At 37.2% G+C, this 54,000-nt stretch overlaps 2 protein-coding genes across 3 annotated transcripts; both read left to right on the top strand.

Annotated features, from left to right (window-relative positions):
* The first annotated feature begins 8,951 nt into the window (after positions 1–8,951).
* LOC142356814 (uncharacterized) lies at positions 8,952–44,569 on the top strand. Its single transcript, XM_075408601.1, has 6 exons — positions 8,952–9,297; positions 9,444–9,566; positions 29,898–30,007; positions 30,543–30,658; positions 38,349–38,499; positions 44,019–44,569. The coding sequence occupies exons 1-6, from the start codon at positions 9,203–9,205 to the stop codon at positions 44,456–44,458; spliced, it is 1,035 nt and encodes a 344-aa protein (XP_075264716.1). The 5' UTR covers positions 8,952–9,202; the 3' UTR covers positions 44,459–44,569.
* Positions 44,570–46,730: 2,161 nt separating this feature from the next.
* Positions 46,731–52,913, top strand: LOC142356813 (tabserin-like). Of its 2 annotated transcripts, none has more exons than XM_075408600.1 (2): positions 46,731–47,021; positions 51,826–52,913. In XM_075408600.1, the coding sequence occupies exon 2, from the start codon at positions 51,854–51,856 to the stop codon at positions 52,718–52,720; it is 867 nt and encodes a 288-aa protein (XP_075264715.1). In that variant the 5' UTR covers positions 46,731–47,021; positions 51,826–51,853; the 3' UTR covers positions 52,721–52,913. The 2 variants fall into 2 exon arrangements, with proteins under 2 accessions (XP_075264715.1, XP_075264714.1); XM_075408599.1 differs by lacking the exon at positions 46,731–47,021 and adding an exon at positions 51,125–51,273.
* Positions 52,914–54,000: the final 1,087 nt, after the last annotated feature.

Here is a 54,000-nt window from a genome sequence, read left to right as displayed (position 1 = left end):
CATTTCCTTATATGGAAATAATTAGTCATAAAAGTTATTCTAACTAAAAAACCAAAAATTGTATTCATTCTCACTTTGTTATCAGATACAGTTGCTCGGCAATTTACTTAAAATTTATTCGATTTATTTTGGATCACAACAATACAATGCCTTCTCTTGATAGAAATCTACCTGTCAAATGCTCAAAGTGCGAGAAAATGGTTGTCAAGCAGCAAATGGCTCGACACAAAAAATCGTGTGATAGTGGGACTTTAAAATGTCCCAAGTGTCCACATTTCTACACAAAGAGGAAAGAGGACTTGAACTACCACCTTGCTAAGCATCACGCTCCTCAAGAAAAGAAGCTTAGTACAGTGTGCACTATATGCTTGGAGGAATTTCCAAGTTTTTATTCTCTTCAACAACATAAGAGACGGAAACACGGAACATCGACCAAAGTTGGAACCAAATCCAGCGAAAACTTGAAAGAAGTACTAGAGTCGGAAGAATTGGATAGGAACAACGAACAGTTACAGCAGGAACTTAGTGCCTGTCAACACTTCTTTGACAATACTGAGATGGAGAATGGGAGACATAGAGTATTCAATTTTAAATTGTCGAGACTTGATCCCAGCGAAATTAATGAAAAACTGAAGGAAGTGTTTGAAAAGATTAACTGTGCTGCAAAAATAAATTTATCCCTGGGATTTATTTTACGAAATGTTGACACAGACGAATACCGATACTTTTATGCTCATGAGAACAACACCTTCTTTGAGAAGTCTCATTTACTTTGTTCTAAGGGAGACTTAGTCTTACTTCAGTATAGAGTAGAGAAATTGGATTTGATTGAGACTTGTGCTCAAGAAAGGGCAAACACAAAATGGCGGTATGCACTAACTACGAATGTAACAGTTTTCTGTGCTCTTCTCAACAATATCCCAATGGGATGTTTAGATGCTGTTATACCTGAACAGTTGTTGAGGAGAAACGATGTAAATTGTCTTGTTACGAATGGGTACGGAGAAACCTACAAGGACTACCTTTGCTTGTTTAGAGCTGTGGCTGTTCACTTGTATGGATCAGCTGAGCTGGAAACAAACGCAGCTAAGTTGTTCAGTGACTTTCTCCACGAGTCTGGTCATGACGCAATTAACTTTAGAGGAGTGTCAATGGATCACCTTGTGTTTCTTGAAAATGCTATAAAACACAACATTTTCATTTATGACATTGACATTGAGGACGGGGATTTTGTAGGTGAACTTGCCAGAAGAAGTATTGAGATGTACGAGAACAACATTAATCTACTGCGCTACAACAACCACATTTGCTATGTTGACGATATCAACACGTTTTTCAAACGATTCCGCTGTCCTAATTGTGATACCTTTATTAAGCGTGCTGGTAATTTCCACCGTCACGTGAAATCTTGTAAAGATAGGATACAGCACATTTATCCGAAGAGTGTTTACACTTTGAGAGAAACTTTGTTCGATAAACTTGACGGTTTTGGAATTGGATATGAGGAAGAACAAAAACTGTTCAAAAACTTGGCTGTATTTGACTTCGAATCAATCTGCGTTCCATCTAATGAACTAAAAGATACCAATACAACTACTTGGATAGGAAAACATGAACCAATATCTGTGTCAATTTCCTCTAATTTATTACAAGAACCTATTTTCCTTTGCAACAGAGACCCCAAGACACTGATTGTATCTTTTGTTGAAGCATTAGAAGAACTAGCTAGCAGAAGTAAAGCAGAAATGTTGCAAAAATTTTCCTCAATTTAAAATGCAATTAAAAACAGAGTAAGTTCTATTTTCGAGAAGCTAAATGGTAGGAAAGATGAGAGTACTCCAATGTTTGAATTTCAATATATCGAAGAAGAAGAAATTGATATGTCGACTCAATTCCTCCAAATTCAGAAAAATCAACTTCTCGAACTACAACAACATTTTGAACGTTATGTCAGCATTTTACCTGTATTTGGATTCAACAGCGGGAAATATGATCTGAATCTTATCAAGTCTTATTTACTACCCTACCTCATTCACGAGCGCGATATTCAACCAACGGTTATTAAAAAAGCTAATCATTTTGTATCCTTTAAATTTGGCGATGTTCAGTTTCTCGATATTCTAAACTTTCTTGGTGGAGCAACATCACTAGATTCGTTCCTCAAAGCTTACAAGACAAATGAGACCAAAGGGTTTTTCCCTTATGAATGGTTCGATTCACCAAACAAATTGGATGTAACTTTCCTACCCCCTTACGAATGTTTCTTTAGTAAGTTGAGAGATCACAATCCCTTGGAAAAAGAATTTACGGATTTCACAAAATTGTTGAATAGTGGACGTTCCCAACAGGAGGCTCTGAAAAAACTTAGGTTGAAGGTAGTGCCCCCCTCGGGATTCGACAACTACAATTACCTGGAAAGTGTGTGGGAGCACGAACAAATTACAACTTTTCAAGACTTTGTCAGGTGGTATAATAACAAAGATGTTGTCCCGACACTAGAAGCGATGCAGAAAATGATGGAATTCTATCATAACAAAGGGATTGATATGTTAAAACTGGGTTGCACACTACCTAATTTAGCAAATATTTGTCTACACAAATCAACTAATAGTAAATTCTATCCTTTCGTTGAAGCAGACAAAGATTTACATGATAAAATACGCGAAGATATGACCGGTGGTCCCTCTATTGTGTTTACTAGAAAAAATTGTGGATCAAACCTACATTCGAAACACAGAAAACATTTGTAAATCAATTGTGGGTATAGACGCCAGTCAACTTTACCCCTTCTCAATGTGTCAAGAAATGCCCACTGGGCTTTACACTAGATGGGAGTTTGATTCAGACTCTCAGAAGTTTAAAGCTAGACAAAATAAATCGAGGAAATTTGAGAACATGGTTATGTCGTACCTACAATCTCAACGTCTTAACTGCACTATTGAAAGCTACTACACAACTGGAACTCAGAAAAAGATTGATTGTTTTAATGTAGACGGATTTTGTGCTCACTGTAAAACTATTTTTGAAGCAATGGGTTGTTACTTTCACTTTTGTGCATGTCAGGAAGCAAGAGCAAGCATGTCAGAGGAAGATACTCAGAAAGGATTAAAGAAACGGGAATACGATGAACTAAGACGAGACTATTTGCGAAACAAAGGATATAAAGTTGTTGAGATATGGGAATGTAACTGGTGGGAAACTGTCAAAGGTGATGAATCTGTAAAAATTCACGTGAGAAACAATTTCCTATTCAAGCTACCTCTGACTCAAGATTCTCTACTTACAAAGATAAGAGAAGATAAACTATTTGGTTACGTTCAGTGTGATCTCGAAGTTCCAGATGGGTTGAAATACAAGTTCTCGAACTTTCCACCAATCTTTAAAAACTTTAATGTTAGTCGAGCAGATTTTGGTGATTATATGAGGGATTATGCAATTGATAACGATTTACTCAAGCAACCGCAACGCATGTTAATTTCAAGCTTCAAGTTGGAGAATGGAACAGTCATAACACCATTACTCAATTTTTACCTTAGTCTTGGGCTAAAATGCACCAAAATTTATCGCTTCGTTCAGTACACACCCAAAAAATGCTTCAACAATTTTGTCCAATCGGTTGTTGATGCTAGAAGAGTTGGAGATGAAAATCCTGAATCAAGCGTTGTAGCAGAAACAATGAAATTGTTAGGGAATAGTTCCTATGGTTACCAAATCATGGACAGAAGCAGACATACAGAGACAAAATACTTGAACGATGAAAAGACACACAAAGCTATCAACGGGAAATTGTTTAAGAGACTTAACAGTGTGTCAAAAGAACTATACGAAGTTGAACTTGTAAAATCAAAAATTGAGCACCGTGAACCGATAATAGTCGGCTTTTTTATACTTCAGTACGCAAAATTACGTATGTTGGAGCTTTATTACAATTTTTTTGATAAATTTTGCGATGTCGACACGTTCGAAGAGTTAGAAATGGACACTGACTCCTTATACTTAGCTCTAGCGCACGATAATTTGTATGATTGCATTCGTCCATCTAAAAAAGCAGATTGGGAAACTCTGAGTGAACACGATTGTGATGATTCTTTCAAAGCTGATGCTGTACAAAATTTCTTCCCTAGAACTTGTTGTGATAAACATAAAAAGCACGATAAGCGTGAACCAGGTCTGTTCAAGGAAGAATTTAGATGTACTGAAATGATTTGTCTCTGTAGCAAAACATATTGTTGCTACGATGCCAAATCGGATAAGTACAAATTCAGCAGCAAAGGACTGAACAAACGAACATTGGAAGAGACCGGAGATGGACCATTGGAAAAATATCGGCGAGTGAAGGAAGAAATCATCAATTTAACATCTACAAATAGAGGATTTCGGACAATCAACCACTGCGTCGCTACCTATGAACAAACAAAGAAAGGACTCTCATATTTTTATCCTAAACGAAAAGTGTTATCTGATGGAATTCATACTGTACCCCTGAACTTTTAATTTATTGAATCAATTTTTGTATTGTGAGCGCTCTCTGTTGTGTTTAAAATTACTTATAATGTACTTGATTAATACTGTGTCTGTCTTTTTGTACCTTCATAATTCATTCTTTTAAAAATTTTCAATTTTCTCAAATTTAGTGGATATAACTGACCTTAATACATTGCGGCGGCTATACCTAATCTTAATACATTGCGGCGGCTATACCTAATCTTAATACATTGCGGCGGCTATACCTAATCTTAATACATTGCGGCGGCTATACCTAATCTTAATACATTGCGCTGGTTATACCAATAAACATGTTGAAATTTACTGCGAGGGGAATTATCCGTTAATTCCCGCTACCTGTACAATTTCCCGCCTGTACAATTCCCGTGCGCGCTGCCTGTACAATTCCCCGCCTGTACAATTCCCGTTCGCGCTGCCTGTACAATTCCCCGCCTGTACAATTCCCTGCGCGGAAAGGCCAATGACCGGCTCCCAAAAATGCGGCTGATCTACTCACACTATACTACTAATACCCTGGTCCCTATACTTAATCTTAATACGTTGCGGCGGCTATTCCTAATCCTAATACGTTGCGGCGGCTATTCCTAATCTTAATACGTTGCGGCGGCTATTCCTAATCTTAATACGTTGCGGCGGCTGTTCCTAATCTTAATACGTTGCGGCGGCTATTCCTAATCTTAATACGTTGCGGCGGCTATTCCTAATCTTAATACGTTGCGGCGGCTATTCCTAATCCTAATACGTTGTGGCGGCTATTCCTAATCTTAATACGTGGCGGCCGCTATAACTAATACGTGGCGGCCGCTATCTTAATACATGTACGCCTATACCCTATCTTAATACATTAGTGTAGACCCTCTCTCAAAAATTACTCCTATACCCTATCTTAATACATGGGGTCTACACCCCCCCGGGGAGACTTGCTCACCCTATTACTACTCAAGTGGAGAGGAAAGCACCAATATATATATATATATATATATATATATATATATATATATATATAAATAGCACACATAAGGAACTGTTAAGGAAGGATTAAAACAAAATAGGATATTAAGGAAGGAGAAAAGGAATGAATTTAAGCAGCCATACACTCAGTGCAGCCTTCCCTCCTCCACCACCGCGCTAATCGAAGTCTCACTGAGGACACGAAGCTTGAGGGCGCGACATCCCCTCAAGCAGAGAACACAGCTCCTGAGAAGTGCGAAGCTGATAGTCTTCATTTAAGGGTTTCATTTTTGAACATCCGCTCCTGACCCTACATTAAAAAAAGATTTGATTAAAAATTGACCAAAGATAACAATAGGTAGTAATTTACATTTCAAAATGGAAAAAGTCCTTTGTGTGCTTTCGTCTGCGTAACAAGTCCTTAAGTGGCTGAGCTCACTTTTTATTAATAACCCGAAAACGATAGCGTAGTTTTTTGGTTGCCTTCTTGGAGCAAAGGATATTAGGCAAAAACTGGATTAGGCAAAAGTAAATTTTGTAGGTCTCAGCCAAAAATTGTTAACCAAAGTTTTTTTTGGAAATAAGTTTTTGTTATTGTGGAAATATTTTTTGTACCAACTAAAACGCATAAAAGGTACTGTCAAATAGCTCGGCAGTGTGATAAAATGAAGTGAAGAAACCAAAAGAATTATTGCAGAAATTAGCTTGAAAACAATGTATAATCTACTAGAAATTTTGATATTTTCGCGAAATAGTTCAACTCTAAGTCCAGGTTAATTGTGCGTTTTTTCAATTGTTAGATCTAAATTTTTTACATTTAAACTATTATTAAGTGTTTTAAACAATTACCATTCATTCACTGTTATATTTTCAAAAAAAAAACGAAGTAGTGTAGGTGATGATACAGACAAGTAAATGAGATGCAAAACATTGAAAACAAATGTACAAAAATTAATACATAAACAGAGGAGTATAAGGGACACGGGATTGCATGGATTTTGAAGTACCTATTTTATGTGTTTTAATTAATATTCGCGTAATTTCCACAGAACACAGAACAAGGCTACAAAAATTCATTTCGTCCAATCTAATTTTTGCCTAATACCACATCCTCGGCTTTTTAATATCAAAATTTTTTAAATGTATTGGGCAGGTTTCTTATTTAAGAACTGTTCATACATAATGAGTTTTGAAGTCAAAATGAGGTGACAATTTTGGTTACGCCTGAACAGGAAGTGGAGTAAAAAGCGAGTTGTGAGGCTGAAATTTCCTCGCTCTAACTTTAAAGTGGAGTGAGAGAAAGGATTTAGAACATAAATTTGCGTTCTCTTTTTTGGTTTTTTGTTCGCTTGTGGCTTCTGGAATTTGATTGTTGCTAATCTCAATTTTTGGATAGCGTTTTTTGTATGTGGTTCTTCTATTCCATTTTTTGTTCATTCTAGATTTAGAGTTTTTTTGTCAATAAAAATTCTTTGAATTGTGTCCGAACATGTCTTGCTATAATTCTCTTCTTGTTCGTCCAGATTTTTGTTACGACCATAATACGTCTCAAGCACTTCAAATCTGCTTTTTCATCATTCTTTAAAGCAATTTTAAATGAACTGCGCTTGTGACGTATCTCTTCGCGTTTTGTCAAAGGATATTTACAATTCGAAGAATTTGAATTAGTGGTAGTAGTAGTTTGGGCTTCAGTGTCCTGGCACTAGGGTTGACATCCCTTTATTGGTTGGCTAATTTGACCTTCGCTACTGGATTGAAGTTTTTGTAGTTGCACAAAAGGTTCACGTACAATAGTTGGATTCAGAGTAATATTCTAGAGATTGAATTCGAGTATAATTTGGTTCATTGTTTTCGTTTAGGCTTTCTATAGCTAAATTGGTAATTTTACAAATATTTTGTAAACGTTGACCAGAACGCCTCTAGACATTTTCATCTGCCTCTTTTGTTCTTGCTTGATTTATGACTATTAGCTCAAACTGTCTGGTATTTGGTTGATCATCACAATTTTGGTTTTTAGTGATAGGAATATTGACATTATAATTTACTGAGAGAAAAGCAATAAAGAATAGTAGATCGTGTAGTTCTATATTTAAGGAGAGACAAGGTAAATAGAAGTTTTTCCAGGCCTCTGCTTGTAATTCAGTTCTCAGTTGCTTAGGATCCAACTGGTAGCTTTCTTTGAATGCGCTCTATCTCCTTCGTCTCCAATTTGTTTGCGAACCAGGCTTCAGTTGCATATGTAACCATTGGTCAACATATCCTACGTGCACCTTGACTTTTGTGCTTAGTTTTGTGGATGCTGAAGTGTTTCTTTTTAAGAAGTAGAAGGATTTCAGTGCCCTTGAGCACCTTTTGTCGACATTAGGTTTCCAGTTCAGCTTTGGCGGCATTGTTATGTCTAGATCTTTCTGTTCGTTCTGGTACTGTAAAGTTTTGTTTTTTAATCTTGACTTGGGTTTGTCTTGACTTTTGATTGGCAACATATAATACTTATTTTCATTTAATGTCATTTTATTGTTTAAACAACATTCTTCTATTTGTTTTATATCGTTTTGTATGTTTTCGCCATTCGTTGCAACAAGCTTGAAATCATCTGCGTAACCAAAGGATTTACACTTGCTTTCTTGTAGAGGAAGATCGTAATTAAGAATGATAAGTAGACGTGGACCTTGTAGTGATCCTCGTGGAACATCACTTGTTACCTGCACTGTTTCAGAGTTAAAGGCATTATGCTTTACCTATTGTTTTCTTTTACTTAAGTAGCCGGATATTATTTTCAAGAAGTTACCGCCAATGCCTAGCATTTCAATTTTCTGTAGCAAGATGACATGTGGAACGCTATTGATTGTATTGGGTAGCTGTCTTTTTTTAAGATCTGTTCACATATATTGATGATTTTTGAAGTCAATTGGAGTAGTGATTTCGGTCACGCCGAAACAGAAAGTGGAGCTAAAAAGCTAGTGGTTTTGCGGCGTGAATTTTTTTACTCTAGAAGTAGAGTGAGAAAACAGTGTTTGAACAAAAATCCGCTTCCTCGCTAGTTGTTTTTTCTTATGCGGAAATTTCACTTGAATCGGATTTTTTCCCAAATGATTTTCCCAATGCATTCATATTTCATTCTAGACCTAATTTTTTGTTTGAACCAAATTTCTCTTTCTCGCTAGTGGTTTTTGTTCGCATGCGGCATTTTGATATTGATATTCAGTTTTTTTAAACTTGATGTTGATTTTCAGTTTATTTGATCTGATTTTTGTGGAAATGGTTTTTCTAATTCACTAAATGTCCGTTCTAGGTCTAATTTTTGTTTAGTCGATGAAAATTCTTTGAGTTGTACGTCAGTTTTTGTCCTGCTATATTTTTGTTCTTTCGCGTGATTGAGTTTTGGTGACACGTGACTTAACATCACTCAAAAATGGTTTCCTCACTCTGAATTTGACTTTTCTTTACTTTAAATCATGAAGACAAGGTCAAGTGAGTATGTGGCACTCTATATGAAGGTTACTTGAGAGCAAATATCTTATCTCAGTATTTAGTTAAACAAATTGCTATCTTTTTGAGACTGCCGATCTACAAAGCTATTGCGGCTATTTTCTGGTTGATGCTTTACACTGACTTTAAAAATAAATAAGCAAATTTTAGGTTTTTATGGGATCAAGTTGTTGAAATTCTAGGCGTGTTTTATCCCACGAGTAACACCACAAGCGAAAAATGGTCGGATCTTCTGAAGTCAAATCATCTCAAAAATATGTGGCTCAGCTGGCCCAAAATGGACGCCACATACGAGCAGCTGGGATTGCATTTGACATGCTTAACTGTAGTAACATACAATGCATTTGACAGGTTGGTTTACCTACCTATATTTGCCCTTGATCAAGTGAGAAAGTAGTATTAATAAAACTTTTTGTTGAGAATTTTTTTTAAAATGCTGACGATTTCTGAAAATGTTAAAATCATCTAAATATTAAAACAACTGATCACTTTTGCAGGTGTAGCAGCTGTGCTTACTCCTCAATGCAGGACATTACAACTATTGACTATGGCATGTGTGCAAAACCTCTCTTCAGGAAATGTGCTACCAACTATCGCTACGAACCTTACCTGCCTTCAGAGTAAGAATCCTATCGTCAGTTTAATGGTGGGCAGCGACAATAACGGAAAAATCCGGGGATCTATTCTATTTCCCCCCCCCCCAAGTGTGTTTTACTCCCCCAGTTACAAATTATATGTTGTTATATAGCACGTTACTGTGTAAGAAAATAGCACGTGCGCCTGGGGGGCGTAAAAAAATATACGCCCACTAAGCTGGGGGGGGGGGGGGGCAAAACAGAATAGATCCAAATCCGGTCTTCGTTTTTTTAACTCTGCGTCTGGGGTGCTTAAAATGCGATTATGGGCTCATTTTTATTGTTCGAACCATCGATGCCGGATGGTGTACACGGCCCTTTTTTCGAACCCCACTTTGGTAATCAACAATAATGAACCTGGACTTTTTTGTTCCGCGATTTGTCGTCGTTTTTATTTGCCTTGCACAAGCAAGCAAACATAGCAAATAACGAAGAAAGCTTATCCAGCGTAGAAGGTGTTGATTGTGGATTTTTGAATTTTGTTTTTTTTTCGTTGATTTTATTGAGATTCAAATTTTGACTGATTTTCTTTGTTTTGTCCTGTTTAAGCGTCATTTTGGTCAAATTTGAAAAATTATTTCTTCCGTCTAATTATCGTGTAATTTTTTTCACCGTGTAATTATCCTTATTTTGTTAGTAGTATAAGTAAATGACTAGTAGCACACCACGGGGGGGGGGGGGGGGGGGGGGGGTCACGCACGGTAAAAAAACGACCCCCTCTAAATCTCTACATTTCGCCAATAAATTTCTTCAGAAAAGCCCTTGGGCGCGATGGGACAATATATGAAGACAAAATCAGAACATGAGTTTGGAAAAATTGTATAGCAAGATCATTTTTCAAATTACAGTTCCAGAAAACAGACGTTAAGTAAAAATCGATAAAACTGTTTCAATGAGTACCCGAGTTACGAGAGACGAAATTGATGGGGGTATTACAAACTTGGTTTTTGATGATGGAAACCGAGAGAGACCTCCATGGCGTTGCTGTTCCAATACCGTAGTCCCTCGATCAGAGATTATATTTTTCGTTCAAGTGAGTATTATCGTGCTCATGATTAGTCTCTGTTTTGCCATGCTATTCTTGATTTCGGAGAGTTGCGAAGAGAAATCAATTTGGATTGCACTGCTTTCGAGTCTAGTTGGTTATATCTTACCAAATCCTAAATTATGAATAAAGTCATTCTCACAAACGATAGGATCTTCATGGCGGTTGTAGGCCCAAGTGGTTCTGGGAAAACTGACCTCATATTCAGCATTCTGCAAGGTAGGTCCTTCTACCCAGCATTTCCCAAAATTTATTACTTCTACAAAGAGTTCCAGGACATATTTACAGCTATGCAACAAAAAATACCGCACATTGAGTTCATCAAGTATTCCGGATTGGATATAACGAAAAAACTTTCGGACTGTCTGCTCGTTTATGATGACTCATGCGAGGAAATCTTTAACGACAAAGAGTTTGTGAAGATAGCAACGTCAGGAAGACACAGAAAACTTCATGTGATCTACGTCAAACACAACTTATTCCAACAGAGTAAATGGTCGCGGACAATTGATCTAAACACAACTCATATAGTTTTATTCAAATCATTGCGTGACATTCAACAAATAGAATACCTCGAAAAACAGTTAAACTGTCTCCAATTACTCAAGGACGCATACAAATTAGCAACAGCTCAACCCTATGGACATTTGATCATTGATCTGGATCCTAAAACAAGTCAAGGCTTACGATTTTCTTCTCAACTCATTGGTCCCGAACCATCAGTATTCTATATTCCTTCGGAGGAAGCTGTTATTACACCAATTACGAATGAAAAAGAGACATTTGCTTATGCTGAAGCGTTGGTGCGTTAACAGCAACCCCAAATCGAAAAGCAAGAGAATTTTTCTAGCCCACGATATTGAATTCATTTGGTTCCTAAGCGATTGTGTAATGAACGTGCTCTCTGGTGTTGTCCCAATCAACAAGGAAGAACTACAACAATTTGAACCTCAACTACGACAACTTTCTGAAAAATATTTTAGTGCTCTAGAAAGAAGTAAATTATTCCAGACAACGAGAGGGCATTCTCTGATTCAACTAATTGCCAGACCTTGTCTAGAATATCTACAGAAAAATGCCAACTGAGGAATTTGTGCTCATTCCTCGCAACATGTTTACAACTGAACAACCCCAAGTTTCGCAAATATTAAACAATCCATTAACAAAAAACAAGTCGAAACAACTATCGCTTCTACAGAGAACTTCAAAACAAGAGCCACCAGAAGCGGTCATACACCAGAACACAGAGCAACAGACAGATGACGTCATGGTTTCGGATGAAGAAGAAAAGCAACAAAGTATCCCAGACAACACTAAACGGAAAGAGTTTGATGAAATCAGTCAGAGTGTGATCGATGATATAGATTTTCTCGATAAAGACAAATTTGGAAAAGCAAAAATAATTTTGAAGAAAATAAACGGATCACGCAACATTTCACTGGACTTTGAAGGTAAAATCCTGATTAATGGAAGGAACACCGACATTCCAGCATCAACTTTCCTCTACGCATTACAACAAACATCATCAAAACTTTTGCCTGACGATTATCAAGTATTGAATTATTTGAACCTTGCGCCACATCTCACTTGTAATACTTACGCAAAGAAGTTCATAAAAATTCCGAAAGAGCAAAAACTACGTCAGTTTCCGGATGGAGCAGCCAGTGAACAGAAACCTGCTATCGAGAGAGCAGAAAAAACAGAGACTGCTAGCTTTGATGAGGAAGGCTTCGCAGACGCAGAAGAAGAAATTAAAACGCCAACAAGCTGGAAAACTCCATTCAGCGTAAATCAAAAAACTAAATAAAGTTTACACGAAAGGAAAAGCAGCATTTGGAAGTGTTGCTAACATAAAAGAGGAAAGCGGCTTTTCCCACAAAAAAATTGAAAAATTCCTTCAATCCAAGAACTCATACACTAAATATCGTCAATTCCGGAAAAGTTTTCCACGATTGAAGGTAGTTGCTTACAGAATAAACGAAATCTGGTCCATGGATGTAGCCTATATGGACAAAATAGCCAAGCACAACAATGGGGTCAAATACCTATTGATTGCAGTTGACGTTTTATCACGCTATTTACGTGTTCAACCTCTCAGAACGATGTATTCGAAGGATTGTGTTGAAGCTTTCAAACAAATGATAAAGACGAAACAACCAGAGAAAGTGTGGACAGACAAAGGCACCGAATTCAAGGGCGAGTTCAAAACATTCTGTGAAAACAAAAAGATTCATTTGTATACAACCGAAAACGAAACCAAATCTGCGTTTGCGGAAAGAAATATTCGATCACTTAAAAACATTATATACAGATACTTGGAAGAAAAATGGACTTGGAACTATATAAAGGAGCTTCCCAATTTCGTAAATATCATTAACAGTCGTGTTAACCGCTTTACAAAGTTAGCCCCAAATAAAGTATTCAAAAAACATGAACCATTTTTAATTTCGATTGCTTTGGACAACAATAAATATAAACCACGATTCGAAGAGGGGGACCTGGTACGAATAGCGAAACCAGACGATACTTTCAGAAAAGGTTATACTCAGAATTATACAGACGAAATTTTCACAGTACTAAGGTTGGCTACAACAAGTCCACCTACCTACAATCTGATTGACGCAAACAACGTTAAAATCCTTGGGAAGTTTTACGAATCGGAATTAGTACAAGCTGATGCGTTAAACACTGGAGAGGAGCAATGATTTCTAACAGCAATGAGTTTACAATTGACTTCTTATCAAATGCATCAATGGACGTTTTTAATGGAAACACTATGGCATCATTTCGGAACCAATTATCACAACCGATACACTTACAGGGAGAATGGCAAGTAGCATTGACATCTCTATCTTTTCCATCAAACATCAATAACGTAAACTCTGGAGAAATAGTTGTTTACAAGAATTCAATGACCAATCCAAATGAGTCGAGTAATCGATCAGGACAACTCAGAAAAATTCGGACTGGTATTTACAACAGCTGGGAAGATCTAGTCTCGGAGATTGTTCGCATTGCAAAACTAAAACAGTTCGATCGAAAGTTTGACAAGATAACGCAAAAGCTCGTGTTAACATTTGGGGAAAATGAAGGATTGTCGTTTCAAGACGATGAAATTCCCAGCATTCTTGGATTCAAGGGGACCCCGGACCCTGCACACAATGGTTTTGTTCACATTGGTTACAAGACAAACTTCGAAAATGGGGCTCCGAACACTCCTAACAGACATTTTGGTATTTTCCCTGTTGATATAACATGTGGGTCACAGCTTATTTTTGTGTACCTTGATATTATTGAGTATCAACATCTGGGTGACTCACGTGCACCCATTCTCAAAATCATTGAATCGGAGAGACGTCTGAGAAACGGTAGCCTCAACACAGTAGCACCTATTCACCATAAAACTTATACAAACTTGGACTACAAGCGTTTACTTTCAAACAATATCCAGAGCATCAAAGTTGAGCTGAGAAGTGAAACTGGGAAATTGATCCCTTTCACTGGAATTGGTAAAGTTGTTATAAGTCTCAAATTCCAGAGAACAAGCTAACTGATGGAAGCCTATTATAATAATCAAGCATCCAATTCAATGCCCCATTTCTCAGGACATTATAGACAAAGAGGAAGTGGATTCGGCGCATTAGCTGCTGGCATTGGTCGTGTTGCATTACCCCTAGCCCGACGACTTATTTGGCCAGCAGCAAAAACAATTGGAAGAGAATTGCTAGTGCAAGGTGCACCAGAGTTATTAGAATTTGCAACAAAAAAGAAATCAGCGAAGCAAGCTCTGAAAAGTACAGTTGCAAAAACAGCGAGAAAACAAATCGGAGGAGCACTTCAACGAGGACGAAAAGCAATCTATCGAAGGAGGCCGAAGAAGAAAGCATACAAAAAGCAGTCTCCACCAAAGAAAAAGATCATTTCGCGAAAAACGAAGCCACAAAGAAGTCGATCAGATTTCTTCTCAAAAGTAAAAAATGCGTACTAACATTGTTATTCCCACAGAGGCAACACATAGCTCATTAGACTTGTTCGAGAAACCTCCCCTTCTTGTAACATTTGATCAATCGTTCGAGCAAAAAACAGGACCTTTGTACTCGCCCACTGGATCTTCGTTAGAGTTTGAAATAGTCGGTGACAGAAATAACTTCATCGACCTACAGAAAATTTATCTGGAAATCAAATTTCGAGTTGTTCGAAATAATGGAAACGATTTACGCTTCACCACGGGAGATGCCAACAACAGTGACACGCCACATCTAGCCAATAATGTCTTACATTCCCTTTTCGCCGATTGCATAGTGTCAGCAAACGGCATCAAAATATCTTCCGCCAATGGGCACTACGCACACAAAAGTTTCATAGAAACAGAATTTTCTCATGGATCGGATGCGAAAAAACCTGGCTGAACTGTCAAGGATATGATTATGAAGCAGACCCAACAGGCGTCCCAGCCGCTACAATCACAGCTCGACAAGAAACTGTGAGAAGATCTGCTCAACTCACAATGTATGGAAAAATAGCTACCGATTTCTTTTCATGCGAGAAGCATCTAACGAGTGGAGTAACGCTGCGAATTTCTTTCCGACGATCACAGGATGATTTTGCGATTGTGAGTGAAGACGGGGCTAAACACTATAAAATCAAAATCGATGAAGCAAATTTGTTCATGCGAAAAATGACAGTCTCCGATATCGTGCTTGGTGCAATCGAGAAAACACTTCTCAAGACACCTGCAATGTACCGATATAACGAAGTTATTTCGAAAGCTTTTCTAGCAACAGCTGGGCAACAGAGCTGGAAGCAGGAGGATATTTTCACAAAAGAACCTATTCGTAGACTAATTGTCGCCATGTGCCGCAGCGATGCGTTCATCGGTACTAATACGCTCAATCCATTTTCATACCAGAAGTCTGATTTGAATGAGATAATAATTTACCGTAATGGGTTCGCCACAGCTGGTACACCAATATCAACAACTGATAATAAACGACTATACTACAACTCGATGGCTGCACTAGCTTATGTAGAAAATGGTCACGGGATATCTCTATCTGATTTTCCTGACCATTACATTATGGTGTTTGATCTCACCAGCACTCAAGAAGCCACGCATGATTTTATTCATCCCGAGTTAACAAACTCTTCATTATCTGTGGAACTCAAGTTCGGTGCAGCGTTGCCCCGCAACATTGAAATTTTATTTCTCGGGGAGAAATGTTCAACAGTTTATATCGATTCCTCGAGAAACGTTTCCAAAAACGCTCTTCCTATAATCTAATGGATGAAGATAAAATATTCAAATTGATTCTACAATCCGGTCATTTGATGTTTAAATTCAACGGTGTTTATGCAGCTGACAATTTCCCCTTGCACATACCAACCAACTCATTTGCTATCGTTAACGCTTCACCAGCCTCTTCACCTGGATCTCATTGGATTGTGCTTGCAAAGAGATATGCCTACCCAATAACATACTTTGCCGACCCGCTGGCATTACCTCTCTATTCATATAAACACATATCAGACCGATTTCGACAAAGCACTAATGATAGCATTATAGTGCCCCTCATGGAAGACAGACGTGACTCAAATAAACCCCTACAAAGTGCAGACTCTCAAATGTATGGACTTTATTGCATTTATATAGCTCATTGTGTTCTCAATGATAATTTTCCATTCATTCCCGAAATCAATGAAATTCAACTGTTGTCGTTTATAAAACATATGAAGTAAACAATTATACACGCTTTCTTTTTTAGTTAGGTCGATGACTCACCAACCATAAATTCACCTTTATAAAGAACTAAATTCCCCCTCCCCTGGAAAAACAAACTAAATCGTTCGACTATGACAAAAACGTTGATAGCTTGTAAACAAATTCTTGTCTGGACCCGAGTGCGCTATGTAAAAAAGTAACGCTGCAAGGTTGAATTGCGTCACTGTAACGCGATGGCCCCTCGACAAAAACAAATAGGAGACAGCTTGCTTGCATCCGATTGGCCAATCAACTTGTCGAAAGCGGGGTCCCCCGGACTGAAAAATTACTCATTGCTTTTTGCCTTACACTTTGCGTTCAGTTGATTCAAACTTGATACATTTTTGTCACTTCTAAACTTTTTAATTAATCGTTCCTTTCACCGTTACTCTCTTACAGCAACAATCAATTTTTGTGGGATGGGGCAAGCCAAGTGCGAAATTTGTCATAAACTACTGGCAAATAGAAGAAGCGTTCGTCGACATCGGAAAGAAGTGCATAAGATCTATCCTCAAGCAAACTCATTCGAGTGCACTGAATGTGGATTCACCACGAGAAGCCTGTATGAGCTAACAGGACACATGACTGTGCAGCATGCGGCGACCAGTCCACGATACTGCATATACTGTCAAAAATGTTTTCCACGTGACGCTGATTATCTTGAGCACATGAACACTTTCCACGGTCTACCAGCTTGGAGTGTAGATGTAAACAACCTACAGGACTCAGGCATCATAGCAAACGAACGCGCTTTCGGCGATACACTGAAAGTCTATGAGATTACCGTCGGGTCAAGAGACGTTGATCTATTACACGTTATGCAGCTAAAACGTCGAGAGATTGAAAACATTATCAACATTAGTGTTCAGCAACACTCACAAAAAGTTCAGTTCAACTCAGTTATCGATCTTGTCAAACCCACGAAAACCGATGATGATCTATCATCAAGCCAGCCCGATAGAATTTCGATTCATGTTGCATCAAAAATGGAACGAGTGGATTTCGGTGGTCTTGCAGATAAAACCTTCCATGCAATGGTAGAACAGATGCTCCTAGCGCTCAACAATTTTGCTTCCCATGGTAGCGGTTGGACTCTCAACCAAATTGTCAATATTGAAATCCGATTAGCAAAAGCTAAACCGATAAGGGCATCGTCATATTTAGCACTTCCAGGCAAACTAGCGCGCACATGCTCTCTACTGAACATCAGAAACCGAGAAGACGAGAATTGTTTTCTGTATTGCTATACTGCCGCCTACCATTTTAAGTTTGGCCCTCGACTTCTTCCTCCTGGTGCACCGGCACGCAGGATAACCAACCCAGTAACATACGGACCAGACAACCCGCTTGCAAAACAAGCAGATGGTGTGTTTGACATGCCTATGGGCTTCCACCAGATGACTCGCTTTGAAGAGCTGAACAATGTCTGCGTCAACATTTTTCGGTAAGTTAAAAATCTTTCTTTTCGAAAAACTTTAAAACTAAAAAGAAGATCATGGCACACAAGCAAATGAGGAAAAAAAGATAAAAAACCAAAAAAGTTTGAATATTTTAGCTACGCTGAAAACGGACTGATACCATTCCGAGTTTCCAAAATACAAAACTGTGAATTCAACATGGACCTTCTTCTTCTTAGCGACGGTCAAATGCATCACTACGTTTTAATCAGAAACTTGCGATCTCTTATTCATAAAGTCAAGAAACGAGTAGTTAGAACAGATAATCATATTTGTAGAAACTGTTTTCATGTTTGCACCTCAAAAGAACGATATGAAAAACATTTAGAACTTTGCTGGAAGAACAAACCAGCAATCGTGCGTATGCCAAAAAACACAACGTTTGTATACAAAAAGTTTCAGTCCCGTTGGTTTGCTCCAATTGTTGGCTTTTTTGAGTTGGAGTCAATAATTGAACCTGTCTCAGGATGTCAAAACAACCCAACCAAATCAGAAACAAGAACAATAGAAATACATAAACCGTGCAGCTATGCAATGTTGTTTGTTGCTCAGAACCAAACTGAACCGTTTCATTTTGAATGTTTGACAGGACCGAAGGTCATGGAAAAATTTGTTCAGTCTTTGGAAACCATAGCAAAACGAGTTTACAGTGTTAAACAGCAACACAAATATTTCTCTGGCCAGCCTCTCATCGCGAAAGAAGATGCCACCAATTGTTGGATATGTGAAGAACCATTGGAACACAATTTTAATAACCCGACAGTTCTAGATCATTGTCACTTCACTGGAGAATTCCTCGGATGGGCGCATAACACTTGTAACATTAACAGGAGGTTTCTCAACTATACTCCGCTATTTGCACACAATCTCTCAAACTACGATCTTCACCATGTAATTCTTGCTCTCCAGGGTAGTAACATGAGGAATACTGTATCAATTGTTCCGAATACAGATGAGAAATATATAGCTCTGGAAATTGGGGTTCTAGTCTACAACCGTCAGGACAAGAATGGAGTAATCAAACCGGTGTATGAGTATATCAGGCTACTAGACTCATTTCGTTTCATGGCCTCGTCATTAGATTCTCTAGCACAAAACTTACCCTCTGATCAGTTTACTTTGTTAGAACATCACTTTAAGGATTGGCCAGAAAGTTCACTGCAAATGTTGAAACGGAAGGGATTTTTCCCCTATTGTTACATTGATAATTTCAATAAGCTGAAAGAGACCGCACTCCCACCACGAGAAAAGTGGATGAATAGTCTCCAACAGTATCGAGTGAGCATTACTGAAGATGAGTACAAACATTCGCTAGAAGTTTTTGAAAAGTTTCAATGTGAAACAATTGAAGATTACTATAGTTTGTATCTCAAAACTGATGTGTTTCTCCTAGCTGCAGTTATGCTCTGCTTCCGCAAAGTGTGTTACGAAACATACGGACTGGATTGTTGTCAGTATTATACCGCTTCTAATCTCTCTGGTGATGCTATGCTAAAGTTATCTAAAGCGCCCTTGAGACTCCTAAAAGAGAGAGAACAATTGGATATGGTAGAAGGATTGATTCGTGGTGGCGTAAGCTCGATTTACAATAAGCGGCTGGCGGTTGCGAACAACAAATATCTACCAAATTTCAACCCCAAAGCACCCTCAACCTTCATAGTTATGATTGATGCAAACAATTTGTATGGAGGCATAATGGAAAAGTTTCCATTGCCATTGAACAATTTTGAGTACACTGACGGAAACTGGGATCCTGAAATTCAAAAAGCGTGTTGGAGACACCTGACGATAGCGATATTGGCTACGTATTAGAAGTGGATTTGTCGTACCCAGATGAACTTCATGATCTTCATTCAGATTTTCCCTTGGCCCCAACAAAACAGAAAGTTGACGCATGCTGGTTGGGTGACTATCAGGAAGAGCTTTTGAATGATATGCAGATGAATGCGCCGCCTTCGAGTAACAAATTGATCCAGACTTTGTTCCCCAAAAAGAACTACATTTTGCACTATCAAACATTGAAGCTCTACGTGCAGTTGGGGTTAAAAGTTGAAAAACTACATCGATCACTCGCTTTTAACCAGTCGAAATGGCTAGCGCCATATGTGAAGTTGAACACTCAGAAGCGAAAGCAAGCCAAGAACAAGTTCGAGGAGAACTTCTATAAACTAATGGTGAACAGCGCATTTGGGAAAACGTGTGAGGGGAAACGCAATCGCGTAAAATTAAAACTGGCTCGAAGTGAAGAAGAGACACTGAAATGGACCAGCGCTCCACAGATGAAGTCGTTCAAAATCATTGATGAGAACTTGGCAACGATAAGCTTGAATCAGACTGAAATAGAGTGGGACAAACCAACTATCGTAGGTGCTTGCATCTTAGATCTTTCGAAGAAATTCATGTACGACTTCCACTACAATACAATGAAGAAACACTTCAATTGTAAACTACTGTACTCGGACACGGACTCGTTTGTTTATGAAATTTTCTCAAACGACTTCTTCGCAGACTTGAAGCGGAAAACCACAGTGAAGGACCTTTTCGATTTCTCAAACTTTCCAACTAATCACGAGATGTACGATCAAAGCAACGCAAGGGTGACACTAAAATTTAAAGATGAGATGGGAGGCAAGATGATTTCTGAGTTTGTGGGGTTGAAGCCAAAGCTGTATTCAATCAAACTGGCAGATGGTTAGTCAACTTTTTTTTTCAAAACCTGAAAAAAGCCATGAAAACAACAAAAAGCAGAATGAGTAAAGAAAAACCGGATAAAAAGTATAAAAAAGAGACCTAGGATTAAATTTCCAAAAAACGAAAAAAAAAAGTGAAAAACAAAAACTAGAATACACGAACTTCTATTTTAGGTCTTGCAAAGCAGTCAGCGAAAGGTGTGACGCCAGGCGCATGATGACACATGAATTATACAAACAGGTTCTCACAGGAGGAGAAACTGTTCGACTTATCAACACCAGAATTGCGTCGAGCAAACACCAACTAATGACAGTTGTGTGCAACAAGAAGTCACTCTCGGGATACGATGACAAGCGGTATATTTTAAACGACAAGATCACAACCCTACCATTTGGCCATCACGCTCTGCGCGAGGAAATATTCATGCGTAACGTAGTACAGGATCCAGATTGGGGTTCGAGTGATGAGGAAGAAACTGTTGTACACGTTGCTGAGTCGTTAACGCCAGAAAGTCAACTACCAACTCAATACACAGGCCCTCTAATGTCAGCAGAAGTCTGGTCTCCGCCTGATCCCGGTCTCAGCCAGCGTGTTTACAGTGACGATGAGCTTGAAGCGGACATTGCAGATTTTGCAAATCTGACTGAACAAGTGATTGAGGACGAAATTGAAAGATGTTCCTTTATAGACGATCAGGCTGCTGAATCAGGTTCGTCTCCTAGTCTTCTAGACCTAAGACCCGTATCCCCCATTCATGTTTCTACTAGCTCTTCAACACAAGAGCAACCTATCAACAATCCCGGACCCTCAAAACAAGACGAAAAAGTGCGCAAAACGAACGCTGGAGCTGATATCAGACAAAGAATCTATCAGTGTAGATAGAATAAAGAAATGGAGAGTAGTACAAATTGACACTGATAGTGATGACAATTAAATTCTGTGAAATAACTCTGCTTTAGTTTTTGTGACTTATGTTTTGTTTTTCCCGTTTGAATAAAAAAGTCTTTTCAACTCGAGTTACAGAAAAATTGTACCGTATAAGTCTTTTAAAACGTCCCGCATAGGCAGTTTCAGTTTATATCTAAGTCATTTTCATCCTCACTACCTTCAATCCATAGTATAAGTCTTTTAAAAGCTCCCATACTAGTAGCTGATCAATTAATAACTAAGTCTTTTTTAACCTCAGTGCCTTCAATCCATAGTATAAGTCTTTTAAAAGCTCCCCATAAGCAGCTGATCAATTTATATCTAAGTCTTTTTTTGTCCTCAGTACCTTCAATCCATTGTATAAGTCTTTTAAAAGCTCCCATATAAGCAGTTGATCAATTTATATCTAAGTCTTTTTTGTCCTCAGTACCTTCAATCCATAGTATAAGTCTTTTAAAAGCTCCCATATAAGCAGTTGATCAATTATTAACTAAGTCATTTTTATCCTCAGTACCTTCAATCCGTTGTATAAGTCTTTTAAAAGCTCCCATATAAGCAGTTGATCAATTTATATCTAAGTCATTTTTATCCTCAGTACCTTCAATCCGTTGTATAAGTCTTTTAAAAGCTCCCATATATGCAGTTGATCAATTTATATCTAAGTAATTTTTATCCTCACTACCTTCAATCCATTGTATAAGTCTTTTAAAAGCTCCCATATAAGCAGTTGATCAATTTATATCTAAGTCTTTTTTGTCATCAGTACCTTCAATCCATTGTATAAGTCTTTTAAAAGCTCCCATATAAGCAGTTGATCAATTTATATCTAAGTCTTTTTTGTCCTCAGTACCTTCAATCCATTGTATAAGTCTTTTAAAAGCTCCCATATAAGCAGTTGATCAATTTATATCTAAGTCTTTTTTGTCCTCAGTACCTTCAATCCATAGTATAAGTCTTTTAAAAGCTCCCATATACGCAGTTGATCAATTTATATCTAAGTCTTTTTTGTCCTCAGTACCTTCAATCCATTGTATAAGTCTTTTAAAAGCTCCCATATAAGCAGTTGATCAATTTATATCTAAGTCTTTTTTGTCCTCAGTACCTTCAATCCATTGTATAAGTCTTTTAAAAGCTCCCATATAAGCAGTTGATCAATTTATATCTAAGTCTTTTTTGTCCTCAGTACCTTCAATCCATAGTATAAGTCTTTTAAAAGCTCCCATACTAGTAGCTGATCAATTAATAACTAAGTCTTTTTTAACCTCAGTGCCTTCAATCCATAGTATAAGTCTTTTAAAAGCTCCCCCATAAGCAGTTGATCAATTAATAACTAAGTCATTTTTGTCCTCAGTACCTTCAATCCATAGTATAAGTCTTTTAAAAGCTCCCCCACAAGCAGTTGATCAATTTATATCTAAGTCATTTTTGTCCTCAGTACCTTCAATCCATAGTATAAGTCTTTTAAAAGCTCCCATATAAGCAGTTGATCAATTAATAACTAAGTCTTTTTTATCCTCCGTACTTTCAATCCATAGTATAAGTCTTTTAAAAGCTCCCATACTAGTAGCTGATCAATTAATAACTAAGTCTTTTTTAACCTCAGTGCCTTCAATCCATAGTATAAGTCTTTTAAAAGCTCCCCCATAAGCAGCTGATCAATTAATAACTAAGTCTTTTTTATCCTCCGTACCTTCAATCCATAGTATAAGTCTTTTAAAAGCTCCCCCATAAGCAGTTGATCAATTTATATCTGAGTCATTTTTGTCCTCAGTACCTTCAATCCATAGTATAAGTCTTTTAAAAGCTCCCATACTAGTAGCTGATCAATTAATAACTAAGTCTTTTTTATCCTCCGTACCTTCAATCCATTGTATAAGTGTTTTAAAAGCTCCCCCATAAGCAGTTGATCAATTATTAACTAACTCATTTTTATCCTCAGTGCCTTCAATCCATTGTATAAGCGTTTAAAAAGCTTCCGCGCTATCAGATGGAAATGAAAAAAGTAGCTGATGTTTATTACCAAACAAAAATTCCTCTTTGTCTCAAAAAAATTAGGAACATGTTCATAGTTACCTCCGTAGATCATCTGTGTCGATTGTAGCAATCTGTCATAATCTACCCTACAACTGATCTAAGTGTCTAAGTGAACTCAGTGAGTGTTTGTGAATGGTGGTGCGTGTTAAAAGTTTGTGAACTGGTGCCGTCTAATTTTCGCAATGGGGTTTCTCTAAACCAGCAAGGTCCGCTTCTCAATCGTTGGGGTTGCCAAAGTTAAGAAGGCAAGGAGTTTACTGGCGTCAAGCGAGTACAGTTCCTGCTACTCTTCAGACTGTTTATCTCAAGACTTTGTACTCCAGACAAGATATTAAAATTAATTCCTAATATATATAGAATTTATCAACAAACAAAATATAAAGGTGAGCAACATCAGAAATTGGTGATGAATTAAAATGCCATGAGACAAAGAGGAGAGTTTTGAAATAAAAAACCCAAAAAAACTAGTAAAAAAGATGTAAAACCTAAAAGGACTAACTGAATTTCCTTTTTTTGCAGTCCGTTTCCAACTTGCTCTCCTCGTTGCTCTCCACCTTGCTCTCCGCTTTGCACTCCCTTTTGCTGTCCACACTACTTTGTTAGGCCACAAAAATGTCACCAATACCCTTAATATGTACAAGTTAAAACCCACTTGGGTAACCAACAGATATTTTAGGATCCAATACACAAGTTATTTTTCACCAATACCCTTAATATGTACAAGTTAAAACTCGCTTAGGTATCCACTAGGTAGCTCAGGATCCAATACACAAGTTATTTTTCACCATTTCTCTTGATATGTACAAGTTAAAACTCGCTTAGGTATCCACTAGGTAGCTTAGGATCCAATAAACAAGTTATTTTTCACCAATACTCTTGATATGTACAAGTTAAAACTCGCTTAGGTATCCACTAGGTAGCTTAGGATCCAATACACAAGTTATTTTTCACCAATACTCTTGATATGTACAAGTTAAAACTCGCTTAGTTATCCACTAGGTAGCTTAGGATCCAATACACAAGTTATTTTTCACCATTTCTCTTGATATGTACAAGTTAAAACTCGCTTAGGTATCCACTAGGTAGCTTAGGATCCAATACACAAGTTATTTTTCACCAATACTCTTGATATGTACAAGTTAAAACTCGCTTAGGTATCCACTAGGTAGCTTAGGATCCAATACACAAGTTATTGTTCACCATTTCTCTTGATATGTACAAGTTAAAACTCGCTTAGGTATCCACTAGGTAGCTTAGGATCCAATACACAAGTTATTATTCATCAATATCCTTGATATGTACAAGTTAAAACTCGCTTAGATATCCACTAGGTAGCTTAGGATCCAATACACAAGTTATTTTTCATCAATATCCTTGATATGTACAAGTTAAAACTCGCTTAGGTATCCACTAGGTAGCTTAGGATCCAATACACAAGTTATTTTTCACCATTTCTCTTGATATGTACAAGTTAAAACTCGCTTAGGTATCCACTAGGTATCTTAGGATCCAATACACAAGTTATTTTTCACCAATACTCTTGATATGTACAAGTTAGAACTCGTGAAGTTACGAAAGGTCTCCTAAATGTTTCCTATTGACGTGTACAGAATGATAAATTTTGTCATATATGAAAACTAGAGTTATCCGTCCACTTCACAAACCTTGGAAACGCGTTAAAGAAAGAACTGGGAAAATTAGAATTGATAGTTATTTTCTCAACATCACATAGTTTTACAAAACTTATATGTATGAAAACAGTTTTCCCAACAATAAATGCTTTATTAGCAAGCAAACAGTCACTGTTTGTAGTATTTTTTAACAAGAAACCTGCCGAAAGTTTTCGACAACCTTGGATGTTGAACTCGAGTTTTTTTTATCATGGCACCTTTTTGTTTTTCTTTGCTTGCTTTAACCTTCACGCTTGGAAACTTCGGCTTTTCCCCCTCGTCAGTTGACTCGCGGATTTGAGAACGCTTCTTACAACTCGACTGTGAATTTTTCGGTTCCAGATCCAAGAAAATTTTTTCCCGAGAAGAATGTACGTCGCTTTCGTTTAGACTTTGACCATCAATTTTTCTGAGTATTGGGGTTTCGGGCTGTGCTTGAATAATCTCGGTTTTGATCTGTGTTGCGTTTTCTGCGCTGCACTGGTCATAGTGTTCGTCTGGCGAAAAGGTCAGATCAATTACTACCACCCCTCTACAACCCGAACATGTGTAGCAAACCTCTAGATCGTTTATTCCTGAAGCCAAACAACGCTGCATTCCTAAACAGACTTCTTTTTAAAACTTTAAAAGTAAGAAGCTGGGGATGTGCTACCTGGTGGAGAAATGAGAACTAGGGATATACAAAACCAGTCAATCCGGTTTACCTTGTAGAGCATCAAACATTCGTACGCTAATCTTAAACCGAATCTTTATCAAGTGGGGGTAGGATACCTTGTCTTCATTAGAGTAGAGCAATTAACTGTAATGGAAAAGTGAAACGAACTAATCACTCTCAGAGTCTTGTTAGAATATTTCAGATTTATAAAACGGATTTATAAACTCACCGAAGTTGTTTTGGATAACTTTCGTTCGTCACTGAAGGGCTTGATTAATTGTCTGCCTCCTGGGATATCCTCCGCTTATAGGTATGTCTCAAAACTGGCAAGTTTTAAAATAGCATAAGTTAACTTTCGTGGTTTATGAACCTGGATAACTAAAGCTGATCAACTGAAAGTCTTAACAATATAATTTGTTTACATGAGTAATAATCCCAATTAGTTTCAACATTCTTGATTGTGTAGACAAACGTTACCGCTCGTAAAAATCACGAGGATACTGAGTTATAAAACGATAAAGTTACTCACGAAGCAAAGAACTCGTTTATTTTAGACAAATCAACTTAGCACGCGCATAGATTGCAATTATTCAAAAGCGGGCTAATTGATTACGTATTCCAGCTATGAGTAAGCTATGTCTGTGTTAACACAAAAGCTGTCTATTTGTACATGTATTCAGTTGTCTGAATCTTATACTAGTTGTCTGAATACGACGCGTGTTCAACCGCAGAAGGAATTTGAACTTTGTCGTCCCATATAACCAAAGGTCAAGAAGCCGAAATTATAAAATTATCTCAAATATGAATATTTTTACCCTCCCTTTGAATGGGGATCGATTCTAAAAATTTTCGAAATTTTGAACTTTCGGCCGAAAATGAGGGGGTCGTTTTTCTACAGTGCGTGACCCCCCCCCCCGTGGTGTGCTACTAGTCATTTACTTATACTACTTTTGTTTGCTAAGCTTTGCTACAATGTTTTGGTTTAACCCAATTTTTATGGTTTGGCGGATGTTAATTGCTCTCGAATAACAAGCAATTATTATAAACGTAATTTTATGCAAATTTTTTGCTTGACCGTTTCGCGCTTTTGCTCTAAAATAACCGTTGACTACTCAAATGACTTTTTCACGCACTTCTTGACTTTTGAGTAATATCAATTGCTCTCACTCCATAAAGTTTGTTGAGACTCGATGACAAGTCCCTGATAGCCGAGGTTGATACCTCCGTCGAGGTGACGGAGGCGGACTCCAGGAGGTCGGGGTTCGAATCCAGCCGTCTCCTGATTTTTTTGCACCAATAAAGAAAAATTTATTTAGGCTACAGCTCCTGAATAAAACTACGCCGCCTGTCATTCAAGAGCAATTTTTCCGACGTTATTTGGTTTATAATTTGTTTTGCCAAAATTACCGTTGAGATCTACCACCAGAACGGGAGCAATAAGGAGGCCTTTCGTTTTCCTTACTACTTCCCTAATTTTTCAGATTCTTGCTTTTGTCGTTTTTGCAGGCTTTTAATTGCTCTTGAACGAAGTTCATAGCAATTATTTTAAATGTGTGTCTTTTTTATGCAAAATTTTAGCTTGACCATTTTGACTTTTCGGGTGACTTTTACGCCCTTGACTTTTTGCGTTTCGCGTGATCTAAAATTAATTAAAAATCTCTCAATCACAGTTTCAAGCTGCTGAATTCATTTGGCGGCAATTTAATACTAAAAGTCAAATGAAAAGTGCGCCGAAACTTGTGCCATTTTTACTTTAAATCTTAATGGTGGTATATGTTAACCTCTAATACGGTTATTTGAAGCCCACTATTGATTTTCTTAGTCCCATTTAGGCTCCCTCTCCCTCCCCCCGTCCCCGACTGAAGCGGGCTCCAATTGATTAGAGCTCCCACTAGTCGTTCGAGAGCAATTCTCCCCCCACGTTTAGTCGGTTGTGTTTGGATTTATTTTGCGATTTTCATTGAACTTTGCGGAGAGCTTACATAGCCTAAAAAAACAAGCTTCTTGTGTAGCCAAAAAAGTTGGCAAGTTTGTTTTTTTTCTGAGTAACTGTTGGCGCTAACATTTTTGAAACGTGAGAGGAATATGAGATAATTTCTCGTTTTATTCGCGAACATATATCCTCACTTTGAAATTGACTTTTATTTACTTTAATTCAAAGAGATAAGGTCACATGGGTGTATGTCACTCTAAATGAAGGTTATTTGAGATCAGCTAATAGAGGCAGCAATAACTTATACAGATTTTTAATCAAAATATAACAGATCAGCCTTCAATGAAAAGACGAGTTTTTTTTGGTCTGTCTTTTTTACTGATTCTTTTAGACTGCCGGTCTACGAATCTATTGCGGCTATTTTCTGACAATCTGCCAGCTATGTTTTCAAATTTTGGGTCTCACATATAACTGAAAAATTATCACATTTGATTTTTGTAGTCCAATAAAGAGGGAGAGTATATCTGAATCACTGAAGTCATTAAAATCATAAAATTTTTTTATTGAACGTTATGGAAATGGACCCAAAAACGTGTTTCAATTTTTTCAAGACTACTCAGAGCAAGTCTTTAAATCTGTAACTTAAAAAATCAAGAACTTAAAGCGTTAAAGGTTCGTACATTTTGGTGGGCTAGAAAGAAAAAGCTCAGAAAAGAATCCTTGGTTTATAATTTTCCTTTAGAAGTATTCAATGATTTGTATTTAAACGAAGCAATAAAATTTGGAAAAGTTAAACTTAATACCAGACTTTTTGGTTATTTGAGCCTAGCAAATAGAAAATGGGCTGAAAGAAAATTTTAAAAATCACTTTAAGAGAAAATATAAATTCTGATGATTTTCCCCTAGTTTTGGTATAATTGACTCCAATTTAAAAGCTATCAATTGCAAAAAATCAATGCGTTGAAATTTAGAGTACATTTCCCCTATCTTGGTTATCCAATTTCCAAGTCAATTTGAAAAAAAATGTACCACAGAAATGTATGCATTTTTTGATATATAGAAGACTAAGGATGGAAACTAAAATTGCATACTATTAACTAAAAGTGCAACTTTAAAAGAGTACTAAGTAGCCATATTTTAGATCTTAATGCCATCTTTTTTTTAAAAAAAACCAATTGTGAAAATGCTAACGCTACACTATATGACTACCCTCTACTATTTTCAACTACTTTCTGGGTTATTCGTTTTTTTTTCTTTAACGAGTTTATGAGTTAATTATAGGGTTTGAACATTGTACGTCAGCTTGTTACCGAACGCCATTCTCTTAATAAAATAAGTTAAAGGGCTTGAAAAGTGCGGTTATCGCACCTTATTTTATTGAACAATTTTCGAGTTTTCTAAAAAAAATGTTTTCAATTTTACATTTATTTTACTGTTGAAAAGTTTTTGAGCCATATTTTAAGATCCACGCTCCTCGTCACACTTGTTCGTGCCGTGACTGTTACCCGCAGTTACTATCCCCCATATTTAGCAACTTGTCAATTATACCGAAATGAAAAAAAAGCTGATTGGTTGTTAATTTCTGAAAACTCCCTTGTGATACTAATTGTGGATTAAGATGAAAATTATCAGTTTTTCAACTACCCATGTTACTGCGCACAGGAACGATTAATTCTCTGAATTGGGTCTCAAGTAATTCTTAATTAATTTCGAGCAATCATGTTTTAGACTGACTGAATGCTCAAAGTCATGAAAATGATACACGTTTGTCCGTGAATACTAGTGACAAAATTTATGTTTCTGTGACGTATGTTCGCCAGTAACTAAACCATTTTTTATGGTGAATAGCAACTTGGACGTCTGCCACGTAATGTGTTTCTCATAACTTAAAATACTAAAAGATGGACCACAGAAACGTACACGGGGTTTTTTGGTGTGAATAGCATGATATCGTACTTTACAGAGCCGCATGTCACCTGATCCATGATCTTTTCGAACTGTTTTCAACAAGTATTTTTTTGTCTCTTCAAAAGTCTATTTCTCAATTAGTGTGTTCCTATTTTTTCTATAAGAATTGCTTCAACTTCACTGAAATGTACAAACGAGTTGTAATTTTTTCAAGTCCTTAAATCGGGTGTAATTTTAGGTTGCGCTACGAGAAAGAGAAGCCAGTGGGGCTGATATCAATGCAACATCCCATAACTAAACTGATCACACCTTACTTCCAGCAACTTATTCCGCCAGTGGATTTTAAAGGTAATGAGCCATAGTATCCCATCTAATTACAGTGGCAGGATGTCACTTGTAGTTAAGAATCTTTTCTGCGGTGAATGCTTGAGGGCTGATATTTTGATGATTTAGAAAGGGTTTTAATTTCTCTACCGCTGTTAAGAACAATATTGTCTAATTTCAGGAGAAATCAATTGTTAAGGGGCCCTAAATTGGGTTTTAAGATCTGCTTGATAGGATCTGGGTTAAATATTGATTCTTGAATAGGAAAATGAGGCTACAAATTTCCCTTAGTGGTAAGACAACACATCTAAAACAGATCCAAAGATCTTTAAATTTTTCCTATTGTTTATGCGGATGATATCAGTTGTGCTTGATATGCGCTACAGTGATTTCATGCATTGTGCAAGCGTGTTTGTTGTACACAGTGAGTAAATTTTCTGGAGGTGCGGTTGATGTGCTTATTTTGCCACTGCCATTTCTCGATTTCATAAATTTTCTTGATCTAGAAAATCTTCGGTGTTTCACTTTTCGCTTGCTAACTTTAGTTCCTTTATTTCAGAGGTGGCCACTCCTTTTATGTTGAGGTATGTCTCTCTCAGGCCCTTGGAGAGCATCAAAGTCGACATTACGGAAGTTAGAAACATGCAATGGTTCAACATTTACCTTCTAGTACAGGTAAAATTGTTCTTAAATGTTTTGATATTTTGTATGGAGATAAACTTGTCACTACACATGATTACATTACATTACATTGACATACAGTCCATCAATATATACCATTTGTAGTACAATATGCTAATAAGCATTAAAAATAAAAGAGAATGCAGCAATCGCTGTCTAAAAGTTCAGGCAAGTTAAGTTGTATTATAGGTGAGAAAAAGTTGCCTGAACAGTTCAGATAAATTCAGGTGTTTGAGCAACCAATTTAGTCGTGAAAAGGCGTATTTTAAAGCCCGAAACCATGGGAGAGCACCAAAAAGATGCACAGCAAAGCTGGATCTTTAAGGGCTCTCACTAAGAAAACAAACAAAGCAAAAAACAAGTGAACAGCTGTCGGAACAAATTTCTTCGGTCAATATATCAACCGACCATTGAGAAAAAAGTTTACACTATGACGTCATTTTAAAAGGATCTCTGCGGAATAACCCACGTGCACACATAGTGTACATAGTACACACTTTATTCATGGCCTCCATCGAGAAGGCGTCCACTGAGGCCCCAAACTATTGGAGAGCACGATAAGGATGCACGGCAAAGGCGGATCCTTAGAGGCTCTCACAGACAACAAGCAAAAACAAAGCAGAAAAGCCAAAAAAGTGCCACAGCACACACCTTAAACAGGACCGCCATCGAGAAGGCGTCCTCCAAGGCCCCGATCTATTGGCGAGCAATATTAGGATGCACGGCAAAGCGGGATCCTTTAAGGTTTTCTCTAAAAGAAACAAACAAACAGAGAACACAAAAACCAGTGAGCAGTCTTTGGATTCTTTTTTTTATCTACGATTAATGTATCAACCGACCATTGTGAAATTAGTTTCCAGTATTATGTAATTTTAAAGTGAAACTCAGGTCAGTATGTATATAGTACATAAACGTTATACAGGACCGCAGTCGAGAGGGCGTCCAATAAGACCCCAAACTATTGGAGATCACTTAGGATGCACGGCAAAGATGGATCCTTAGAGGCTTTCGTTGAGAAAACAAAAAAGTCAGCTATTGGATTTTTTTGCTCAATGTATCAATCAACCAATGAGAAATTAATTTCCAGTATTCATTTTTTATGTGAATCTCAGCTCGGTATGCATATAGTGCACAACTTATACATGACCGCCGGTGGGAAGGCTTCACTAAGTGTCCAAATTATTCGAGAGCACTTTTAGGCTGCACGGAAAAGCTGGATCCTTAGAGACGCTCACTAATAATGCGAACGAACAAAGCAGAAAAAGCAAAATTTTAGCAGCTATCGGAAATATGTTCTCCGGTTTAATTGGTCAAACAACGAGCGCCGCCGGGAAGGCATCAATAAGGATCGAATTTATCCGAGAGCACTTTTAAGATGCACGGCAAACCCGGAACCTTGCAGAATCTTACTAAGAATACAAACAAACAAAGCAAGAAAGTGATCAGTTATCGGAAATATTTTTTTCCGGTCAATTTATCAGACAGCCCATGAGAAGACAGTTTCCAGTATAGTGTGGTTTCTAAGTGAATCTCAGCACAGTATACACAGTACACACCTTATACAGGACCGCCATCGAGAAGGAGTCCTCCAAGGCCCCGATCTTTTGGCGAGCACTATTAGGATGAAGGGCAAAGCGGGATCCTTGAAGGCTTTTTCCAACAAAACAAACAAACAGAGAACTCAAAATCCATTGAGCAGTCTTTGGATTTTTTTATCTAGGTTCTATTTATCAACCGAGCATTGTGAAATTAGTTTCCAGTAATATGTAATTTTAAAGTGAAACTCAGGTCAGTATGTATATAGTACATAACCTTATGCAGGACCGCAGTCGAGAGGGCGTCCAATAAGGCCCTAAACTATTGGTGAGCACTTTGGTTGCACGGCAAAGCCGGATCCGTAGAAGCTCTCACTGAGAACACAAAAAAATTGGAAAAACGTCAGCAGCTATCGCAAATATTTTCTCCGGTCAATTAGTCAATCGAACATTGAAAGTAATTTCCAGTTTTCAATTTTTATGTGAATATCAGCTCGGTATGCGTGTAGAGCACACCTTATACAGGACCGCCGTCAGGAAGGCTTCACTAAGTGTACAAATTCTTCGCTTTTAGGATGAACGGCAAAGCCGGATCCCCGGAGACTCACTAACAATACAAACAGACAAAGCAGAAATAGCAAAAAAGTGAGCAGTTATCGGAAATATTTTCTCCGGTCAGTTTATCAAACAGCCATTGAGAAAACAGTTTCCAGTATAGTGTGGTCTCTAAGTGAATCTCAGCACAGTATACACAGTACACACCTTATACAGGACCGCAATCGAGAAGGCGTCCTCGAAGGCCCCAATCTATTGGCGAGCAATATTAGGATGCACGGCAAAACGGGATCCTTTAAGGCTTTCTCTAAAACAAACAAACAGAGAACAGAAAAACCAGTGAGCAGTCTTTGGATTCTTTTGTATCTACGATCAATTTATCAAACGACCATTGTGAAATTAGTTTCCAGTAATATGTAATTTCAAAGTAAAACTCAGGTCAGTATGTATATAGTACATATTATACAGGACCGCAGTCGAGAGGGCGTCCACTAAGGTCCCAAACTATTGGAGATCACTTAGGATGCACGGCAAAGACGGATCTTTAGAGGTTTTTGTTGAGAAAACAAAAAAAGTCAGCTGTCGGATTTTTTTGGTCAATGTATCAATCGACCATTGAGAAATTAATTTCCAGTATTCAATTTTTATGTGAATATCAGCTCGGTATGCATATAGTGCCCACCTTATACAGGAACGCCGGCGGGAAGGCTTAACTAAGTGTCCAAATTATTCGAGAGCACTTTTAGGCTGCACGGCAAACCCGGAACCTTGCAGACTCTTACTAAGAATACAAACAAACAAAGCAAGAAAGTGATCAGTTATCGGAAACATTTCTTCCGGCCAATTTATCAAACAGCCATTGAGAAAACAGTTTCCAGTATAGTGTGGTTTCTAAGTGAATCTCAGCACAGTATACACAGTGCACACCTTATACATGACCGCAATCGAGAGGGCGTCCTCCAAGGCCCCGATCTATTGGCGAGCGCTATTAGGATGAACGGCAAAACGGGATCCTTGAAGGCTTTTTCTAAGAAAACAAACAAACAGAGAACACAAAATCCAGTGAGCAGTCTGGATTTTTTTATCTACAATCAATTTATCAATCGAATATTGTGAAATTAGTTTCCTGTAATATTTAATTTTAAAGTGAAACTCGGGTCAGTGTGCATATAGTACATAACCTTATACAGGACCGCAGTCGAGAGGGCGTCCATTAAGGCCCCAAACTTTTGGAGAGCAATTAGGATGCACGTCATTGGCGGATTCTTAGAGGCTCTCGTTGAAAAAAAAACAAAAATTAGCAAAAAAAGTCAGCAGCTATCGGATTTTTTTCGGTCAATATATCAATCGACAATTGAGAAAATAATTTCGAGATTCAATTTTATGTGAATCTCAGCTCGGTATACGTTTAAGGCTTCACTAAGGATCCAAATTGTTCGAGAGCACTTATAGGATGCAAGGCAAACCGGGATCCTTGCAGACTCCTTCTACGAATACAAACAAACAAAGCAAGAAAGTGATCAGTTATCGGAAAAGTTTTTTCCGGTCAATTTATCAAAGAGCCATTGCGAAAACAGTTTCCGTTAGAGTGTGGTTTCTAATCGAATCTCAGCACAAAATACACATTACGCACCTTATACAAGACCGCCATCGAGGAAGCGTCCTCCAAGGCCCCGATCTACTGGCGAGCACTATTTGGATGCACGGCAAAGCGGGATCCTTGAAGGCTTACTCTACAAACAGAGAACACAAAAACCATCGAGCAGTCTTTGGATTTTTTTTTTATCTACGATCAATTTATCAACCGAGCATTTTAAAATTAGTTTTCAGTTTTATGTAATTTTCAAGTGAAACTCAGGTCAGTATGTATATAGTACATATTATACAGGACCGCAGTCGAGAGGGCGTCCACTAAGGCCTCAAACTATTGGAGATCACTTAGGATGCACGGCAAAGACGGATCCTTAGAGGCTCTCGTTGAAAAGTCAAAAAATAGCAAAAAAAATAGCAGCTATCGGATTTTTTCCGGTCAATATATCAATCGACCATTGAGAAAATAATTTCAGTATTCAATTTTTGTGATTCTCAGCTCTGTATGCATATTGTGCACACCTTAACAGGGCCGCCCGCATGAAGGCTTCACTAAGTGTCCAAATTATTCGAGAGCAGTTTTAGGATGCAGGGCAACGCTGGGTCCTTAGAGACTCACTAATAATACAAACGAACAAAGCAGAAAAAGCAAAAAGTGAGCATCTATCGGAAATATGTTCTCTCGTCCAATTTATCAAACAGACATTTACCAGACAACGAGCGACGCTGGGAAGGCTTCAATAATGATCCAAATTATTCGAGAGCACTTTTAAGATGCACGACAAACCCGGATCCTTGCAGACTCTTACTAAAAATACAAACAAACAAAGCAAAAAAGTGAGCTGTTTTCGGATTTTTTTGGATTTTTGATTTTTTGAATATTTTTATCTACGATCAATTTATCAACCGAATATTGTGAAATTAGTTTCCAATAATATGTAATTTTAAAGTGAAACTCAGGTCAGTATGCATATAGTACATAACCTTATGCAGGACGGCAGTCGAGAGGGCGTCCACTAAGGCCCGAACTTTTGGAGATCACTTAGGATGCACGTCAATGCTGGATCCTTAGAGGCTCGCGCTGAAAAAAAAATAGCAAAAAAGTCAGCAGCTATCGGATTTTTTTCGTTCAATATATCAATCGACCATTGAGATACTTTCGAGATTCAATTTTTATGTGAATCTCAGCTCGGTATGCTTGATTGAGGATCCAAATTGTTCGAAAGCACTTTTAGGATGCACGGGAAACCGGGATCCTTGCAGACTCTTACTAAAATACAAACAAACAAAGCAAGAAAGTAAGCAGTTATCGGAACTATTTTTTCCGGTCAATTTATCAAACAACCATTGAGAAAACAGTTTCCGGTATAGTGTGGTTTCTAAGTGATTATCGGCACAGTATACACAGTACACACCTTATAGAGGACCGCCATCGAGAAGGCGTCCTCCAAGGCCCCGATCTATTGACGAGCACTATTAGGATGCATGGCCAAGCGTTATTCTTGAAGGCTTTATCTAGAAAACAAACAACACAAAGAACACAAAAACCAGTGAGTAGTCTTTGGACTTTTTTATCTACGATCAATTTATTAACCGACCATTGTGAAATTAGTTTCCAGTAATATGTTATTTTAAAGTGAAACTCAGGTCAGTATGCATATAGTACATAACCTTACACAGGACCGCAGTCGAGATGGCGTCCACTAAGGCCCCAAACTATTGGAGAGCACTTAGGATGCACGGCAAAGCCGGATCCTTAGAGGCTCTCGTTGAAAAAACAAAAATTAGCAAAAAAGTCAGCAGCTATCAGATTCTTTTGGTCAATGTATCAATTGACCATTGAGAAATTAATTTCCAGTATTCAATTTTTATGTGAATCTCAGCTCGGTATGCATATAGTGCACACCTTATACAGGACCGCCGGCGGAAAGGCCTTACTAATTGTCCAAATTCTTCGAAAGCACATTTACGATGCACGGCAAAGCCGGATCCTTGGAGACTCTCACTAATAATGCAAGCAGAAGAAGCAGGAAGTGAGCAGCTATCAAAGCAGAAAAAGCAGGAAGTGAGCAGCTATCGGAAATGTGTTCTCCGGTTTATTTTATCAAACAACCATTTATCAAACAATGAGCGCTGCCGGGAAGGCCTCACTAAGTGTCCAAATTAATCGTGAGCAGTTTTAGGATGCACGGCAAAGCCGGATCCTTAGAGATTCTCACTAATAATGCAAACAAACAAAGAAGAAAAAGCAAAAAGTGAGCAGCTATCGGAATTATGTTCTCCGGTTTAATTTATCAAAAAACAATTTATCAAACAACGGGCGCCGACGGGATGGCTTCACTGAGGATCCAAATTGTTCGAAAGCACTTATAGGATGCACGGCAAACCCGGTACCTTGCAGACTCTTACTAAGAATACAAACAAACAAAGCAAGAAAGTGATCAGTTATCGGAAATATTTCTTCCGGCCAATTTATCAAACAGCCATTGAGAAAACAGTTTCCAGTATAGTGTGGTTTCTAAGTGAATCTCAGCACATTGTGCACAGTATACACCTTATACAGGACCGCCATCGAGAAGGTGTCCACTAAGGCCGCAGTCTATTGGCGAGCTTTATTAGGTTGCCCGCAAAGCTGGATCCTTGAAGGCTTTCTCTAAGAAAACAACAAACAGAACACAAAAGCAGAAAACGCAGAAAGAAGTGAGCAACTTTCGGAAATTTTTTCTCCGCTCAATTTATCAAACGACCACAGAATTCTTTTAAAACTTGACTTTTTGTTCTCATCTGTAACGCTGACTAGGTCGAAAAGAGTATTTGAGCTAGAAATAACAGTATACCTGAATACAGACGAAATTTCATAATAATAACTGTAACTTTGTGATACTCGACAAATCGCTGGAATACCATTTTGGAAAAAAAACAAAAAATTTACATACAAACCTCCATTTGATGGACAAAGTTTTGAGGCAGTGATTATGTGGGAAAATGGAATCATTTCGAGTTAAAACAGTTATCAATCTGAGTCTGACGGACATAAAAAAATGGAAGTTAAGTGAAGACCATTCATCAAAACCGTTTGTTGACTGGTGGAAACCAGTGCTCTGTTATTTAGTTTTGCGAGAAAGAATGATTAGCTTCATGTTGATCCATTTTAAAATCACTTCGTTCCCTGTTTGTTTGATTCCAAAATTTTAATTTTTTCTTGAACCCGTTATTTGAAATTTTAATATTTGTGTTCTCTTCTGAAACTCTAACTAGGCGACAAAATGCGTTTTTGAGCTGGAATTGACAGTAGGGATGAATACTGGGAACTTTTGATAACATTAACCGTAACTTTGTCAAACTTATCAAACGGCTGGGCCTTGCTTCACCAATGTTTTGTCGTGTCCCCTAATTTTTGTAGAGGTCCATTCTGAAAAAAAAATTACCAAAGACTAACAAACAAACCTTCTTTTGATGTACAAAGTTTTCAGGAAGTGCATATGTGGGAAAAAGGAGTGAGTTCGAGTTAAAACAGATATCACTCTGATAGAGTTCAAGAAGATTGAAGTTAAATAAAGACCATTTATACCATTTATAAGAACAGTTTCTAGACTGGCGGAACCCTGTGCACCTGTGATTTAGTTTTGCAGAAAAAGTTGTTTTGATTAAATGACATAGAATGATTACTTCAAGATGAAAGGTGTGAAAAAAATCATTGCGGACATTCTGTCAGCTGTGCGTTCTGGGTTTATCTCGTTGTTTTATTTGCTAGCAAACAATTTTTGCAATTATTTTAATCATGTATTTACTTTATGCGTTAATTCCATCTGGTACGAATTGGACGTTTCGTTGCACGAAGTGGGGTAAACTGGTAAAGTTCAAGTGCATTAAGTCAGGTGCAATGAAACTGCCGATAATTCTGGGAAGCAACTGCTTTTTGTGTTCATTGAGCTAATCAAGCTATGTTCAAGTGATCACGATACTTAGCCTCATTTTGCCTTTTCCTGGTTGTTTATTTTCAGGCATGCTATTCGGCAATGCGTGTGAGGGTGGACTCTCAGAAGATCAAAGTGAAAGATCACTTAGAGGTATTCGAAGTGAAGCCTCATTCGGCAATTAGACTGATCAATGGGCGCAAAAATGAAATGGTTGCCATGCGATACTTCTTCACAGGTAAATGGGTCTGGGAAATAAACCTCCACGGAAATAAATAGGTGGTGATAATTTGATCGGTTGTAGTACTTGTGTATCAAGATCGACGTTCCACTAAGGCATGTGCATTGCATAAAAACTTTGAAAAAATCTGCTGCTAATTTCGCCATTTGTGAATTTTTTTAATGTGTGAAAGCTAAATTTAGATTATTAGGAACTGTTTTCTGTCTCCATAAATAAAATTTTTGTTTCATATTTAACCGTTTCCCTCCCCCAGGTTTTTCAAGCTACGATCGAATCATTGTGTGAGATTTTGAGATCAATTCATCAGACCGTTGTGTAATTTTAAATGACGTTTCTTAAATGAACTCGTAACAACTTCGGTAACTAAATTTTTCAGCTTTAGGAATGCTAGTTTTCATATTCATTTTGAAATTAAACTTGAAGAAAATCAGCCCTCCCCATCCCCCCCCCCCCCCCCCCCGCCTAAACACTCACCATTGTCCAGCCCCTCTTCCTGTCAATTTGAACCCCATCTCGTCTAGCCTTCTTCGCAACCCTACACCCATCGCTTGACCCCTCCCATCGTTTGATCCCCTCTATGCCCCCCCCCCACACACACCGGTAACCCCCTAGCATCCCTTAGCCCCAGAAGCCAACCGCTCGCCAGTCGTTTGAGAGCCACTCGCCCCACGTTAGTCGGTTATGTTCAATTTATTGATAACGATAACTCCGTTTTAATAGCCACAAAGCGAGAACTGATGCTGTTAAGTGCTCTCGAAAAATATTTGTGGATGTTATATTAGTCCTGTTGGTCTTATAGCTGCGAAGCGGCAAGCTGGGTGTAGCTATTTTGCGGTGTTCATGGTTTTGTTTCGTCGTCTCGTTTTCGGTTTACATTTTCACGCCACACACTTCAAAAGATCAATTCTGTTCATACCGCTATTTCACTGCTCTTTTGCTACATTTATGTGCTTGACCTCATTTAAACTAATTGGCGGCGAGTTTGTTTGATGCTAAGCTGTGTGATTTTTTATCATAACGGACATACCTCACTCTAAATGTGAGATCACTCCGAGCCCTTTCGAGGTCGCTATAGGATAAATAATGATAAAAAATGTTAATAATAAAGCGTGACGAACAAATTAAATCAACGAATTTGAATATCGAACTTTTTAGTTTCAATATGTTTGGGTCTTTAAAGTTTCGCAGCTATTTCGGCTATCTGCCGGCTGTCTTAGTCTGATCAACAAGTTTTGTTTGTTTTTGTCTTGACACTAATGGTAAACTGGTCAAGACCGAGGGACTGAGTTGCTGAGAAGTTCGCTGAGAGCCTTACCAGTTGCCAAAAAAGTAACAAAGTCCGCAAAACTGCTTAGGAGACACTGTACTGTAAAAGACTATGTGAAGGCTTCTTTAGTGTGTAAAAGGCAACATTAGGTTTCCTTGGACCCCGCCATCCGTTTGTCCTCAACTCCTCCCAAAACTCTTTGCTCCCCCTCAAACAGTCAGGCTGTCTTGCTTAAGATTTAAGCGATAAACCAAAACCAGCTCTACGTCTGACGTTTGAGAGCAAATGGTCGACCATATTCGGTTATGTTCAATCTTCTATTGTTTTATTTTTACAAACAAGCGCTATTTCTGGCGATCTACAGGTTTTGAATCGGTGAATTTAACTGCATTTGAAAGGTCAAATATAGCTTCTATTCAATCTGTTTTTTTTTAAAAAATCAAGAGATATCAGCGGGAAAAAGTTTCTCGGGAAATTTTGGTGTGATAAAATTGAGAAGCATGCATTGATGGTTTTTTTTGGTCCAGTAACTCCACAACAGTTCTGAAATTAAAAAAAAACCATTTATTTGCCTGAGTTGTTTGACCCAACTGATTCGACGTCTAATTTGACTCGAGCGACTAACAAGTCTCTTTTCATTCGTTTGTCTTCCTTGTATCGCCTTCTCTTTTTTAAATCATTTGAGCCTTGGTCACAAATCATACGCTAGCTAAGACGTCTACAGATTGTTAGCTGGTAAACTTGACTTCATTTGTGAAGTCAAATTCAAATAGCTAATTAATTCTTTTACTTGAACACTTATGGTTTTCAAAGTAGCAAATTTTTGAAATTCGTTTGTAGGTGTTATCCATTTTGTGTTATTAACAGTCTCATTAAGGGCTAGTCTCTTCAGTTGCTAATAAGTCATATTTTTAGTGGATGAATTTTATAACCCTGACAGTATTTATTTTCAAAAAACGGTTGCGAATTTTGTAGAAAAAATGTCTGCAGTTGTTGTGCTTTTTGTTGCCTTTTCAATTAATACCGATTAATGACACGCTTAATCGGTTGTTTTCAACGGAGGCTTAAACGAATGTAAATAATTGGTTGAATTCATGCCGGTGGTTTTCGTGACTTTGACACTGTTGTAAAAAACGATTGGTGGATTTTTGAGTTCTTCGTTTTTGTTGCTTCTCTTGTGGTCGTCATCAGTATACATTGGCCTTGTAGTGTAACCAATATATCGGCTTCACTTTTAAGCTATTATTTTTGATGACGTGATACCAATGGTTTTTGATATTTTGCTCAATTTTTGAATCTTGCCTCTTTTTAACCTAATGGGTTTTAAAATGATTCTTTTGACTAAAGTTGTATTCAATGCTTTAGTTAATGAGATTCTTATTTAGTTTTCTATTTTTCTTGGAGGCCAATAATTTTCAAAAAGATCTTTTTGCCAAGTTGAGACAATGTTGTTTTATAATGCTCGAATTCTGAGGATACTTTGTGTCAAAAGTCATAAAAAGCTGTAATGTTGAGGATTTTTACAAATTTAAATTTTGGAAAACCAAATTTTATTAAATTGCTTTTAGATTTTTGTTAACCTTTGCTAATTTGAAGTCATGCTTTGTTGACTGAAAAGTGTGATATTGCTGGAAAAATCTCTATGCTTAGGTCATTAGTTAATTCAAATCTTCAGATTATAATTCATTACTTGTCGTGCAATGTATTGTAAGATTTTTGGACACGTTTTTTTTCCGGGCAATATATTTGCGAACGAAATTGTAGCAATTAGGTTAGTCGCGTCGGTCTTTTCGCTTGATCGATTTTTTGTCTGACGCTTTTTAGTCCTCAAAAACAGGATGAACAGTTAGCGCCCAGCGGGCATTAAGTGCTCTTAGAGCCTTTCAGCTCTGTTTCAGCTCAAACTATTTTGGAGACTTATACTTATGGTGTGAAAGGCGGTTCTTGAAGGGAGTTTGAAGACCCCTCCGTTGTTGACCCAGCCCCCCCCCCACACAATTGCCCCACGCGCGCTGTTACCCCCACCCCAATGTTGATCTTGGATTGTGATATTTTTTGTGACTCCAGTTTTAGTAATTTTTGGATAAAATTTAAAATTTTCAAATTTTTGGAAATTTTTTATGTTTCACGTGGATGGATCTTGATGAGCCAGTGAAAGTATTTCAGGCTTGAAACAGGGATACTGAATTGTGTCTTGAGACAATGAAAGGGTTCTTAAGATATTAATATCTTGAATTTTAGCGAGATTTCGTTAAATTTTGAAATTGTTTCCAAAATGGTTCAATATTTTGTCCTTTTCTGAGTTTAACGACCATTACTGGCCTGCGAAACATTTTTTAAGTCTCGGAGATGGGTTAATTGACGGCACTTTCGAGACAAAAAACGATTTTGAACTGTTTTTACTGCGCAGCTGAAATTTGGTCTTCAGTTTTTTTCTATATGATCTACTTACTAACAAGGCTAGAAAACTGGGAGTCGAATCCCATCATGGAAAATATTCCTTGCTCTCTTTGTCGGTTAGGGTTTCTTTCCCTCTCTTTCTCGTTCATGTTTTATCTCTATCTCTCTTTCTCTTTTTTGTTGACGCCGCACTTCAGCTGCTGTTATGTGGCGTAATGTCATCATCTCTGATCCTCATTAACAATTAGTTATAGTAGAAATGTTTTTATCATACATGTCTTAACAGGCACTTTTTTAGGAAATCATTGTTAATTGCTCTCAAAAGCAATTTTTAGCAAATGTATTAATCCTGAATGTCTCTTTTATGCAAATTTTTGCCTGGCCAATTTTTCGCCTGAAGCATTTAACTTTCGTCATCAGAAACGGGATAAGAGGTAGCGCTGTTTGCATTAAGTTCTCTTAGAGCCGTTCAGCCCACTAATCTTCAAGTATGCGATTAACAGAAACGATTTTGGAGACTTATTCTTATGGTCTGAAGGTCGGTTCTTAGAAATTGATCCCACACCCCACCCACTGCGCCCACATCAGTCCCCCCAATCCACTTTTGTGTATATCTGGTACTGCAAAATTAAACATGCAAAATGATCCTGATTTTTTCAATGCTTTGAAAAACTTTTGGTATTCGATCTTCAGATGTTGATAGTAAGTTACTGCATAGATTCTAGTGGCAATAAAGTTGTTTTCAAGATATAGATATCACGAATTTAAGCAATTTTTCATTAAAATTTGCCATTTCCTAGTGTTTTGAAAGTTGTGGTCATCTTTCAAGTTTTTCGATCTTTAGAAGTCAATTAAAATTTCATGGGCTTGAAGATGGGTCAGTGGTTAGTTTTGGACATTAATGAAATGATTTAAAGATGAAAATAATAATATCAAGATCTTTACCAATATCTAGATAAAATCTAGATAAAGTTTTCATTTTTTGAAATTTTTGTTAATATATGGACGTATTTGATGTCGAGGGGCCAACCAAGACTTTTCAAAGCTGATGCATGAGTGAAGACCTTGTTAGTGGCATCAATTTGGTTTTGAGAACGTTACCTTCAAGAAGTGGAGCAATTTTTCTTTCCTGCCAATTCTCCAAAGTATAATTTTTTCTTGTTCTTACTCTTGTTTTGCGTTATCCAAATTGCTCTCATTCACAAGTGCCAGCAGCTGAACTCAAGTGGCGGCAGTTAGTTATAAGTGAATTTACTTACTCCCCCCTTGCCTGTAGCAAGCTGCGGAAGATTCGAGCTCCGAATAGTTCGAGAGCGATTCTTCCGACGTTAGACAGTTATGTTATTGAATTGAAAATATTGGGTTGTTTATTGAACCGCTCAGTAACTGAAATGCGTATTTGTACGTCATTTGCTACACTTGAGAGTAAGTTTTCAAATCATTTGCGTGTTTAATTTTGTCTCATCATACGTGACTCCGAAGTGACTTCTAAAGTTATAATATGGAAATTGGGATCTTTTCCGTTTGTGCCCCCCCCCCAGCTTAGTGGGTGCATATTATTTGCAACCCCCAGATGCACGTGCAATATATTTACATAATGATTTACAATGTAATGACACGCGCCCTGTAACTGAGGGGAGCATAACTTACTGTGGGGGGGGGGGGGGGGGGGGTTCGACACAAACGGAAAAGATCCGGAAATTGTTTTGGTCATGTCAAAATTGTACACCAACTTATAATCCATGTTGAATTTTGAGTCAAACATCAGCTGGCACTTGAGTGTTAACTGTAGTAGACGGTGGGGGTTTCTATGTTATATTTTTCATATGACATATGGATTGTATTTCAGATGACATCTCTCAGCACAATCCGCTTTCATTCACATCTAAAACACAAATTCACGTGGACAGTGCGAAATCAACATGCAATTCCCTTTCCATTGCATTGTACCACTCCCAGCCAAACACGCACTATTGCGTAATTGCCACCGAGATGATTGCGCAACCGCACGGTATAAAGTTGTCCGATTACGAGACGTCTAAATGTATGAATCCGATTCGAGATGTAAATGGCCCCGAGAAGCGAAGTTGGGAGTCGTGTCAAATTACCCCTGATGAAACTTTTTTTGCCCTCGATTCGTTCAGAAAAATCGATATTGTTTTGAACGGTTTGTTGCCACTGAGCAATTTAGCCGTGGAAGTGTTTGCAATGCCGACTAATAATTTTTATGCTCTTCATGTATGGTCAAAAGTTGGAGACATTTTCAGCGCAAAGACGACTAACTGTTAAGTCATGGAAATTGATTTTTCTGATGTAAAGTTGACTCGCTTTCGTACAAATTAGTTTTAAATGAAGTATGCTGTAAAATAATCATATTTTGAATTTTAGTTTTCAAAGCAACTTTGATTTACCGCTCTGAGAGATAGCAATTATTTTAGTCCTGTTGTTTTTGTGAAGTTATTTTGTCAGGCTGATTTAACTTTTCGATTGACTTTCATGTGCCATTTAGTTTTTAATTGCTCTCGAGCGAAGTTTGAAGTTATTATTGTAAACGTGTGTCTTTTTAATGTAAAACTGATTGTAAGAGACGGGATGACAAGACCCTGCTAGTCAAGTTGTCAAGCTTCAGTGTAATACGACGGTGGCCGTAAGTTTGAGCCCCTCTCTGGTCGGAATCTTTTGGCACTGGTTGAAAGTTATCTATGCTGCATCCCGCTCTGAATTATATTGCCCGGGAGCAACTGAACGAGAGGAATTTCTCGTACTTTAATCGGTTTGTGGTTGAGTGCAACGAGAATACAGAATCCTTTGCAGATTTGATATATAAGACTAAGTTGAGCAGCCTGATTTTATAAGTTTGTCACTTCAGCGCCTATAAACAGCATTTTTTAAAATCTCAAAAGAAATAAATTTTGAAAAATATTGTCAAAAATAGATTAAGCGCGCGCATTTTTATTATTAATAGCCACCGTCAGCCTCTCCATGGATATTATTTAGGCGCTCTTTTTTACAATTCAAAGAATTTGAATTGTATTGGGGCGCTGTCTTTTTTAAAGATCTGTTCACACATTTTCATGATTTTTGAAGTGAAATTGGAGTAGTGATTTTGGTCAGGACGAAACATGAAGTAGAACGAAAAAGCGAGTGGTTTTGCGGCGTGGATTTTTTTGCTCTAAATTTAAAGTAGAGTGAGAAAACCGTGTTTGAACAAAAATTCGCTTTCTCGCTAGTGGTTTTTTCACATGAGACAATTTCACTTTGGTTTCAACTGTTTTTCCGATTTTTTTCCAATGCGTTTTCCCAATCCATTTTTAGTTCATTCTAGTTTGTTTCAACTAGGCCTAGTTTTTTTTGAACAATTTTTCCATTTCTCGCTAGTGGTTTTTTGTTCACATGCGGCATTTTGACATAGATTTACTGTTTTTTATCTGATTTTTATAGAAATATAAAAATTTTCCCAAGTCACTCGTAGTCCGTTCTATGTGTAGTTTTTTGTTAAGTCAATGAAATTTCTTTGAATTGTACGTCAGGACTTGTCCTGCTATGTTTTTTTTGTGTCAAATTGGAGTAGTGATTTTGGTCAGTCCTAAGCAGTAAATGGAGCGAAAAAACGAGAGGTTTTGCAGCGTCAAATTTTTTCGCTCTACTTTTAACGTTGAATAAGAAAACCGTTTTTGGACAGAAAACCGCTCTCTCGCTTGTGGTTTTTTTCACATGCGGAAATTTGACATTGATTTTTAGAACGTTTTTTGATCTGAGTTTTTCGGAAACGGTTTTCCCAATTCATTAATAGTCCGTTCTAAGTCTAGTTTTTGTTTTGTCAATGAAAATTCGTTGAATTGTACACCAGGACTTGTCCTGCTATGTTTTTAAATTTGCTTCCCATTTTTCTCACGTTTTTCGCATCACATTAGTCACAATTGGTCAACGGAGGCTACGATTCGACAATTTACCGTCTGTTTTTTATTAGGCTGCTAAGAAATGGCTAAATTAAACCGCAAAATTTTAACAAATTGTAGAATTTTTCAATCCAAAGAAAATGGAAACTAAAAAATTGCTTTAGGTATCGTAGTTAATTTGATTTTTTATGCCAGTGTTTTCAATAATTAATTTTACCGATGAAACAGTTGAGAGATTTGATAAATATGGTATGCACGAAAGTCCTGGCTAACTCATTTTTTACGCGTTTTTTCGTTTTACGGTTCTGCTCGTGAAGATGCGCTACGAACAAAATTTTTACTTCATTGTTCTCTTCAGGGAAAAATTGCCGCCGTTAGATTCATATCGCTTTGTTTGAGAGTTGTTTATTTGAAAGTTTGTGGGGAGGGACTTCAATAGTAAGAAAGTTTGTTAGCTGATAATTTTTAAAGTTTTTCAAATAAAAGGCTAATTCGACAAGGTATCCTGAAAATCTATATGGAATCTAAAATATTAGTTTGCCTAAGATCTTTTGACGTGGATTTAGAATGATTCAAAGGCTTTCAAACAATTGGAAGATATGCTGCATCAATTCAAATGACCGCAAACTTGTACTGCAATTTATAAAACTTTTGAAAACAGTAAAAAGTCATTTTAAAGATAGCATTGTCTCCGTTTTAAAGGTTTGATAGAAAATTTTGCGAAAAAAAAGAAAATCAACAGCCATATGTAGTATTGACTATAGTTTTGTTGTCTTTTCCGCTTTTGACCCCAAGTTTATTGTGTGCCCGCAATTGTGACCGTCAAAAGTCATTGTTAAGTTTATTAATGGTCACGAAGCCATAGCGGGAGGCTATTGTTGGCCTCATATTTGTTTTCTTACGACTGGAAGACTAGTTTTAATTTTCAAACGACTGCGCGCGAAGGTTAAAAGGTAATTTTGAGTATTATTGATTCTTTAAATCTGTCCTCCTTATCCTAACTACTGAAACCCCCCGTCTAGCCCCCCCCCCCCAGTACGTAACCCTCCCCCAGATACTTAACACCTCTCCCAGATAATAACCCCCCTATCCATCTATCTAAACCCCTCCCCAGCTTACCTAACCCCAGCAGCTGCATACTCTCAAACCTACTTATCACCACCTAACCTTCGTCCACCCACATTCCGGCCGAAGTCGCATCAATCGCCAACCCAATATTTCTAATATTTTTGATTATTCTAATTTACGTAAGCTTGTTTAAGAGTGTACATTGCATGTTTTTTAGTTAAAGCAATTTTGTTTGTGACTTAGAAATTTGGCATTCATTTTTAATTGCTCTTGAACGAAGTTCACAGCAATTATTGCTCACGTGTTTTTTTTTTCCAAAATTTTTGCTTGACAAATCCTATTTTTCGAGCCGCAACTTTATAATAAAAGTCAAATGAAAAGTTCGCCGAAACTGGCGCTAATTTTACTTTAAATCTTATTAGTGGTAACCTCTAATAGGGTTGTTTGAAGCCCACTATTGAACTTCTTAGTCAAATTTAGGCTCCCCTCCCCTGACTGAAGCAGGCTGCAATTGATTAGAGCCCCCACTAGTCGTTCGATAGCAATTCTTCCGACGTTTAGTCGGTTATGTTTGAACATTGATTTCCGTTTTAGAGCGTTGACTCCAATTTTCAAACATTGTACCCAAACAATAACTGAGATACTTATAAATATTAAGAACGCTGGTAATGTTTGGTTATTTGGGGAGTTTTTCTACCATAGCGGTCCCACATCCCTGTCCAAACGACAGGTACTCATAGCCTAACCCTCCCCCCAACATGTTAACTTACTTACCTCCCCCTGCAAACTACCTATACCACGCACCCGTGCACCTACCTTTGCCCAACTAACTACCCTCCAGCTGCCTACCTCCCCCCAATCCCCCAGGTACCCAACACAATCCCCCTATCCACCCAACTACCTTCCCTCAAAAGGCACGCCACCACTGCCACCCACCAACGAAGAATTGTGTCTTTATTGTGGTTAGGATTTTTTCTAGTCTCATTAGGTACTTAATTTTTTTAACATTTTTTAACATAACTTAATTCTTTCGACATTTTTGATTTTGGTGAGGTGGTATTAGAAATGATAGCTCTTCGAGTCGTTATCGATATTCTAACGCCTAAGTTTTTAATTCATTGGCTTCCTGACTTCTGATATAACCGTTTGTTCACGCGCCAGTCTAATTTTTTTTGGTGACTCCTACCACTCAGCAACTGAACATGTGTGCGTGATGTTAAGTGTTCCTTTTTAGTGTAAATTTTTATTTGTGCTGGTATCGAATTTAAATAAAAAACATGAACTTTAAATCAATGTTAAAAGAGGTCACCGCAACTGAATTTCAAAATTATGAGAGTTTGCCGAAAGTCGGCGCTTATGTTAATATTATAAGAGAACAAGAAAATTAGTGTAGCGTCTAGTTCTAACAGGTGTTCAGATAGCAGCTTAAAAGAAAACGGTTGTTTCCTGTATTAAAAGAGTACCTAAAATCAGTCAAACAAATGGTTCATTAAAAGAATCGATTTAAACTTTCTTAAACAACTGGAAATAAAACTTTGCGACCAAAACTAAAAGAAGCTTAGGAGTCTTACAACTGGAAGCTCATAAGTTTTTGAATTGTGTTTTTGTGCTAAAAAATGATTTTTTAAAGAAAATTAACTACGTAGCTCATTAACTGTCTTCGTGCAACACATTTGATTTTATAGGTGATGTGTTATTAATAGAACTAGGAAACAGGAAGTCATTGAAAAAAAGTTAAAAACTTTTTTTCAATGTCTAATTTATTCCCAAAAACCTTAGCAATCAACTTAAATCATTGAAAACTTTTTACTAAAATAATTGAAAACTTTGTATATCTCCATTTAATGCCGTTGCCAGTGAGAACTGTTGTTAACCAGAGTATGTCATAGGCCTACAAAAGCACAAAGACAGAAGAAAGATAAAAAACAACGGTAAATCTTGCGAATAAATGTGTCGAAACCGTTAAAAATAGCAATTTTCTAGAGATATAAAATATGTTCAATTTAGATTCTTTTCTACACCAATAATATGATATCTAACCCTTCATTAGTGAGACTGGATAACAAGGAGACAAAAAAAACAAAATTTTCCGAATTTGCATTAGAAATGTAAATACAACTAAATTATTTGAAAACGATTGAATTCGAAGCAAAACCACTAGTTTGTCAAAATAAAAAAGAGTTTCACCTATGCCTTCACAGGAAGCGATTCACATTTGCAGCTGGCAATCAATGATGTAATTTGTGAACTGTGATTCATGAGTGATGCATGAGACTATTTAAAAAAAGAGACAAAGAAGAACAGAAAAGCAAGGATATAAAATACGTTTATATTTTTCAAAAATAGTTTTTTTCGAAGCCATGAAAACCTTTAGCTGTCAAAAGAGATATTTAAAAAGTTTTTTTCTGTGTCCATAACAGGAAGTCATTAAGAAAATGCATATGGCTACGAAGGAAGGAAAAATTAAGACGAAAGTCCAAAATTCAAATAAATTTAGCGAGAGAATGTCGAAGCCGTTAAACACCATAACCTATTCGTTACAATTATAAAAAAAAAAACTCGGAAAGGCATTTTTAAATATGGAAAACCGGGAAAATAGTGTTTTCAGAACACTCACTGGACGCGCGCTTAAAACTTGTTTTTTTTGGAGCTTCCACAGATTTTCAGATTTTGACAGCATTCTTTTAATGCATTTACGGCAAATTTATACAAAGTGGCCTAAAGATGCATATTTGGTCCCATTTTTGATGAAAAGAGGAAAAAATTTGAAAAAAACTTGTCAAACTTGGATCAGACAGTTCAGCAATACTTCTATATCTTTAAAGCTAAAACCAACTGTTTTTAAAATGTTTACATAATTTAAGCAAAATTGACACATTTTTTGGCAAAATTTCGAAAATATTGACAAAAACATTCAATCTTTCAAGAAAAGCAGTCGAACGTTCAAACGTTCACAAAACTTCAAACCTCGATAACAAAATTCAAAAAAATCTTTTTAATTCTAAATTCTACGCAGGTTGGGTTTTTTATTCATACCGCTCACAACCCTCTACGATGCGTAAATCGGTGGGTCGGAACAATAAGTCGGCAAGTCACGATCTTCCATTCAATTCTCTGAATTATTTTTCAGGACTTGTCCGTTTCTGTTTTTTCCTTCAGAGGATTACGAGAGAAAGGAAACATGTTCGGCAATATATGCAGTCGCAAAAAATTGAAATACGAGAACGTTCGAAAAACTAATCTTTGGTATTTGACCCTTAATATTCTCACCCTTCATTCTATTTCATTTGGTTTTCTTTTTTTCATTTTGGAAAGCTTTCTATCTATCTTTGCACTCTGTCGAGCATTTTTTGAAGCGTTCGTTTAATTATCAACTTTTTGGCACACATTATATGTCAGTTTATGCTGAAAATTATTTCTGAAAATTTGCGACGCTTCAAATTCGGTACAAAAGGATTTTGACAAATTTGAATTATTGCAATTCTTCTAGAATTTCAATCCAAGATATCAATTGTCTGTTTTTCAGTTTTGTGCGTTTCAGCTGCACAGAGTGAAAAAGTCTTTTTTTCTTCTTTTTTTGGCTTGTATCTTAAGTTTGTATCGACAATGCAGCTCTAATTAACAGATTATATCGTGCGAACAATTTGATGGTTTATCCATTTCTCGGTAATGCTAAAGTGCGCATTTTTTACCATATTTGTGATTTAATGACATACCGGAGCTCAGGGACCCCAGTTGATAGCATCAAGCACATTTTCAACTGATAAATTTTCCTAACAAATATAGAATCAGATCTCAAAATAGCTGTAATGCGCTCTGGAGAAAATTCTTAACTGTCTAATGATCAAAAACAGTTCAAAAGAATGATGATCGTTTGAGTTCTTTGATGTCCGCAAATTATTTGTTTAATTCTCGACATCGGTTGCACCTCATCAACTAACAGAGCAAATTGACTTTCATTTATTGAATTTTAGAGATAAAAGTCGAAATTACGATCGTACCAGCGGATTCATTCTCAGCTACTTTTTATTCGGTGTTAAAAATTTGAACCAAAATTGATCTGATTTTGGTTTTCAATGACAAAAAGCTTTAAAAAATTATCCATTAGAAAGTAGAAAGAAATCGGATGAGATAAATGTAAGTTCACGTTTAACACAACAATTCAGTTTCAAGAATTATTTGCAATTCTTCTCGAGTTCGTGTACTTCTCTTGTTTTTAGTCAATCTCAAATTATGAGGAACGTAGAGTGACTAAATAACCTTTGGAAATTTATGTTGTTCAACCAATTTTCAGGAATGATGATATGATAAGTAAAATTTTCGCACCATAAAAATGACGCTAGTAAAGACTTTTTGGAGAAAACTTTTATAGAAAATTTATTTCTATCTCAGTAACTATTTGGTTTGTATCTCTCAATAATTATATAGCTGAACTTTTATAGTAAAATTGTACGTAGCATCTCTGTTACAGAAAGTGTAATTTTTTAACCTCAAAGTCGTTGTCCAGAGAGCTATTTTTAGCTGTTTATTTTTAAAAACAAATTTACAATTTTGTCGAATTTTAAATTTTCGCGAAAAGGATGGAGCACATTGCACGAATGCTCTCTTGTTAATTTTTGTTGAAACCATTTTTTACAAATAAATTATTTTTTGCATGTTCTTTATAAATAAACAGAAGTTAAATTTTAGAACTCATCTAGAGCCAATATAAAGTACAATGACTGCAAGATACATTCCGATCAATTGCTTAGCAGCTCTGACTTTTGTTGTCTTCTTGACCACAATGACACCGACTTCTGCTTTGACCAGCCTTGAAAATCCACTGGTAAGGCGTGAATCAGTGGGAACTGACGAAAAACTAAGAAGCAAACGGGATTTGGGATGGAGTACTGCAAACGTCGATGCCCCCTTCGCGGTTGCCATCATGCGTAATGGTGTTGTGATATGTTCGGGAGCTATTTTGTCCAACATGACTGTTATCACCGCAGAAGCTTGTTTTGAAGATATCAATAGCGGTGAGTACAGAGTCATAGCTGGTGTGACTGAAATTGACCGGAACAGCTGGGAAATGGCTATACCAATTGCAGATATCAAAGCGCTGGGTCTGCCTAATGACCCAAATACTGTCGTTTTGGTTATTCTTAGCAAAGAGTTGGAGCTGACCGGTTCGATTCAGGTTGTAAACTTGATCACGCCACCGAAATCAATTGAATCGTTCACTTCTGACGCCGCTCGCTTGGTTATATTTTGGGAACCACCGGGACATTTAGATGAAAAAAACCAGATGCTTAATGCTGGCGTCGCAACCAGCTCACTACTTTCCCGTCCTCTTTGTTCTGAGGTCAACGTGAGGGACAACAATGGTGCGGGAACGAACCTGAACACTAATGATTTCGGATGTCTTCGGGCTGGCGCTTGTCCTCACGATAACGGCGCCCCTGTCGTCTACGAGGACCCGGTTACTGGGAAGTGTTATCTGGACGGAGTATTGGTGCGATCGCCGAGTTGCGATATTTCTCCAGGAATTTCAGTGTACAAGGCCATATTTCCCATAAGAGGCTGGATTTTGGAAAAGATGGTTTAAACGTAGCCGAGAGCCTTGGATTTGATCGTATTGTATTTAACTTTATTATGCCAGTCTTTATGTTGATCTATGTTACTTTCAAAACAATGTCCGGAAAGGGGTGGAGGTTGGTTTGGGAAAATGATCAAAATGGCGACGGGCTTCGCTTAATAATTAAATGGGGAACACTTATTTTGCATTTTAAAGAATTGTACCATGAATCTATTTTATCTTCACAATCCAGTTTTTAATGCATTTTTGGCACTAGTTGCTTGTGTATCAATACTTGAACATGAAAACTGGATAGTCAAATGAATGAAGGTGAGTCAATTGGTGTGTTCAGTTTAATGTTGAATTAGCCTTCGCAGGGTGTCTTAGTTTCTTCAATTTTTTATACAGCCATTCGTTTAAAGTCATATTTTTTCTTTGGATAGTGGATATTTACGTTCTCCCGTTGCTAGAAATGAAGCGCACTTCCCATCTTTTCAGTTTACTGACAAATCTTTCATCAACGAATTGTTTAAATCATAAGAAAAGAGAAGTAGGGAAAAAATTGGTTCCCCATTTGGATACATATTGTAAAGATACTCTTAGAGGAAACTTGTGTGCTAATATATTCAAATATCAAAATTTTTAGCTAGTCAAGTTTTTATTATCTGTCATCGCAATCCCTAATATCTTATCGAAATAATAACAATTATAATTCTCAAGTATATTGAAATTAAAGAGCTAATTTGTAGATTTTTAAATATTTTTGAAAGTTTTTTTGTAATGGAGTTGCCCTATCCCAAAATGCATTGTACTTTTTAGTTATTCCTGAAATTCCCTAACAAATTTTTTTTTTGATAATCGGAAATTAACAGCATATTTGACACCAAGTTCAAGGAAACATTAACAATTTTCCTTAAAAATGAAAAAAAAATTCTACAGCTGCACTTTTTCTTTCTCTTTACATCGGAAAAGGGGAAAATTAGTTTTAAATCTCTGGGCAAATCATATCGAAAATTATGCAGCCCCAAACATAAAACTACTTAATTTGTTACAATTTGGGATAGGGCAACTCCATTACAAAAAAATTTTCAAAAATATTTAAAAATCTACAAATTAGCTCTTTAATTTCAATATACTTGAGAATTATAATTATTATTTCGATAAGATATTAGGGAAATAATCCCTAATATCTTATCGAAATAATAACAATTATAATTCTCAAGTATATTAAAATTAAAGAGCTAATTTGTAGATTTTTAAATATTTTTGAAAGTTTTTTTGTAATGGAGTTGCCATATCCCAAATTGTAA

Source organism: Convolutriloba macropyga, unplaced genomic scaffold (genome assembly GCF_964194025.1).
Source record: "Convolutriloba macropyga unplaced genomic scaffold, txConMacr16.3 SCAFFOLD_1359, whole genome shotgun sequence".
NCBI classification, from domain to species: domain Eukaryota; kingdom Metazoa; phylum Xenacoelomorpha; order Acoela; family Convolutidae; genus Convolutriloba; species Convolutriloba macropyga.
Note: the sequence above shows the minus strand (reverse complement) of the source record. Positions and strands in the feature narration are given on the sequence as shown.

What these genes read in the sequence shown, in the direction of transcription:
- LOC142356814 (XM_075408601.1), top strand. Translation starts at nt 9,203, where the DNA reads ATGTGGCTCAGCTGGCCCAAAATGGACGCCACATACGAGCAGCTGGGA. An exon ending in TCCGCCAGTGGATTTTAAAG is followed by an intron (nt 30,008 to 30,542) that starts GTAATGAGCCAT and finishes CCTTTATTTCAG; the next exon opens with AGGTGGCCACTCCTTTTATG. An exon ending in CATGCGATACTTCTTCACAG is followed by an intron (nt 38,500 to 44,018) that starts GTAAATGGGTCT and finishes ATTGTATTTCAG; the next exon opens with ATGACATCTCTCAGCACAAT.
- LOC142356813 (XM_075408600.1), top strand. Translation starts at nt 51,854, where the DNA reads ATGACTGCAAGATACATTCCGATCAATTGCTTAGCAGCTCTGACTTTT.